This window comes from Momordica charantia, assembly GCF_013281855.1.
Source record: "Momordica charantia cultivar OHB3-1 chromosome 1 unlocalized genomic scaffold, Mcharantia_2.0 BLBB01000001.1, whole genome shotgun sequence".
Classification (NCBI taxonomy): Eukaryota; Viridiplantae; Streptophyta; class Magnoliopsida; order Cucurbitales; family Cucurbitaceae; genus Momordica; species Momordica charantia.
In genome coordinates this window covers 10,252,451-10,313,398 of record NW_028275157.1, presented here as the reverse complement: position 1 = coordinate 10,313,398, position 60,948 = coordinate 10,252,451, and the positions used below count along the sequence as shown (strand labels likewise).

At 35.8% G+C, this 60,948-nt stretch overlaps 3 protein-coding genes and 1 long non-coding RNA gene across 4 annotated transcripts; 1 reads left to right on the top strand and 3 right to left on the bottom strand.

Annotated features, from left to right (window-relative positions):
• Positions 1-5,265: 5,265 nt before the first annotated feature.
• LOC148213255 (uncharacterized) lies at positions 5,266-7,123 on the top strand. Its single transcript, XR_015791796.1, has 2 exons — positions 5,266-6,646; positions 6,827-7,123. It is a non-coding gene; the product is annotated as an uncharacterized LOC148213255 (long non-coding RNA).
• A 2,944-nt stretch (positions 7,124-10,067) lies between these two features.
• Positions 10,068-10,410, bottom strand: LOC111019548 (uncharacterized). Its single transcript, XM_022295949.2, has one exon. The coding sequence runs from the start codon at positions 10,383-10,385 to the stop codon at positions 10,152-10,154; it is 234 nt and encodes a 77-aa protein (XP_022151641.2). The 5' UTR covers positions 10,386-10,410; the 3' UTR covers positions 10,068-10,151.
• Positions 10,411-16,783: 6,373 nt separating this feature from the next.
• On the bottom strand, positions 16,784-18,884 carry LOC111019549 (uncharacterized). Its single transcript, XM_022295950.1, has 4 exons — positions 18,330-18,884; positions 17,800-18,245; positions 17,556-17,634; positions 16,784-16,864 (listed from the first exon to the last, which is right to left on the bottom strand). Exons 1-4 carry the CDS (start codon positions 18,882-18,884, stop codon positions 16,784-16,786), a joined length of 1,161 nt encoding a protein of 386 aa, XP_022151642.1.
• A 23,261-nt stretch (positions 18,885-42,145) lies between these two features.
• On the bottom strand, positions 42,146-42,939 carry LOC111019565 (uncharacterized). Its single transcript, XM_022295961.2, has one exon. The coding sequence runs from the start codon at positions 42,840-42,842 to the stop codon at positions 42,480-42,482; it is 363 nt and encodes a 120-aa protein (XP_022151653.1). The 5' UTR covers positions 42,843-42,939; the 3' UTR covers positions 42,146-42,479.
• Positions 42,940-60,948: the final 18,009 nt, after the last annotated feature.

The window sequence follows — 60,948 nt, the reverse complement described above, 5'->3', positions numbered from 1 at the left end:
GAAAATATTGACGATAAAATAAAAACAAAAATTTTACAATAAACTACTATAAATCAAATAAAAAAAGAACGATGAAATGAAATCCCCGATAAATTTCGGGGTTTACAATTCTGCTTGGTCTCATCTTTTGGCTTATTGTCGTACATGGTATCAGAGCTTGACTCTCTCTCCAATTTTTTTTTAATGGCTTATTCCTCAAATACTAGAATCCCTTCTACCGGCATCTCAATCAAACCAGTAATAGCGCGGGCGATTACTCCCACTACTTCGACAACTACAGTGCGAAACCCAAACCCAAATATCCAGTCTCTTTCCAGCCCCCCAATAACCCAAACACCTGTTTTCCTTAGTCCTCAAATATCTCTGACATTACCTCAACGTGATAATCGGTTACGAAATGGAGAATCTGATTGATAGCTCTCTTCCTTGCCCACCGCAGTTTTTAGATATAGCTTAGCTACATGTCAGTCCCCAATATTATGTCTAGTAACATTTAAACAGAACCCTAATGTCTTGGTTCTACGGTTCTTTGTCTGAAGATAAAATATGAGAGATTGTTGGTTACTCTACTGGTTTGGAAATATGGGAATCCTTGCGTTGGTCCTACGAATCGACTTCTACTGCTCGAATCATGAGTCTTCGATCTTAGTTATATAATAATAAGGACGACATCTCCGTGCAACAATACTTAGCCAATATCAAAGACATTGCGGACAAACTTTCTGCCATTGGAGAACCATTATCCTATAATGACCATTTGGGGTACATTTTGGAAGGTTTAGGGATAGAGTCCAATGCATTTGTCACTTCCATTCAAAATCGTACTAATCACCCTTCCTTGGAAGATGTTCGTAGTCTGATGTTGGCCTATGAAGCTCGCCTATAAAAGCAAACAGCAGTGGAACAGCTTAATATTGCGCATGCAAATTTTGCGAACCTGGTGGTGTCTCAGCCAAATAAAAAATTTCAGAAAAACTTTTATTCGGGCAACAGAGGAGGCTAATCTCAGAAATAAGGAAATAATTTAGTCCAATGCCAAGGTACATTCTCTACTCAAGCGACACTCATTTCCTCCCAATGTTGCAGTGCTAGCATCTTAGGTCGCCTACAAAACCAAACTAATACTCAACATGGCCTCATAACTCTCAGCCTTCAAATGCAAACTAAGTTCAGTGCAAACTATGTGGAAAACTTGGACACACAACAGCTGTTTGCTACCATAGGAATAGTCTCCAGCAGCCTACACTCTCCCCTCAAGCACATTTTCATTATCTCCCACAACCCACCTACAATGGTGGTGAGTAAGTCATCATGGGTAATGGTAAGTCTATACCTTTACAAAAATATTGGCTCCACTATTCTAAAAAATTCTCATTCCACTTCACCAATTTTTCTAAAGTATGTTTTACACATTCCTACTTTATCTCAAAGACTAATTAGTATTGACAAGCTTTGTCACGATAATCAAGCCTTTGTTGAATTTTATCCAACTTACTTTCTTTGTGAAGGACCTTTCGCTCCAAGATGGTTCTTCTTCGGGGGCAATCTTGATCGTAGCCTATACAAGCTATCTCCCACTGATGCCAAGTCTTTTTTTGCTCCCTCCATCATTGCTCCTGCTGCCTTTCTCAATCGCCTTGAAGACACTTCGATTTGATATTATAGATTAGGTCATCCAACTCTTAGCATAGTGAAACAAGTTTTGAATACATGTAATCTCCAAGCCAAGTCTAGTAGTCCTCATTTCTTTTGTAAAGCCTGTCAAATGGCTAAAATTCATCGTCTGCCATTTAATTTATCTCAAAATAGAGCTACTACTCCCTTTAATCTTGTTCTCATTCCGATGTATGAGGACCTTCCCCTCTTGTTTCAGTTAATGGAGCCCGTCATTTCTTGCTTTTCATTGATGACTTTAGTCGGTTCACATGGATATACATTCTCAAATCCAAAAGTGAAACCTTCCAAACCTTTTTCAATTTCAAAGCCATGGTTGAAACCCAATTCAACGCTAAAATAAAAAAGATCCAATCCGACTTGGGTGGAGAATACCGAAATATTTCTTCCTTTCTAGCTCCTCATGGTATTAATCATTGTGTCTCTTGTCCACACACGCCACAACAAAATGAGCGAGTCGAAAGAAAAAAATTGACATATAGTTGAAGTTGGTCTTTCACTCATGGCACACTCCAACACTCAACAAAAATTTTGGCCTAATGCATTTAAAACTACCGGCTACCTCATCAATATAGACTCCAATCTATTGTACTTTAAAATCAGTCTCCTTATGTTGTGCTCTATGGAAAGCAACCTGATTACAAACTCCTTCGAACTTTTGATTGTGCGTGCTTTCCTTTTATTCGTCCATTCAATGATCATAAATTACAATAATATCGTTTATTGAATGTGCTTTCCTTTTGTGCCTTGATTATACTTCCGGGCGGTTGTATATATCACGACATGTTATCTTCAATGAAAATACATTTCCCTTCACTTGTAAGCCAATTCCTTCATTTTCTAAAATCCATCATTCTCACCCTGACCACTATTCCTTTCCATATCATTCTTTTAACCCATACACGGTCCCTTTTTGGTTCCTAATTAGGGATGGCAACAGGGTAGGGTGGGACCGGGGGGCCATCCCTACCCCGTTGGGGATTTTTCCCCCATCCCGGCCCCGTCCCCGAAATTTTGGGGGCAGGGACGGGGTGGGGATTCCCCAATCGGGGACGAGTTCCCCGCAAGGAATCCGTCCCCGTTATAAATATATTTTTTTAATTTTTAATTTTTAGTTTTTTTAATTAATTTTTGTTATTACTAGTATAAAAATGAACAAAAACTGGCTAAATGGGATATTAGCTTGAGTTTTTTTTTCAAAAAAAAATTATAAAATTAATATATATTAATTTTATTATATAAAAAAATAGAAAAGATAATAAAATATTAAACAGGTCAGGGATGGGGTGGGGAATCCTCGCCCCGTCCCATCTGGATCCCGATTGGGATCCCAGTTTGTGTTGGGTTTTGGCAAAATATTGGAATTAAAGTTCCCACATTAGAAGAATACAAGGATGGTCTCCATGTGCTAGAAGTTGTACCACATCGAAAAAGTACAATGAGGAGATGTGTTTCAACTACTATAAAAGGAGCTCATGGACTTGGGTTTTAATCATCCCAATTGAAATACTTTAAGCCTGATATACTTGTTTTGTGTAATTGGGGTCGGGGAGAGAAATCTGTGTGATTGTAATAATTTTTTTTTCTCCAGTTTGGAGTTTTTCCACGTTAATTATTCTTGTGTTTATTTATTTTATTGCTTTCTTTAAATTTCTCAGTTATTTTCTGCTTATTCCTGCGGTAGAAGTAGGGGATTTTTCCCAACAAGTGGTATCAGAGCTTTAGGTTTGTAGTTTCTAGAATTTCTGAGTATGCTCTGTGGTTGCAGCATTGTCTGAACTTCCACATCAGAAAAGATTTCTTGAAACGAGCTACGGTTCTGTGAATAGTGTGGATTGTTCACTATTTGCAGATTTGATAGGAGAGTGTGAAGCAGATATGTCATTCTTTATGAGTCCAGTGAAGATTGACGTGGAGAAATTTGACGGAAGGATCGACTTTGGCTTGTTGCAAGTGCAAGTCAAGGATGTGCTGATACAATCTGGGTTACACAAGGCGTTGAAGGGAAGACCGAGTGAAGGTGCTTCGAAAAAGCTAAGCGGTGATGGTGGTCCAATGCAGTCCAGTGGCGGTTCCAGCAGAGGTTCTAAGAAGTCTAGCATAAGTGATGAAGATTGGGAGGAAATGGATTTGAGAGCTGCAAGCGCGATACGAACAAGTTTGGCTAAGAATATTCTTGCGAATGAGCATGGAATTTCGACAGCCAAAGAACTTTGGGAGAAGCTCGAAGCGTTGTATCAGGCAAAGGGCATCTCAAATCGGCTGTACCTGAAGGAGCAGTTTCACACGCTGCGAATGGAGGAAGGTATGAAAATTTCAGATCATCTGAGTAATCTCAATAACATCATCTTTGAGCTGGAGGCGATCGAAGTGAAGATAGATGATGAAGATAAAGCACTCATGCTCATCTTATCACTTCCAACTTCTTATGAACACATGGAGCCGATCTTGATGTATGGGAATGATACTTTGAATTTTGCTGAGGTTACTAGTAAACTCTTGTCAGAGGAAAGAAGGCTGAAGAGTGAAGGGCGTACTTCACATGAAGATTTGGCACTGGTAGCTAGCAATTGGAAGAAGAAGAAAGACTCCATACAAAAGAAAGCTTGTTGCTGGGGATGCGGACAGTCTGGACACATGAAGAAAGATTGTCCCAATAGAGCCGATTCGTCAAAGGGCTTTGGGTGGGATGCTGACAATATTTCTCTCATCAGGGGAGACGATGATCAGTTCCTTTGAAGAGAGAGAGAATTCATCCTCATGGTATGTCCACTTTACCATGATAGAGGATGTGATGTTAGCGGTTCCACAAGTTTACACATGGACATTGACTTGGCGGTTATGCAAGGTGTGTGTGGTGGAAGTTATGTCGATGGCTGAAGAACTTCCAAGTGAGCCAAGTAGGTGAAAGTTGCACCATAAATCTCAGCAGGATTTATCGACATGTGACAAGGAAGAAAACTCTTGGAAGGCGATATTCCAAGTGATCTACTTTTATGGTGGAGTAGGCTATAGTTCTCTGAATTGAGAATTATGATTGTCGGTGAAGACAATGAATGCAGTAGAAGCTGTGAACTTTTTTCAATATCTTGCCAAGGTGGAATTTGTTGGGTTTTGGCAAAATATTGGAATTAAAGTTCCCACATTGGAAGAATACAAGGATGGTCTCCATGTGCTAGAATTTGTCCCACATCGGAAAAGTACAAGGAGGAGATGTGTTTCAACTACTATAAAAGGAGCTAATGGGCTTGGGTTTTAATCATCCCAATTGAAATACTTTAAGTCGATATACTAGCTCTAGTTAACTGAACGGTATTTGTTTTGAAAGAGTGTTTTGTGTAATTTGGGTCGGGGAGAGAAATCTGTGTGATTGTAATAATTTTTCACATAGTGGATTTTCCCTTGTGTAGTTTGACCTCGTCCCCAGTCAAACCAGGGACTCCCCGACCCAATCAGGTCAGGTACCCGCGGGGATCGGGTCCCATGGGTTTTTTTGCCATCCCTATTCCTAATCCTAATCTTTTCTCTATTATTAATCCCACTTCTCAAGATCATTTTGCATCTCCTGCTAATTCTTTGTCACAAGTATCATCTCCCCCTAATGTTCCTACTTATCACCATATTTCTTCATCCTCATCACCGTCTTCATCTAACACCACCATATCTCCCACCATATCACCTAGCTCCACAAGCCATAATTCTGCTAGCTCACCCATTTCTACAGCTCACCCTATTCCACCATTCCCATATCTCCCTTTATCAAACTCACCAATTGCAACAACTCTTTATCAAACTCAGCACACCACCCTCCCCGTACCACTACTAATACCAATGTGCATCCAATGGTAACGCGTTTGAAGGTTGGGATTTTTAGGCCAAGGTTGTGGTTAGTGAAGACCTTTAATGCTAGTTCCTTTCAACATATAGAACCATCCAATTATATGGTGGCACTAGCCGATCCAACATGGTATAAAGCTATGGTTGATGAGTATCAGACGCTGATTTAAAATGGAACCTGTTCTTTGGTCCCTATGCCTCCATCTGCCAAACTTGTTGGCTCCAAATGGATTTTTTGTATTACATTAAAATCCTCAGGCGAAATTGATCGCTTTAAAGCGCTTTTGGTTGCATAGGGCTACACTCAAGCATATGGTATACGAATCTTTAGTCAAGTTATAAAGCCAGTTACGATCAGGATTGTTCTATCGCTTGCTATTACTTTTAACTGGGGTATATGTAAGCTTGATGTTCAAAATGCATTCCTCCATCGTGATCTTACTGAAGAGGTCTACATGCGACAACCTCCCGACTTTGTTGATTCGAATTACCCGCATGACGTGTTACGTTTACATAAGGCCATTTATGGACTCAAACAGAGACCACGAGCATGGTTCACAAAATTGAGTAGTTGTCTTATGCAGTGGGAGTTCCTTGATTCCGAATCAGATTATTCCATTTTTATCTATAAAGATTCTAGTTACATTGTGATTTTCTTAATTTATGTTGATGACATATTAGTTATTGGGAATGTCGAGCATCTTAGGTAAAGGTTCATTACTGATTTGGGCAAATTTGGGCAATCACTTTTCTGTAAGGATCTTAGGCCACTCTCATACTTCATTGGTATACAGGCTACTAAAACTACTGACTCTTTGCATTTATGCGAACATAATTAAATATGTCAGAGATCTCCTTCGTCGTGCAAATCTAGTGGACTGCAAGCAAGTTTCCACATTGATGGTTGTTGGTATTTCATTGTCAATGAATGATGGCAAGTTAATGATAACCCAACATATTACCGTAGTTTGGTTGGGACGCTTCAATATTGTACGTTGACACGACCTGACATAAGCTATAGTGTTAACAAACTTTGCTAGTTTCTACATGCTCCTACTACTTCTCATTGGCAAGCAATGAAACATTTACTGCAGTATCTAAAGGGCTCTCCTTCCCACAACATCTCGTTGAAAAGGTCCCCTTCTTTACCTATAATCTTTTATACTGATGCTAATTGGACTAGTTATCCAGATGATCATCCCAAGAAATTGGTCTGTGTCTTACTAGCCCACATCTTCTATTGTGTGACAACATTGGCTATGAATCCTGTTATGCACAACATATAGAGATTGATCACCACTTCATTCGAGAACAGGTTGCTCGAAAACAATTGGTGGCCAAGTATGTGCAATCAGAGGATCAATTAGCATACGTTATGACTAAAGCTCTCCCTTCTCTTCGTTTTTTCAGTCTACGGACCAAGCTCACGGTGGTTTCCACTTCCCGTTCACTTGCGGGAGATGTTAAAGTGTTTGCTTCTTAATCTTGTATTTTCCTTTAGTTATTTCATAGTTATTTTTCTATTATTTACTCTCCTCTAATGTGTTGACACATATATTATTTTTTACCTATTGAGTCCTCTATACTAGTCAATGCACGCTGGTTTTTATTATTCTACTTGTCTCCTCTTTTAGCTTACTGCCATACGATATAGATACATAATAACTCTAACTGAAAATTAGAAAATAATATTATTACAAAAAGAGAATAAACTAACAGAAGTAATTCATAATTTACATAATAACTAATAAATTGGAACTTGTAATAATAATTAAAAAAAAAATCTAATAAGTTCATCTTCAATTCCCATATTGGTTAAATAAGAAAAAAGATCATGGGTATATATATTATGACAATTATCTCCATTGATATATTTTAGATGAAACCAAAAATACAATCGTGAGGCTTATCTCAAACACATCATCTGTTAAGGAATTAGAATTAAACTTACAATTTGATAAATATTATTTTATCATTTAATTTTTGTGGAAAAAAACAAAAGAAGCTTATCTGAAGCCAAGAAATTGAAAATAGTTTCGAGAGAAAAGTGAAAATGTGGAATTGAGAGAAACGACAAGGGGTGGGAAAAAGAGAGAATTACCGTTTTACTTTTGGGGTTAAAATTCAAAAGTTGTATTCTTTTGAGGACCTTTCGTGAAAAGTAGCGAAGTTTGAGCTTGGTGTGGCAAAAGGTAAGCAGGGATAAAGTTGGTATTAAAGGCAAATTTAAGGACTCTTTTGTCTTTTTTCCTTTGTTTTGATGGTGTCAGACTGTCACATACAGAGGGACATTTTTCACATGCTACTGTCCTCACCTTCACTTTTCAGTTTCCACTATCGAGGGCATTTTCGTCAATATTTCAAATTATTTAAATTGAATGTGCCAAGGGCATGCACAATTTGGAATGTTTTCTTTTTTTTTTTCTTTTAAAATTTTGTTTCTTTTTTTAGAAAAAACAAACAGCATAAGTGGAGAATCTCAAACATGACCATGAATAATTTTTTACATCTTTTTTTTTTTTGTTTGTTTTAAACATTGTTGTTAATGTTGTTGAATCTCTTGAAGGGAGTATTATAAAGTTAACTATTAAGCTTTGTCTCCATTTAGCGGTAGAACTTAAAAAAAAGGTTCTAATTGTTAAATTAATTTTTTGTATTCCAATGAGGTAATGTTATTTATTGCCCTGACATGTTAATTGGATTAGACTATTAAGTGAAATTTTAGTACAATGAAGTTAGTGGCAGATCTATAATTTGATGGCAGGAGTCGTGGCAGATCTAAAAATTTTTTTAAGGAGGGCTTCATATTAATTTACAATTGAAGGATATGCTAGTAATTTATTTTTCTAAATTTACTTAGGTAAAATATTTATCAGAACTACTATTACTTTTTGATGACCCATCAATTTTCTTTTATAGTATCTCTCCATTTAGATTCCAAATTAAATCTATAAGAACATTAATAAAAGCTTAAAACATAAAATAAAAATTCATAGTATATAGAAGGTAAAGTTTTAGGTTCATAGTATAAGAATTAAAAGTTTAGACTCTAAGATTTCACTAACTATTTATTTTTAAATAATCTCAAAAAGTCAAACTCAGAATATATAAAGTGTGAAGAGTAAAAAGAAATTTTATCCATCTCTGAATATACATAATAAAAATATACATTAATGGTTGACTTTTTTAGATTTTACAAAAATTGAAATTAAAACTTATATAAAATAAGCACAATTGAATATCGGAAATGATGATTTAAAGAGGAAAAAATATTAGCACAAAAAATTATAAAAAAAATTACCAATATGTAATGGCAATGTATAAATTAAAAACAAAAATAAGTCTCGGAATTGTCAACAATAATTAAACCAAGGTCCACCAACTTATATATTCTCTTCATTTTTCTTATTTAATTGTCAAAAAAAAATTGATATATTTATATAGAAAATTTGTAATTTATCTTTTTTATTTATTTTTTAAAAAATTGACCTAATCAATGATTTAGTTTCTTCTTAAAAATTAAACCGATGAAAATTTGTTTTTTCTTTTAAAAAAAAACTCACGGAAAAAAAATTATGGAAAAAAAATAGAAATTACATGAAAAACAAAACAAAATTAAATAAATTATAAAAAGAAGAGAGAGAAAAGCAAAGGTGGAGGTCCCACTCAATCTTTTACACCGAAGTATCATGCCATCGGAGGAAAGACAAATTTGATAATTATACGTAAATTTAATATACTAATTCTATAGTATTAAATGTCCCAAAAATAGGAGCCACAAATTCATATAAACATCATCAAAATGTATCAATTTTGGATAAAAATGACAATATATAGCAAGTTAACCTTTAACTTTAAAATGGTTGCAAATTTGTTAAAAAAAAGTTATTAACATGTGTATCAAATGAATTATAAAACATATTTTACATTATTTTGGTGTAAAATTGATAGGAAAAAAACATCTCTCTCTTTTAGGAATTTTGTTAATTTCTTATCAAATTATTTAATTATCAATTTTGTGTATTAACTCAACTTAATTTGAGAAGAGTTTTATTTTTGTTAAATTAGTGAGTCTTTTTTTTTAGTTTTTTAAATTATTTTTTAATTATAGGTGAATTACAGAAAATTGAACAGACAGTAAAAATTACAACAATTATCTAAATTTAGGGTTCAATTTATAGAAATTGATACAATTTACCGTAGGAGTAAAAAATGATTTCTTATAAATGGACAACACGTATTTATCCATTATATGAAGGACAATACATATAATACATTATAATTTAAGGGGAGCACATGTTCTTGGCCCTTCGTGAATACGCCCTAAACGTAGCAACAAGCAGCACAAGAGATCAGCAGACTATCTAAATAAGTTTTATACTTAGTACTTCTGTTATCAAAACCAAAATTGAAAGTTTACATCCGTTCAATTGAAGAGATTCAAACTCGTGACGTTTTGATTAGAGATAATAAATGTCAGTTATCACTGAACTAAACTAACTAAACTTATATGGACTCACAATCACGATTGAGATGATAAGCAAATATTAACTAAATTAAATATAAAAAGACATTAATTTTTTTTTATTTATAATGATAGTCGATAGAGTTTCTACAAATTTGTGTCATATTTGATTGAACTACTTGCCACTTTTCTCGGCGCCATGAAGATTACTAAAATAGCCTCCAGGATTGCTTTCAAATCCACCTCGAGAGATATAACTGCTACCTCCACTCCCTGGAGCAACCATCATTCCTGAATTTCCACCGCCACCAACTTTGCTACCTCCTCCGCCGCCACCACCACCGCCACCGCCTCCTCCTCCGCCTTTTCCGCCACCGCCTCCTCCTCCGCCTTTTCCACCGCCGGCCATTAGAATTTGAAAATAGTTGGATGTTTTGATTTCTGAAGTTCAGAAAAATTGCTATGAAAGGAGATGAACACAAGGCTTCAAGTATTTATACAGAAAATATGGCGAAGGAAAACAATTTGTGAGAGGCTGTTTAGTAATTAAGAATTAATACTTTGAAAGTTGAAACTATAGTTACAAATTTATTATTTTGAAATTTCAACTTTCATGGTAAAAAATGGTAATTTTGAGAATATATATGGGGAAGTGGGGAGTATTATATTGCATGCATAATTCATTCATTGGTTGGTTACTTATACAATTAATTAATGAGCCTGCTGTTTTATCAAAAACGAAAAATAGACTGTTGATTACTGATTAAATAAAAAGCACCTATACTAATACTAAGACTAAGAGTTTATATGTTTTCTTATCCAAGAGTTTAAGTGTTGAAATTTCTTGGGCTTTTTTTACAGTAAATAGGCTCAGGATATGAACTCATGACCTATTCGTCAGAGATATGTGAGATTCTTTACGTTTAAAGAATAACTTACAAAGGTTGTCAAATTGTAAATTAAACATAGATTTATTATTTCTTTTAGTAAATGAAATTATGTATTTTTTAGTTGTCTAAAAATTTCCATTTTCTTATATTTTTTAACCATCATATTTACATATAGATTTTTGCAAATCTTTTTAAATAATTAGCTTGTTGCTGAGAAATAATTTGGTATTAAGATCATATTCAAAATTGGTCAAAATAATTCTATTTGTTAAATTCCATGGACAAATATTTTATCTTAATAAAATTTATTTGTTTTTTCATAATATACTTATTATGTAAAATAATACTAACATTGTATTATTTTTTAAAAACTTAATTAAATTTTCAAACTTGTAATAAGGAGAATTTGTATATATTTAATATTTGCATGGATATTTGGTCTTTATCTCTATTAATATTAATTAGAGTTGCTTTTTGCAGTCTCTTTAACATGAATTTCAAATTATCTTAATTAGAGGGCATCTTATATTTTATAATCATAAATATTGTAAATTGATGAAGGAAAATTTTTTAAATCATACTTATTAAATTTATCATTCTATTCTATTTTAAAATAACTTACTAATCATATCATAATTTCCAAATTTTCAGTACCCATCTTTACCAGTTCCAACAAACAGAACAATTGGCCCTTTTAACATTATTTGACATTTAAAAAAAAATTAATTTCTTCTAGCACTATATAGTTAAATTATACATCAAACTATAACTTTAGAAGAACAACTCGATGAATTTAGTCGATCTTTTTTGGAGGATCTTACATAGTTTCACGTCATTCTAATATATTCCATTCTCCATACCATAGAAATGCAAAATTAAAATTTTTCATTCAAATTAATTAATTATTCAAACAATTTTTTTTTTGTTTATAAACCATTGATATTCGTTATGATTGGATTTATATTAGTATTGGATTTCCAATTTGGTATTTGGGTATACAATTATGATTTAAGTTTTATTTGATAGATAATATTATTAGATATTATATGAATTAGATTTATGATTAGGAATTATATATATTATTTGATTTAGATTTTATATTCTTTTTATAATTATAATAAATTTGTAAGTGGGTAGGTTTGTATCAAGATTAAGGAATTAAATTCAATGAAAAATATCTTGTTATTCTCTCTATTTTCTCTCTAGTCTAAAACTTTTCAATATTTGAATGGTACCCATGCCAACAACTTATTAATCGAAAAGGTTAAATTTAGACCATTTTTTACGACAGACGCACACTAGGTTCCTTATTCGCCACTTTGCATTCATAGTTCCTTATTAGCCACTTTGCATTCATGACGAGTTGTCATAACTTTATCGTCTAGATAATTTGTAAAGAGATAACATGAAAAGCTACGAACAATTATAAAAAAAATTGTACGATTGTCATTAAAATAACCCTTTGGATTGTTCTCAAATGATTCACGAGATATAAACATCTCCTCCTTTTCCAGGAGCAACCATCATTCCACTGCCACTTCCTTTGCCTCTACTCCTGCCGCGGCCGCCGCCACCGCCACTCTTGCAGCCGCTGCCATCCATTAGGAATGCAATAAAAGATATTCTGATTTCTGAAGAATATGTAACAGTGAGAATATTGGTACGAAGAAAAAGAACACAAAGCCATGGAGTATTTATACAGAGAGACTGATCAAACAATTAGGCACAAACTGAGGACTTCAAAATTTGAATTATTAATTATATATTTATTAAAATTTTGAAATTTTCAATTTTCATGGAAAATACTATCGCTAATTTGAGAATGTATGGGAAAATGGGTCCCAACAATGCATGCATTTACATTTTATTTTAGTTTCTTTCGGGTAAACATCTTATTTTAAATATTTATTACTAATTAACTACCAAATTATTACTTATTAAATAGATGAATTTTGATCATTTTTAGGTATCTAAAAAAGCCCTTATATATATGCTTTTGTTTTTGGGAATTTGACTCAAATAACCCTCCAAAGCTTCTGAAATGTACAATAACCCACCCCCTCTAATTGAGCCCAAATAACCCACTTTAATATTTTATTGAATTTAAATGGAAGTAAAATTACATTAGTACCCCTCAATTCAAAAAAAGAAACTGTTTCACTTTCTTTCTCATCTCCTCCGTTCGTCTGTGTTCCGTTTTCTTCGTCTTTTCCGTTCGAGGTTCCCTTTCTTCTCCGTCTGAACTTTCTTTCTCCGTTCTCCCATTGCTAATTCGTCTTGTAAGAAAGTTAATTTGGAGATTTAAACTTCGAGGTTAGTTCGATTTCTTAACGTAGTTTAATTGTTGCTTGATTGCGAAGATTAGGGCTTCGTTTTTTATTGCATCTGAGAAGTTAATTGAAGCTTACCGTTGTCAATTTATTGCATCTGAGAAAGTAACCCGAAGTTAATTTTTTTCTTAACATAGTTTAGTTGTTGCTCAATTTCGACTTGGATTTCATTTTTTGGAAACGAAATCTGCTTTCTGTATTTGCTATTGATCTGTTGCTTTCTTTGTGGTTCTTCTGTGTTGTGGTGTGGTAGAATGTCTGTTGAAATGTCGGAGGTTGAGGTGATGGGAGGTTGAAGAAGACTATACTTTGGCCGAAGTGGGAGTAACCTCGTGCGTGTTTTAGGGTTTAGGAGGGTTTTTTGCTATCTGTTTATTTTCTCGGGCTCGACATCGGGCGAGGTTGAGCCTCGAGGTTGAGCATCGAAGTATATGAAAGAGGCTGAACCTCGAAGTTGAGCCTCAAGGTTGAGCCTATTCCAATTACCTCGGGCTCAACCTCGAGGTTGAGCCTCTTTCATATACCTCGATGCTCAACCTCAAGGTTGAGCCTCGAGGTTGAGCATGATTCAATTACCTCGGGCTAAACCTCGCCCGAGGTCGAGCCCGAGAAAATTAATAGAGAGCACAAAAAACCTTGGAATAGCTTTCAAATTTCTGTATATTGTACAATTCTCTTCGTATATTTTAGTGTGTACTTTGTTTGATTTAACTTGAGTGTACATGCTTGTTTGTATTTACTTATAGGAAATGGAAATGGTATCGAAGGTCCCTCCCACGCTGTATGCCTCGTCCCAACTGACCTGTCTATCGCACTTAACGTAGACAGTCGAGGCCATTAAAAAGAAACTTACCCCCCATCAGATGCGTCTATTTAGGAAGACTGTAGTTGGCCATCTGCTTGATGTGGACCTCGTCTTTAACGGACCATTAATCCATAGTTTGCTGCTTAAGAGGTGAATGAGAGTCGCCAGTACACCATTAGCTTAAATTTATTTGGGAGTAAGGTGTCCTTTGGTCGGAGAGAATTCGACATAATTAGTGGACTAAAATATTCGAGATCTCCCGTTAGGAAGAACACCTTTCCCGTTAGGCTTAGGGCTTTGTACTTTGATAATAAAGTTGACCTGAGCTTGGGTGAATTTGAGAAGAAGTACGAAGTTATGCATTTTGAGGATGATTGGGATGAGGTGAAGGTATCAATTGTATACTTAGCTGAATTTGTACTTTACGGCCGGGAGCGAAGCATGAAGTATGACAGTAGTCTGCTTGAAACAGCAGACGATTGGGAACTGTGCTGCAACCATGATTGGGGACAGCTATTGTTCGAGAAGACAATAAGAAGTCTGCAGCGAGCACTAGCGAAGAAGACAAAAGAGGGGAGGTTGAGGAAATCATATAGTCTATACAGTTTCCCGTGGGTATTCTAGATAAATAAATATATGTTAATCTGCACAGTAATTTGGACCTAGTAATTGTTATTAACATTCTTTGAAATTTGTACAGGTGTGGGGGTACGAGATTATATCTTCTATGACTGGACGAGTTACTAGGAAGATTAGTGACGATGTCATCCCCCGTATGCTCCGGTGGAGGTGGGGTCACTCGACAGGATGGGTCGTGCTGGAGAGGGGCATCTTCCAGTCTACAACAGTAAGTGACACCCTTCAATTTTACTTGATTTTGAACTGTATCGTATTAATATCATTTTTTGTGCAGGCCACAATCAGGAGTTTAGAATGGACTGAAGCGGAGAGGACGTTTTTGAACAGGGTATGTGAGCCACCAGCATCAGATGAGGTGGAAATGGATGAAGAAGTCCCCGAACCTTCAGAGACTGCATGCGGGGGTCAAGACAGAATCATTGAACGTCCATCTACCAATGTTGGTGCTCCCACTGATGCCACTATCGATGATACACAGGACGAAGAGGGCACAAAGAAGAAAGATAGAAATAAAAAAAAAAGAGTAACAAGAAAGTGTTCAGGCGACTGCGAAGTTTGGACATGCGTATGGGCGCTATGGAGAAGAGACTAGAAGGTGTGGAGGGTGAGCTGAAATCCATACGTAAGTATTTGAGACGGATTGCCAAGGTATGTTTTTATCAATTAAGTTCGTATTATATTTCGTTTTCACCATCGCCCTCATACAATATGTCATTTTACGTACATGGTCAACCAGTCGACCCGGGCGACATGCGAAGAGGTAAGGGAGGTGACGATGCTGGTGGAGCGGGAAGTGCAGGTGATGAAGAGTATACTCATGGGGATGCAACAGACAGTTATCCTAAAGGTGACGGACGTGGGGATGCAGCGGGCGATGGATGTGGGGATGATGCGTCCGAGGTCCATGACAACGCAATTGTGCAAAATGTCCAGAAGGAACCAGTGGACCCCGATGTAGCAGATGTCGACACTAGTGCAGTTGGCAATGAAAAAGCTATGGACCATGAGGTAGCATACGTCGACACTAGTGCGGTTTGCACCGAACAAGCCGTGGACCCTGAGGTAGGAGATGTGCATCAAGGAATGCCTCCTATTCATCCAAAGGACGTCCAGAGTACGGGCATTGGTACATCGAAGCATATGGGAGCTGTTGAGTCCAATGTCATTTAGTACCAGTCACCGATACAGGTATCTGAACTGTTGCTCACTACCTTATTTTGTTTGGGGTAACTTTGACGTCGTTCTAACGATAACATACTTTCAGGTACAAATTCTTCATGATTCATCAGACACCGACACTGACCTGGATATCGTATCCCAGTCACAAGCGACCAAGGAATCCCAGTCGCAAGCACCCGAGGAAACACAATTGCAAGAGAAATCACAAGGCCAGTCACGTGTGGACGACGACGAGGTACATGTGTTATCGCAGCCAGTCACGCGTCCAAACCCTTGTCGTGGAGAACGAGAAAAGAAAGTGCCATGGAAACTTCGAGGATCGTACGAAGTTAAAGTTGGCGGGAAGCGAAAGAGGGTATTCGAGTACAATCCAGTTCCAGATCTCCAGAGGAGGAAAAATTCAAAAAATGGATTGAAGACTACGCAGAAAACCGTTCGACCCGAAAGACACCTTATGCGTACAGAGGGAAGCAATGGTTTCGTGACCTACTTCAGCCGAACAACTGGTGCACGAATGAGGTAGATATGCTTAGAATGATGTTTGATATTAATTCCTTTTTTTGTTTTGGTGTCTATTTGTTTTAATATGACGGTAATACACGTAGGTTGTTGATTCACTGGTTATGTTCGTACGAAAGAAGCTGGAACAACATCCTGACCTATGTTCTCGTAGGTTCACCATGGGAGACACCATCTTGGCTGTATGTACCACTAAATGCCTAATTTTTTTTGTTACAGTACGTTTTTTATTCGTTTCTCTTGACTAATGACATTCTTATTGAATGTACAGAATTTTTTTCGGCGAAATGACGGCCTATACGAGTTCGTGAAATCAAAAAATTCCCCACCGTTGAGAGTGGCGCAAGAGTACGATTAGGATGGGCGGGAGAGTACCGTCATGTCATATATCGATGGAAGTCATTCGGACTACCCGCTGTGGTGGCGTGAGGTGAAGGCTATCTATTTATCGTACAATGTCAACGACAACCACTAGGTCATGATTTGCATAAATCTCGTTGACGGTGAGATCGTTGTCTGGGACTCCCTGAGGGCAATTACCACGGATGACTCATTGGAGGAGCAGCTGAACGTTATGCGCACAATCAGCCCGCCTTTACTGTATAAATCCTAGGTGATTGCGGTACGTCCAGCCTTACCAATCATACTATGGCGAATCCGTAGGGTTACGTCGACACCGCAGTAGTTTCGTAGTGGAGACTGCGACATTTTTTGTGTTAAGTATTTCGAATATGATGTAACAGGGTCTCGTTTAGATACATTGAGGCAAAATATGATGTCATACTTTAGGAGGCAATTTGCCTTTCAACTATGGGGTAATAAGGCTGTATGGTGATTGAGAAATACAATCCTATTTTTTGGTGCAATCTATTGACTTAAATTATTTTTTTTATATACTTGCTAATAGGTGCTAGTGGATTAAGTTGGTAAATGGTGAATTTAGTTAAGTGAAGTTATTAATGGAGTTTAGGACTTAATTTTCAATATTAGGATCATCTTAATCTTTATTTCGGAAGAACATTGTATTTTACGGCCGAGGTAGGCTGGTTTACACGCGAGGTTATTGTAATAACTGAATAAAAAATACGAACCTCGGGCTCCGCCTCGACCGAGGTCGTGCCCGAGGATTTTGGCAGCACTGAAAAGAACCAACCTAGGGCTCCACCTCGACTGAGGTCGAGCCAGAGAATTATTACAGTATCGAAAAAATAGCATACCTCAGGATCTACCTCGACCGAGGTCGAGCTCGAGAATTTTGACAGTATAAACCTATTATCAATGAATTCAAAAATGAACCTACAAAATACATGTTTCAAATTCCAACAAAACCATAATGTCGGAAAAACGTAGCACAGATTCAAACGAAACAATATCAATCTATTTTGTTTCAGTTGTTCGAAGCGACTGTCTACACGTCTTGCGGTTGTGTCCAACGTTTCCACATCGCCCACATTTGTGTACCTGGCGGACTTCACCGGCTGATGGTATCCTGGCAGTTTGGCGACGTCTAACGCGAGGAATGAATCTGGGTGGCTTAATCGTGTAGGCACATAGTCATCTGGTAAAATCCAATCTTCCTCATCTCCAAGCGGGTACACGGGTTCGGCATAAGCTTGTATGAGGGTATCTATTCGGTACTTATCAGAACATAATGTATGCACACTAATGTTACGAAGCACTACCTCGGTAATGGCGTGAGAGCATGGAATTTCGTAATAGTCAAATTGTTTGCACGTGTAGGTCTTGCTATTAATGTTTACACGTACCTTGGTCGCACCATCATGCACTTCGAATTCGAAACAATGAATCGGCCTGACATGATGATATCGAGCTTGTTCTGCCACTTCTTTAAGAATATTCTCTACATATTCGATGAGAAATGTTCCTCGACTAGACCCGACGGTCCGCTTATCGTAAAACCATTATTGTAGGAGAGCTCGACAATTTTCAAATAGGGCTGTTATTGGTAAAGCACGAGCATGAACGAGTACCGCATTTATGGACTCAGCGAGATTCGAGGTCATTTGGTTATACCTCATTCCAAGTTGATATGCGTTGGCCCACTTGTCGAAGCCGATGTCTTCCAAATATTTGTGTAATCCGGGGAATCCGGCGAATTGGCCCCAATAGTACCGAAACTTTGATATCTTGAACGCCTTGGCTGCTTTAGAGAAAATCCTCCTCATCCCCTCATTTCTAAACTTCTCGGTCAACTTCATTACTACATGATGCATACAGGTAACGTGCGCCGCATCAGGAAACACCGTTGCCACAAAGTTTGTTATAGTTTGATGCCGGTCAGATACTAAAACTAAACCATCAACGTTACCTATACAAATGTTAACTCTTTCCAAAAACCATGTCCACGATTCATCAGACTCCTTATCAACAATCCCGAAAGCTAGAGGGTGAATTTGGTTGTTACCATCTACTGAGGAAGCAGTAAGTAAGACACCCCTGTATTTCCTCTTCAGATGTGCTCCGTCAACCACTAGAACTTGCCGGATGCAACTTCCAAAACCCCTAATCGAGCATCTTAAGGCCATGAATGCGTACTTGAAGTATGTGTCGTCCTCCAACTTTATCTAAAATACAGTTCCTGCATTCACAGCCTTCAAAACCGCTCCATACTTATGCAGAGTAGTATATTACTCTTTAGGCGACCCTATCAATAGGCTCAATGTGACTTCTATCGCCCGCCATGCCTTTTCGTATCGGATATTTACACCGTAGTTCTTTCGCATGTCAGTAATAATATCCTTAGGACGGTAATGACGACTGATGTCCTCGAGATTGGTCTTTATCAGCTGGCTGACCACCCAACTACCGGCTTGCTTATGGTCGTGCCTCAGTGTCTCTCGTTCATGAATGTGGTCATCGAAAAACGTAAAGATGGGGAAGGTATCCGAACCTTTAATTTTCCGTGCACGCAAGACCCATCTACATCCCTCTTCTTTGCATGCAATACTTAACAAACTCCTGGTAGATTTCTTAACCTGAAACTCAAAGTTTTTTTGGATAGCAAAAACAACCAATGTAAAGCGCAATTCATCCTTAGACCGAAAAAGATTGCCAAGTGCAATGTCGTCAACCAAGTCATCGTCACAACCAATCGTATCTATCTGTTCTAAGGATGCATGCACACCCTCGACTGTTGCAGAAGGAGCATTCCTACTAACAGACTGTACTTCAACAACAGGTGTTCTTAAGGATGGATCACCATCACACACTGGTTCCTCCGCTTCATTATCATCCTTGCTCTCAATCTTTTGGTAATCATCGTCATCGAGATCATCCTCGAGGTCATCCCCAACCATATTGTACTCTTGGTCCTCATCATCTCCAACATCATCCCACTGACCGAAGTGTTCATGTTCATTATCACCTAAATTGCATGGGACAACATTGTCCGTCAATGGAGTCATAAGTTTTACGGAAGATGGCAGGTGGACAATACGTATAGGTGAGTGCATATGATTCAGTGGAGCAGGAGAAGGAACATTTTGTTCTACTTGCCATGGAAATGAAGCAAATGTTTCGGTTCGAGGATATAACGGTACATCATGTAAGTTACTACCATTTCCTTGTCTTTCCTTTGGTACAATAGATACATACAAGGGTACTTGAGAGGGATGTGGAGAGCCCATAAGGTAAAAACCAAGGCTAGTATCATTAAATATATAAAAGTTCGACACTTGGTACTGGAACTCAAATTTGTAGATACATTTAGAACAATATTAAAAATGTCGGGATTTATTCTAGTCATCTTAAATATCGCACTTACGAGGTCTCTATATGTTATTCCTTCATCAACATTTAGACCACCCATAACTCCACCTTCGTATACTGTGCCTGCCTCATTCCACTGACCCCCATAACTTACAAAAAGACGAACCATTCTGTTCTGCATTACAGAGCATTGCAAGACAATTAGAGATGAACAATAAAGTTATATATGAACATATACCTTGGGCGGGAACTAGATTTTCTCGCCCGAGGTGAGTTACATCCACAGCCACGAGAGGGGTGAGTTAAATAAAAATTTCATAATGCTAACCTGTGACCTCGGGCGAAAATTCGGTACCCCGCCGAGTTTCATAAAATACATGATTCTTGGCCGGGAATCAAATAACCCCGCGCGAGAATGATTAAAAAACTGGACTACATAATGCAGGACTGCAGAAATGGGTTTCAAAATAAAAAATAAACGTTCCGAAATAAAAAATAGCTTTTCAGATGTAGACATCAAGCAAGGTTTTTGAGAAAATGAGAAAGCATCAAAATGAAAGAACTACCTCTTCCAAAATGTTGAAACTTTCAAAAAGAATATTCACAATGCTTTTCATATTTTTTAGGATTATGCAAAGAGAATGTACATGATAAGGACTTTTATTCTCTCAGATTAGTAATGGCATGTACTGATTGGTTAGATAAAAAACTTAATAGGACTGTACAAAGTTGGTGTGTATTAAATGAACCTCGGGCGGGAATTATATCTGCCCCGGTTGGGAATTATTCCAACGGTGCTTTATTGCATTTAATGGCATTATGGTCATTTCATCTGCTCTGACACATCATCAATGCTTAAAGTAGGTCATTTGGGCACAATTTTGGAGGGTGGGTCATTTGAGCATTCTAAAAACTTTGGAGGGTTATTTGAGTCAAATTCCCTTTGTTTTTGTTATTATAATTTACTCCTGAATTCTGTTAAAATACAAGTTTAGTAATTGAATTATTATTATTATTATTATTTCTATTGGTGAGTTTCTCTATCTGGACCAGCTTACGTGCAATTCAACTATTTTACGGGACAACCGTATGACCTTACTACATCTGAGTTGTCAAGGAAAAGCGTAGGATACTAAATCCTAGGTAGGTAGCTAGAGAATAGATTTTCTACTCAATTTTTTTTGACAAATCCACACTTATTTTGTCTAATTAGTATACTTCATTCTGCTAACATATATATATGTTAGTGTCAAATAATCCCTTGCTAGTCCAATAAAAAATGTTATTGGCATATACAATCAAATTGTAAGAGAAACATAATTGAAACTTTAAAATTCATAGAATAAATTTATAGTTTTAACTCTTTATACTTCATCAACTAATTAATTATGAGTTCAACAAATGTGGAGTGTTACGGGCAAAATTAAACCTATGAATTATACGTATGAGCCACATGAATCAAGATTAGTAATAATGCAGATAAAAAGGTCGAGCCTCGAAGAGCTAAGCCCTCAAACAAAGACCTTAATGATTGGCCCAAGAACCACGAAGGTTGACGCCCAAAGACAGGCCTTGCCCAAGGACAAGGCTCATGGGCTAGTCTAGGGACCGACACCAGTTGAGGCACTCACGCTCTAGCCAAGCAGTCCAGTAGTGCCCTCGAGTTGACCCTCGATTAATGACAAACCAGGCCATAGGATTCAAATCTCAAGATAAAAGAACTCAAAGGAAGAAGATAATGGAGGAGAATTAGGTCTTCTCCTACAATAAAAAGGGAAATATATCACATAACGAGGTATGCAACAAAACTCTACTTCTTGCTACACTTCACATAACCTGTTCTAACTTGAGCATTAGAATGTGTGTGGATAACACCACACTAGTGTGTTAACCTTTCTATTTTGCAGCAGGTTTAATTTAGTCAATTTTTTTTTTTAATAGTAGTGTGAATTTGGTAATTCTAGTAGGCCAAATTTATACATTAACAGAGTCTTGCATCTTTCTACATCTCTAGAGGATCTCTAGTTTACTAAGAATCCCAGTGGGGATTTGTTAACCTTCGACCTAAGAAAATGTAATAGCTAGATATCTAATTATTCATTAAGCTAGGCTCTTATTGTGCAAAGTTTTCTAAAACCATTAAAATTGTTGATGAAGAAATCTGGTTTCCGTGGATCTCGCCAAATTCGCACCAATCTTCTAGACTAAAGGGATCGACGAGACCTGCAAAACAGAATAGCACTAAGACCATTGTGACTCTTGTCACATTGGCTTCGATGCTTAAGTTAGGATGGTGTGGTTGAGTATAGATTCTAGGGTATTGTGAGCACACCTTTAGCGTTTGGCTTACTTCCCTCTAGGGATCGTGGAACTCGAATCCTGATAAATCTAGGAAATCTGGTTATCTGGGCCAACATATCTTGTTATTTGTCTGTCGTTGGATCACGAGTCGAGACGCGATGGGTTCGGGACATGCATCGCAGTCGAGTCAGGTCTTCTGAAGTTCTCGGTCGGGGAGTCGAGAACTGCTCGGCGCCAACCACTAGTCGGTCGGGGGTCGGCTTGGGTCACCAAGCACTGACCTCCTTTCTGGTTCGTGCCTTCTATTGACTCTTCCCCGATCTTCTCCACTTTGCTGGATCTTTTCTTTCTCCCTATAACAATAGCCCCCACTCTCAATGTAGAAGGTAATAAGTATGAGCAAAATGCTAAGACTTCTATATTGAGAGTATTTGACGCTTAGTCATTTCATGGATGACTATTTTTGTGGAATAGCCCTGATACCCTTTTAACGCTGTTGGTTGTCATTTCTACGTGCGGCTGACTTTTGCTGTAGTGCAGTTATCGAATCTCGTCGGTGGAAGAGACCTAGTTGGCAGAAGATGCTTGGTCGGCAGAATAGGTCTGGTTGGTGGAAGAGACCTGGTCAACAGTAGAGACTTGTTCGGCGAAAGATATCTGGTTGGCAGAGACTTGCTAGGCCGAGACATGGTCATGCCTTGGATTTGGTCATGCCCTAGAGTTTGGTCATGCCCTGGATCAGGTATAACCAGTTACGTAGTTCGCTTGTCAGGTCTTTGTAGTAGATTTGTCCTTCCGGACGAGCGTAGGTTGTTTTTTCTTTTTGTTGTTCGAGTTTTTTTTTTTTAAAAAAAGGGTTGTGTTCGTGATACATTCCCTTGACTTTTACAGCAACCAGTTCTTAGAACTTCATCAAGTTGCTTTACCTCAGACCTCCTTAGATCAGAGCAGTTCTTGATTAATTCGGTGTTGATCGTTTTGACTTTTAAATCTTAGTCGTCTCCACAGACGGCGCCAATTGTTGATGCAGAAATTTGGTACCCCTGATATACAAGTGGATAATTGCCCGTGAATAACCTAAAGGGTCTATAGTATATGGATAAGGTTGGGTACCTTATCCTGGCAACACTATGGATACGGACAACTCTGTAAATGTTAGAGACGACTCGATGCAGGTCATTGTGAGCTCCATGCTCGGCTTCGTGTCGCCTTGGGCGCGGACTCCCTACGGAAGGTGTTTGCATGGTTCAATATCGAAGTAAATGGAGATAGTATTCATAGTTAATGGGAGAAGGATGTGTGACAACACAACCTGTGGCCTCCGCCATTGGTTTGCACCGTGAGGTTTCATACATGACCTGCGTGTCGTCCTGGAGCGACCATCCCTACGGAGGGTTCATTGTATGGAATCAAAACCAAGGCAAACTTCAGAAATGGATAAGAGTCTCTTAGATTTTGCTCTAATATTTTCCTTCCCTACCGCGGGATTATTGGGGCGGACCTCTGAAATCTGAAAATGGTGGGTCACACTTACGAGGAGTTGTTAAGTTAGTTAACAATTTTCTGACCAAATAAATGATGACTAAAGTTTAAAGGAATAAGAGTTATTCTGGTGTAAAATTTAGTTGAGAACGTCTCAATTCAGTGAAGGAGTACCTGTCTCCCTTACAGTGGATGTTGCTCTAAATCACTGAACTATCGTTGCAAAACAATTTTGTTAGGATGCTGAAGCATCATGTTACAGATAGGATAAGAGGGGTCTTCGAGAGTCGAGCTATTGTGGTAGTAAAGGAATCACACGAGAAGAGTGGAGACCATTGAAACTATTCTATTAGCGGTAGGCGAAGAAGAAGACGAAACTCCTCATGGATTACTTTTGCTAAAATATAATTGGGTTTAAAGGCTAATGCATGAAACTAATATAGGTTTATTTTTTGCTTTCAGCATGTCTACTTCTATTATTGCACTCCTAGCCACGCAAAAACTTAACGACGAGAATTACAAACAGTGGAAATCGAATCTAAACACTATTCTCGTGATAGATGATCTTAGGTTCGTCTTGCAAGAGGATTGTCCTCAAGCTCCTATGCCTAACGCCACTGTGGCGGTGCGCAACGTCTATGACAGATGGATCAAGGCCAATGACAAGGCCCAGGTCTACATCTTGGCGAGCATATCTGATGTGCTTGCTAAGAAGCACGAGGACACGGTCACTGCTAAGGAGATCATGGACTCGCTGCAGAGCATGTTTGGACAACCGTCCTCACAAGCTCGACATGAAGCCCTTAAGTTCATTTACAACTCCCGCATGAAGGAGGGCTCCTCAGTACGAGAACACGTTCTCAACCTGATGGTCCACTTCAACGTGGCTGAGTCGAACGGGGCTGTCATAAACGAGCAGAGTCAGGTCAACTTCATTCTGGAATCTATTCCGAAGAGTTTCCTGTCATTCCGTAGCAATGCGATTATGAATAAGCTGGAGTACACTCTTACCACGCTTTTAAACGAGCTGCCGACCTACCAGTCTCTTATGAAAAGTAAGTGACAAGAAGGGGTGGCAAATGTTGCCACCTCAAAGAGGTTCAACCGAGGTTCGTCCTCCGAAACCAAGTCTGCGCCCTCTTCTTCTGGAAGTAAGACTTTCAAAAGGCTGCTGGTAAGGGGTCTAAACCTGACTCCACTACTGCCGCTGCCAAGAAAGGCAAGGCCAAGGTTGTAGAGAAAGGAAAGTGTTTCCACTGCAATATGGACGGGCATTGAAAGCGCAACTGCCCAAAAAACTTGGCCGAAAAGAAGAAAGCCAACGAAGTTAAATATGATTTACTTGTTTTGGAAACATGTTTAGTGGAGAACGATGACTCTGCTTGGATACTGGATTCAGGAGCCACTAATCACGTTTGTTCTTCATTTCAGGGAATTAGTTTCTGGAGGTAGCTTGATGCCGGAGAGATGACTCTCAAGGTCGGAACGGGAGAGGTCGTCTCAGCTGTGGCGGTAGGGGAGCTCAAGTTGTTTACAAACAAGAATATGTATATATTATTAGATAATGTGTATGTACTTCCTAAAATGAAAAGGAACTTAATTTCAGTTTCTTGTTTGTTAGGACATTTGTATTTTATTTCTTTTAATTTAAATGAAGCGTTCATTTCAAGAAATGATGTTAATATTTGTTCTGCTTTGCTTGAAAATAACTTGTATGTGCTAAGACCAACCATAACTAAAGCAGTTTTAAATACCGAGTTGTTTAAAAATGCTAAAACTCAAAATAAAAGGCGAAAAGTTTCTCACAAAGAAAATACCTATCTTTGACACTTAAGATTATGTCACATCAACCTCAATAGGATTGGGAGGTTGGTTAAGAATGACATTCTAAGTGAGTTAGAAGACGATTCTTTACCACCATGTGAGTTTTATCTTGAAGGCAAGATGACTAAACGACCTTTTATTGGAAAAGGTTATAGAGCCAAAGAGCCCTTAGAACTTATACATTCTGACCTTTGTGGTCCGATGAATGTTAAAGCTCGATGAGGGTATAAATACTTCATCTCTTTTATAGATGATTATTCAAGGTATGGTTATTTATACCTAATGTAACATAAGTCTGAAGTCCTTGAAAAGTTCAAGAAGTACAAAATTGAAGTTGAAAATCAATTAGGTAAAACCATTAAAACACTTCGATCTGATCGGGGTGGAGAGTATATTGACTTGAGATTCCAGGACTATATGATAGAACATGGAATCACGTTCCAACTCTCAGCCCCTGGTACACCTCAACAAAACGGTGTATCAGAAAGGAGAAACAGAACCCTGTTGGACATGGTTCGATCAATGATGAGCTATGCTCAGTTGCCTAACTCGTTTTTGGGTTACGTAGTGGAGATTGCAGTTTACATTTTGAATGTAGTTCCATCAAAGAGTGTTTCTGAAACACCCTTTGAGCTATGAAAGGGTTGTAAAGCTAGTTTACGTCAGTTCCGCATTTAGGGATGCTTGGCATACGTGCTCATGACTAACCCAAAGAAATTGGAACCTCGTTCAAAAGTATGTCTATTCGTACGTTACCTTAAAGAGACGTGAGGTGGTCTATTTTTCGATCCTCAAGAAAACAGAGTGTTTGTATCGACAAATGCCACTTTCTTGGAAGAAGACCATGTTCGACATCATAAACACGGAGTAAAGTAGTGATTAACGAGATTTTCGAAGAGGCTACGAACACGTCAACAAGAGTTGTTGATCAAACTGGCACTACAACAAGAGTTGTTGATGAAGTCAGTACATCACGTCAGTCATATCCACCTCAAGTATTGAGGGTGCCTCGACGTAGTGGGAGGATTGTGTCATAACCTGACCGCTACGTGAGTTTAACTGAAACCCAAGTTGTCATACTTGATATGGTGTCGAGGATCCATTGACCTACACAAAGGCAATGGAAGATACTGACAAGGACAAATGGATCAAAGCAATGGACCTGGAAATGGAGTAGATGTACTTCAATTCCGTTTGGGAACTTGTAGATTAACCTGACAGGGTAAAACCCATAGGGTGCAAATGGATCTATAAGCGAAAACGAGACGCCGAAGGAAAGGTACAGACCTATAAGGCGAGACTTGTGGCAAAAGGCTACACACAAAGGGAAGGGGTGGACTATGAAGAAACCTTCTCCCCTGTAGCTATGCTTATGTCCATCAGAATACTTTTGTCCATTGCCACATATTATGACTATGAAATATGGCAAATGGATGTCAAGACTGCTTTTCTGAATGGCAATCTTGAAGAAAGTATTTATATGTCTAAACCCGAAGGGTTCATAGCATAAGGTCAAGAGTAAAAGGTTTGCAAGCTTAAACGGTCCATATATGGACTGAAACAAGCATCTCGATCTTGGAACATAAGGTTTGATACTGCGATCAAATCTTATGGTTTTGACCAAAATGTTGATGAGTCTTGTGTATACAAGAAGATCGTCAACAACACTGTAGCCTTCTTAGTGTTGTATATGGATGATATCTTACTCATTGGGAATGATGTAGGGTACCTCACTGACATAAAGAAATGGTTGGCTACTGTGTTCCAAATGAAGGATTTGGAAGAACCTCAGTATGTTCTTGGCATCCAAATTCTAAGGGATCATAATAACACAACGTTAGCCCTGTCTCAAGCAACTTATATCGACAAGATGCTTGTTCGATATTCGATGCAAAATTCCAAGAAAGGCTTATTGTCCTTCAGGCATGGAATTCATCTGTCTAAGGAACAATGTTCTAAGACACCTCAAGAAGTTGAGGATATGAGACGTATACCCTATGCTTCAACAGTGGGCAGTCTGATGCTATGTTGTGAACTAGACCTGACATTTGCTATGCAGTAGGGATAGTCAGTAGGTATCAATCCAACCCAGGATATGATCACTGGACTGCTGTTAAGGGAATCCTCAAGTATCTAAGGAGAACGAGGGACTACAAGCTCGTGTATGACACTAAGGATTTGATCCTTATATGATACACTGATTCTGACTTCCAAACAGACAAAGATTCAATGAAATCCACGTTGGGGTCAGTATTCACTCTTAACGGAGGAGCAGTAGTTTGGCGAAGCATCAAACAAGGATGCATCGCTGACTCCACTATGGAGGTTGAGTATGTTGCAGCCTGTGAAGCAGCAAAAGAGGCGGTTTGGCTTAGAAAGTTCTTGACAAATTTGGAAGTTGTTCCAAACATGAACTTGACCATCACACTTTATTGTGATAACAGTGGTGCTGTAGCAAATTCTAAAGAACCTCGAAGCCACAAGAGAGGCAAACAGATCGAATGGAAGTACCACTTTATATGGGAGATAGTGCAACGAGGAAATGCGATCGTCACAAAGATCGCTTCGGAGCACAATATTGCTGATCCTTTTATGAAGGTGCTCACGGCTACAGTGTTTGAGGGCCATCTAGAAAGTCTAGGTTTACGAGCTTTGTACGATTAGTCTAGGACAAGTGGGAGAAATGTAATGGGTATAGTGTATGCCCTAGTTTATTGTATTTTCCCTTTGCCTTATGATAATGTACACCCCACTCGAGTTTAGTTCAAGTGGAAGTTTGTTGGGTGTGTTGCCCTAAACTCGTAGTTTGTATTTATGTAGAAACAAATGTATATTCAATAAAGTTATATTCAATAAATTTATTGTTGAATTCATAGCATTGCATTATCCAAAATCCAATAAACTAAACATCCAAGGTTATTATCATGTAACCGGGACAGTATATATTAGGTATATATTTGATATACTGAGATATAATTGATATATCCTAGATATACGAGGTATATATTTGATATACCCCTGATATACAAGTGGATAATGTCCCGTGAATAACCTAAAGGGTCTATAGTATATGGATAAGATTGGGTACCTTATCCTTGATGGAACTCTTATGCATGCACAGCGGAAGCTAAGGATCATAATATACTTAATGAAGCAATTTAACCAAAATAAACATGCTTGGAAAAATGATGGAAAAGGTAAAGAGAAAAAAAGATTAACTTTATACCTTTGAAGACCTCCATTATAACTTCTTCTCCTAACTCAATGGGACCACCAACGACAAATCCGTGATATCCTCGGGTTGATGAACACAGTTGTGGGACCGAATTTTGAGTGAAAACAAAGGGAAAACACTAATGGCTAGGAGAAGACAATAGAAATATAAGTGGAAAAATTCTGCACTTATGCAAGTAAGCATTAGCCTTATCAAAGTGATCTTCATCACCTATATAAAGACCAAATGCATGCAAAGACAAGCCTTGCATGCCTTCCACTTCAAACTCCACTAGCATGTAAAAGATAGGTGTCATTGCCTTGAAGAAACACCTCAAAAACCAGTAGTTAGTGGGAAAATCCAACTTTGATAAAACTAATTTTTATAAAAACAAGAATTGAAATATCAATTTTCTATTAAAACAAAAACCAAGCCAAATCAATATCTCATATTAATTGGTCTTTGACACCTAAGCTTGATTAATCACATTAATCAAATTACAACTCTTATTCATGCTTTGAACTTATTTAAAACTAATTTAAATAAGTCATACTCTCCATAATAATTATATGTCAATTAGATTATATATTATATCTCATATAAAATACAATATTCCCTTAAAAACCGAATTTGAACACTTCAAATTCTTGCTTCACCTAGTTCATCAATTTTATCCCTTATGAGCTAGCATGGAGACCCGTTGGACCTACAGATCATGGGCTCCAACGATTCGAGACTAACCGGTCAAACTCTTTAACTTAGTTAATTAACATTCGTTAACTAACAGAACTGTCCACTATAGCCTGTAGATGCACTCCCCTCACTGTAGATATATTTGTGTCCATTCGATATAACCGTCATCGGTAAGTTGATCCTTCACAGGCCGTTCGTAACCTCAGCTAGGTCAAAAAAACGTTTTACCCCTGAGTTACATCTTCTCTCCTTAAGTACCACTATCCCTCTAATGAACAATTGATTTAGGATCAAATCACTAAATCCAATTCCTCTCGGGCCAGTGAGAGGATGAGGCCCCTTGTTCAAGACCCAGGATCAGCCCTTAAGGGAACAACCTCTCTACTATCCCTAAATCGGGTAGGAGTGAATTCCGTCTTGCTAATTCTATGTCCCCAGCTATCTACCCAGTCTTATCCCTGAAATGGGAGGCATATTAAGCAGCGCTGATGGCTCAGGATTTAGATCAAGAGAGAATCCTGAATAAATAGGAGTTCATAGATGGCTCAGGATTTAGATCAAGTTATTTAGGTCATCGATAAACGAAATTAATCAGTGTTATCCGTAAACGGTGTTAATACGTAACAGTGATTATTTCAGGGTCAGTCTTACACAATCTCATTGTGTATTGTGTAGAACACCCCCGCTCACATGTTTCTACATGAACGAATCAGGATTACTTCATTTATGACACCTTACAACATTTGTAACAATCATAAAGCGGGTCGTATTCAATAGTGTCTCCAGGAAAAAGTACCCAACTTGATCCATGTACTATAGACTGTTTAGGCTATTTACTTGAACTTGATCCAGTTTATGTCTCCACATAAAGTCCAAGTACTCATTATAATAGCCAAGGGTTCGTAGATTATTGGATTTATTAAAAAAACAAATTCACTTTCATTTAACAACACTTGTCTGAATAACCTCACATTAATGTTCATTGTTTACAAACTACGAGTTTTAGGACAGAGTACCCAACAATCCTGGCAACACTATGGATACGACCCACTCTGTAAATATTACAGACGACTCGATGCAGGTCGTTCGTGTGGAGACATGCGAGTGGGGGTATCCTATACAATGAGTTTGTATAAGACCGGACTGCGAAATAGCCAATCTTTAGATGTAACGTCGTTGACTAACAGATTGCTATTTCATAGGATGACTAGAAAACTCATTCTCAATCCTGAGTAAGTTATCAATTCCTACCCGTGAGGGCTCATCCTTTGATCTGTATGGGTGAGAGTGGCCCGAGTTGCCGACTCAATATTCCTACCATTTTGGGGACGAGATCGAGTGGGTAGTTGGGAACATAACTTCACAAGATGGAATTCACTCCTCCCCAAATTTAGGGAGTAGATGAGTGTTCTCTTAAATGCTGACTCCGGGACTTGAACAAGGGGCCCTACCCTCTCACTAGCCCGAGAGTGACTTTCGGTTATTGGTCGGACCATAACCGAGTTGTTCATTAGAGGAGCAGTGGTATTTAAGGTGCAAAATGTAACACAGAGGTAAAAGGTAATTTGACCCATCTGTGATTACGAACACTCGTGAAGGATTGACTTGTCATTAATGGTCGTATATCCATGGACATGAAAACATTCTTCAGTGAGAAAAGTGCAGTTGCGGGTCTTTAGTCGAGTGACCCGCAGTTAACGAATGTTGATTAACTCGGTCAATGAGTTTGACCGATTAATTTCGTATCATTGGAGCTTCTGATCTGTTGGTCCATTAGATCCCCTTGCTAGCTCATAACGGGTAAAACGAGGATCAAATTTTTGGAAGAATTTGAACTGTTCAAATTGCTCAAGGGAATATATGTATATTGATACATTATAATATATAGTTAATTCTAAATTAAAACTATATATAATGAGAGATATTATTTGAATGAGATTCAAATAAAATTAATATGAATAAGATTCATATTAAAACTATAGGTTAAAAATAATGTGCATAAGATGTACATTACGACTATAGGTTATACGAGAGAAATGCTATAGAATATGATTCTATTTTTGTAATAAATAGTTAAATGTTAATTATTTATTTGATTTATATATATATATAAATATATAGATATGATTAATTGTTAATTAGATTAATAAGTAATTATTATTTATTAATTAATTAAATATATATATTAAATATATTATATAAATTATTATATATATTAATTAATAATATTAATATATATAAAATTAATATTTAACTCCCCTGCATTTTAATAGGGGAGGGCAATTTAATGATGTGGGGTAACTCCCCACGTCATGTTGTTGGTTTTTCTGCAGAAGAGTTCACTACAAGAAAAAAAGCCCTAGCAATCTTACTCTCTCAATCAAGGTTTTCTCTCAATTTCCTCTTATTCAAAACAAAAACGCTTTCACAAGCAACGATCTCGTACCTAGAGGATAGCTGAGAAGATCATTTGGTGGTGTTCGGGAGATTGAACCATTGAAGAAAAGTTCTTTAAAGGTAAGGGAAAACTTTGCCCCTGTATTTTTATCTTTGCATCTTTGATTTTGTTTTCTCAAAAACTCATGAACGATGATCCGTTTCTGCTCCAAGATTCACATTCCATCAGTTTTCACTTTAATAACTTTTGAAAATTTATTTTGACTAAAACTATGATATAAATTCCAATTTAAATCAGTGTGGGAGAATTCAAACCTCCGTCCTTTTGTTTGAGGAATGCCTTAACTAGTTGAATTAGACTCTCATGTTAGCTTCCAAATATTAAATTTTTTAAAAAAATGTTCAACATCTTTTTGTAACTTTTTTTAATGTTTTTTTAAACATCCAATATTGGTGTAATTTATGTTGATGCGTGAATTAGGCTCTCCTGGTTCCTTCCGAAGTTCATACCAAACTTAATAATTAGGGGACAAAGAACCTGCAAAACCAATCAAACCTAAACCGGTGTGACTCCAGTCACGCGGGCTCCGATGCCTAAGTTAGTAAGGATGGTGGATGGATAATGGAATTAAAGTGTAGAGGGTAGGGTGTTTTGGTATACCTCTAGGGTTTGGCTCACCCTTCCATTTATAGAAGTCGAGTTCTAATCTCTTTAGGGTTTACCCCAGTCGAATCCTCATACATCTCGGCAAACTCAATATTCGGGCACGCTCATTCGCTGTGGGCTTTAGGTCGAATCGAGAATCAAAGCACGATACTTCGAGTGGGACTATGAAACGGTCGGGATGAACCGCTACAGTTCTCGGTTGGGGGGCCAAGAACTGCTCGGTGCCGACCTAAGTCGTCAGGTGCCGGCCCTCCTTTCCTGGTTCGTACTTTCTCTCGGGTTTCCTTTGGCCCCCGTCGCTTGGTCTATTCTTCTTTTATCTCCCCATAACAGTAGCCTTCACTCTCAAAATAAAAGGCAAGAGCATGCTAAGGCTTCTATATTGAGAGTATTTGTTATCCGGCGTGGATGGCTACTTTTGCAGAACAACCTTATTTTTAATTGTTGTTGGTTGTCGTCTCTATGGGCTAACTTTCCTAGCCCTCATTCTCTTTTGTTACATTTGGCTGTAATGAAGTCTCTTGGGCTCTACCATACGATTAGTTTTAGTTTTAACCGTCAGATTTTTGCTTTGGGATCTAACTTTCAGTTAGACTGGCTATACCACCTTTAAATTTCTAACCTATTTGGGTTTTGCCCATGGCTTTATACTCTAGGTTTTACTTTTGGATTTTCAACCTATTTTGCTTTTGCCAATGGTTTTATACCGTGAGTCCAGTTGATACCCTTCTATCGTTGTCGGTTGTCGTTTCATAGGCTGGTCTTCCTAGCTTCAACTATTTCTACATAGTTGGCTGCAATCAAGTCTCATGGACTCTACTATACGGTTAGTTTTAACCGTTAGATTTTAGCCTTGAGATCTAACTTTTAGCTGGGCTGGCGATACCACCCTTGGGTTTCTAACTTATTTGGCTTTTGCCCATGGTTTTATACCTCGGAGTTTACTCTTAGGTTTCTAACCTATTTGGCTTTTGCCAATGGTTTTATACATTGAGTTTAGTCGGAACCTTTGGGTTTCTAACCTATTTGGCTTTTGCCAATTTTTTACCCTGGGTTTAATCAATACCCTTGGGTTTCTAACCTATTTTGGCTTTTGCCAAATGGTTTTATACCCTGGGTTCCCTCGATTGGTTTGACTCGCTTGCTTTTTGTTTCAACCTTGCTGGGCCTGTACACATACCTTTTCCAGCACCTTTGGGATTCTTTTCCCTGGTTTCACTAACTGGTTTCTAGTTTATCGGCTTGCTTCTACGTATGTCCCAGTTTGAGTTCCTTGACTAGCTATTGATTAATCTACCTATGCCTCCACTTAAGGAGTTTTCATTTAGAATAAAAATAAATGCTCAAGTAGTAAAGAATTAATCAAATATCACATGCTAGAACCAAAAGCAAGTAGATATTTTCTGAAATGTAGGGCCAAACGTAATTTGAAACGAAGTAAACAATAACCTATATAAGCAATTATCAAAAAATTAAGCCTAAACTATTAACGAGGCAAAAGGGAAAGAAATATTGTCCTCTATGATCAGGCTGCCACGCGTCATCTTGAGATGGCGTAGTAACATTCGTGCAATACTCATTGCTTTCTCCCAATTCTTGCTCGGATGAATCTGTCGTTGGAGTATATTTCTCCAAAGGGTCTCGTTGATGCAACCGGTCCTTAGTTTTGTCAAGACTCTGTTCTGAATGGAGTAGTTCTTCTGCGCTTATACATTTTTTAGCTTGAGTCAGTGCTTCTGAGAAGGTTGTTGGAGCCCTCTTTCTAAAAGAGAATGACAGCTCTTTATCTCTTATGCCAGATAGTAAAGCGAGTAGTGATATTCTGTCGATAAGATCTTTGACTAGTAGTCTTTCCTCGTTAAAACGAGCCACATATTCTCTGAGGCTCTCAGTTGATTCTTGCTTTATGGTCAGGAGGTAAGTCAAATGTTGGCTCTTATTCTACCATCCAACGAATTGCGTGACAAATACTTCGACCAGTCTTTTGAAGGAGAATATTGATTTTCTTCTTAATTGTCAAAACCAGACACGAGCAGTGCTTAGTGAAAGAGAACACTCTGCACTTGATTGCTTTTGTCATCCCCTAGAGGTCCATCCATTCTCTATACACGTCCAAATGGTCAAAAGGATCTGTTGAGCCGTCGTATTTCTTTGTAGTAGGGAGTTTGAACTTTGGAAGGATCTTTCTCTCATTATTTCTTCCACGAATTGAGAATCCATTTGCTCTATAATCTCCTCAAGATCGTATCTTCTGTTTTTTCGTTTTTTACTGCCTTTCTGTGATCTTTCAGTATGCTCATGTCGGTTCGATTTTTCTTTATGGAGCGTGGTGTTCTTGAGGCCTTGTCGGGTTTCCTGTCGATGGTCAGTATCATTTTGTGGTTTGTCGTTCCTCCCATTACTAGTTTACTCCGTGCCAATGGGCTATTCGTCGACTCCTTCGCGTCTCCACTCGCGGGAGCTTTGCCCTTTTGTGGATCTCGTACAAGTCCTGATGGACTCTCCTCTTGTTGCTCAAGTCTCTCAAGAATGAGAGATATGTTTCGGTTCACTCCTGCAATATTCTTTTCTAAAGTAGCCCATTTGTTCTCCTGCCATTCAGGAATTTCTGTCTATTGCTCTTTTTGCCCTGGAATCTATCGTCTAGTATCACCCAGGGCCTTCTCGGGAAGTTGTCGACCTGTTTCACCCTCGGCTGTCTCGGGTAAAGGTAGCCTCCTAGTCGTATGACGTTCGTTACCAACATGTTGTGGTATATTTTTAGAATTCATGTCGATTTGTTTCTCTCAGGAGTTGTCCTGGATTTTGTCAATTCGCTTCACCCTAGACCTTCTCGGATCTTGAGTAGCTCTCGGCCAACTTGTTGATCATCTCGACCTCGGATATGAATCGTCCCTTCTCAGATCCTACCAGTCCTCGGTATCTGAGCAGTTCTCGGTGTCCGAGTAGTTCTCGATCGACTTGTTGATCGTCTCAACTTTTGGATCTGAATCGTCCCTTCTCGAGTCCGAGTAGTTCTCGGTCGACTTGCTGATCATCTCGACTTTTGGATCTGAATCGTTCCCCTTAGACGACGCCAATTGTTGATGCGTGAATTAGGCTCTCCCGGTTCCTTCCGAGGTTTGCGCCAAACTTGATAATCAGGGGACAAAGAACCTGCAAAACCAATCAAACCTAAACCAGTGTGACTCCAGTCACACGGGCTCTGATGCCTAAGTTAACAAGGAGAGTGGATGGATAATGGAATTAGAGTGTAGAGAGTAGGGTGTTTTGGCATATCTCTGGGGTTTGGCTCACCCTTCCATTTATAGAAGTCGAGTTCTAATCCCTTTAGGGTTTACCCCAGTCGAATCCTCACACATCTCGGCAAACTCAATATTCAGACCCGCTCATTTGCTGTGGGCTTTAGGTCTAATCGAGAATCAAAGCAGGATACTTCGAGTGGGACTGTGAAACGGTCCGAATGAATCGCTACAGTTCTCGGTCGGGGGGTCGAGAACTGCTTAAAGCCGATGCGGCCTCGGCACCGAGGCCTGGTCGGTCGGGGGCCGGCCCAAGTCGTCGGGTGCCGGCCCCCTTTTCCTGGTTCGTGCTTTCTCTCGAGTTTCCTTTCGACCCCTGTTGCTTGGTCTATTCTTCTTTTATCTCCCCATAAAAATTTAAATATGAAAGTTTTAGAAAATGATGCGGTAGAAATGTTGATGTTTCAAGAAATATCAATTGTGAATAGATATTTCTATAAAAATCATAAAAGAGAAAAAAGTTATTAAAAATATTTAAATTAATATATAATTATTTCATCCTTTTTAAATAAGTTAAACTTTGCACATTCACTCATTTGTTGATATATATATTTTATATATTTTGTCTTTTTTTGTCTTTTTTTTTTTTTGGTAATCTAGGGAAGTATTGATTTAGCCTTTTATGTTGATGTCAAAATCTGTAGTCGTATGAAAATGTCATGTTTTTTAGTACAACAATTGGAGGTGGAGGATTCAAACTCATAATCTCTTGTCAATTTACTGTTATATATTAGCTATAAAAATGTCATGTTAAGGAAGATGTTGACAAAAACTTAATACGGTGAGTATATGTATAGTTTTCTTCGTTCTTAGTCCATTTTTCTGGTTGTATCTCAAAGGGGAAAAAAAAGTAAATTCAAGATTTGGGTTTCAGCCCAAAGAGGGTTAGCCTGGGAGAAAAAGAGTTTTCTTTGAATATTAATTTAATTCTCTAACCTTCGTTCTAGTTTTTCATCTCAGTAAAGTTAAATCCGTCATAATAGTCAATTCTTATTAATTTTTCATTAATTAATGCAAATTAATTTACATCAATTAGTAAATTCATTCTTAATGATATGATTTGAGCAGTTTTAGCTAATTAATTAATTAATTTCTTTCTGTGACCTCTTGGTTAGAGACAACCATATGACAAATTAAGCGTGCTCAAGTTGGTTTTACTAATAAATTTATTGAATTTGGTTTTTTTTAATTAATTTTAAATTAACATATCTCAAATTATAGCTATAAAAAAATTATAAACATGTATAAATTTTAGGTTAATTTCTTAAACTTAAAAGGCAAGCTCACTATGCTGCGTAGCCCTCCCAATTGACTTGGCAAATATATATATATATATATATATATATATTTAGGTTTCTTGTCTCATCTTTTTTAATTAAAAAAAAACATAATAGTATTTTGTAACTATTTCTTATATATATATATATATATATATATATATATATATTGGAACAGGCAGGTAACCATTTTTAAATTCAAAAAGTAAAATTATATATGAAAATTAAATTTTAAAATAAATATTCATGTTATTATTAACTTTTTAAATATTTATGATGCATTTTATAAGACAAGAATGATAAAATATATATTCTTTTCATTTATGATTTCAAAAAAAAATAGAAACGAAAACAAGAAACTTGTTTTGTTGTTAACAAAATTTCTATACAATTTTGAAAACGTTTTTAAAAAAATGAGAATTAAAAAACATAAATAATTATCAAATGAATTTCTAAATAAAATTAGAAATAAAGAACAAGAAACAAGACGTTACCAAATAAACTCTTCCTTATCTATCCACATTTCTATCAAACAAACCCTCAAACCAAATGTTTCTACTTAATTACTAGTCCCCAAAAGTAGTTATAGAATAAATTATTCACTTAATTTTTTTTTCTCAAAATCATCTCAAACTTGCTTTAAATTATAGGATATGTCCATTCCATATAAAAAAACCAAGAAAAAACCAAAGAATGGGCATGAAACAGGAACCATATCTGACTATTAGTAAAAAATAAAGATCAAAACTGCAAGCCAACATCAACATAACCAGCACTAGCAGTGATTGACACGTACTACTTCTTTTAAGGTTTTGAAGTTAAAATACCCCTACTCCTAATTTGTTGTATTTAAAAAAAAAATCAAAATCAAAACCACAATTTACCATACATATTTTCTTCCCTTGGGAGATCCTGATTTTAAAACTAGAATATGCCAAAATAAAAATAGAAAATAGAAAAGACGAACGCATCTAGAAGAATCGAGACCCCAAAAATAGTTTCGTTCTTGTCCAGTCACAACAAAAATAACTTTTTTCTTCCCAAAATTATATATTAAAAAAAATTAGGGGGAAACTAAAAGAAATGTAAGCCATGCTCAAACTTATTTACAAAGGAACTTTTTAGAAAATATTCCCAAAAAAGAAAAAAAAATTCTACAATGGATTGAACAATGGTTCTCCCATGAACCACCATTTTCCAAAATTCAGCAGCTTCTGTAGCCGGTTTTAGAAGAGACACTTGTGTTTCTCCAACCAAAAATCTAATCTAAGATAAAGAAAAACCCTCCAAGATCATTCTAACAGTACAAAGCCAGGAGCGAGAATGACCGATGCGGTTTGATCCCTCATGACGAAAAGAAGGGCAGATGTCAAAATATCTCATGCCCCATTCACATAAACACACCCCGTAAAAACAATGGACACTTTAGTTTGGGTAATGTCTATGTCGGACACTCGAATACTCCGACGCTCATCGGACATGTCTTGGACACTTGTTGGCTTAATAAATTTGTGTCACACACTAGTTGTACAAAGTGAATATGGATCCAACACTTGTTAGCCATATATCGAACACTCTTTAAACATAAAAAATTGACTTAAGTAGTAATATAACACAATAATAAATTTTAAGAGAAAAAATACATTAAACTCATTTTGTAAGCATAAAAATGCATAAGCTATTGGGTTTGAATTTCCATGATATATACTTAACAAAAAATGGATAATTTAATAAATGTGTCTTTGCCGTGTCCATGTACTAGATTTTTAGAAAATAGACTTTTAGAAAATTACATGTCACCGTATCCGTATCTCGTATGTCCATATATCCATGCTTCTTAGCACACCGCCCTAAGCTACAAGTACCAGATAGATTTGTCTTTGAGACATACTTCAAGACAACACATGGATGAAACAAACAAGCATATAAATATAAAAAGGAGGATGGTAAGACATCAAACCTCCAAGGCTAAGGAGATTACATAAATGTTCTCCCATTGACTGCACAAAAAACCATATAAAACCCTCAAAAGGACTAACAGTAAAGCTTTCCAATCCAAATTGATCAAGGCTAAACTGTAGTTAGAAAAGAATTTCCTATGCTTAGGACACTGAAGACGTATTAACTTGTCCACATTCACAAAAGCCCTCAAAAGGACGAGCAGTGTCATTGAAAACCTGTTGATTTCTTTCCTTCCAAATACACCAAAAAAATAGATCTAGCAACACAATTCCAAAGGATGTTGGTCTTTCGTTTCAAAGACTATCCCTGAAGAACTTCAAAAAGCCACTGTGAGAGTACTCCTAAGGGTATGTTGGGAATATTATTAGTATATGAGTAAAGGGTAATATGATAATTAGTTGGGGGTGAGTTGGTTATAAATAGAGGTAGGAGGATAGAAGGGGATCATATTTTGGGAAATAGTTTATGGTAAAGAACTTAACAAGAGTTCTTTGGGAGAGAGATAGCCTTCTCGAAAAGTTATCAACATTGTAACATCGTTTGATATTGTAATATAGTTATCTTGTTACTTTTCCCTTAATCGGGATCCTAACAGTCACTTATCCACTAACTTGTGGCTTTTCCTTTCAAAAATAGCCCGGAAGAACTTCAAGAAGCCACTCATCCACAAACTTGGGAAAGCAGTCAGAAAAACCGAATTCTCTCGACAAATAAAAACCACATTTTGGAAGCATACAAGCAATGTAAGAAGATGTGGTCAATACTTTCAGCATTATTTAAGCAGAAACAACACACTGAGGAAGATATGCTCCAAGTAGGGAGCTTTTTTTGCAGTTTATCATGAGCATTTAAACTTTTGTAGGCTAGACTCCACAACTAAAACTGACCTTCTTTGGGTAGTTGAAGTTACATATCAAGTTAATAATAGAGGCCTTTAGTTTCAGTGAGGTTTCTGTCAACTTGTTACTTCATTTTTTTTTCCCATCTTCACGGTACTACTACTAGCTTTCCTTTAGCAAGGGCCTGCCCCCAATTACTAATACTCACATTTCCTAACATCACCGGTTGCCTACTACTAACCATTCTAACTGCTCACTATTTTCTGGTCCAGCTTGAGCTTTCTTCTTCCTACTACATGTCCAGCAAATAGGATGCATATCAGACCACAAGAGTTTGATCTTCTACTTGAAAGAGTGATGGAACAGCAATAGCAAGTGATGAAGAAGCTGGTAAGTGGACTGCGGAATGACATACCGAAGACTAATTCATTAAAAGCTGATCAAAACTGAGAAATAAAAGGCCATGGAACAAAGATATGATAGAAGGATTCTTTGATTTGTTTGCAAAGGATGTACCAGTTAGGGTTTATCACCATTTAGGACATAGAACCAGGCTACCAGCTAGGATTTAGTCTTCACTCCTCAATGAGTACAAGTTCTGAGTAATATTATTCCTTTTTCGGGTATTTTCCTTTCCAAATAACTTTCAAATTGAAGAGCTTGTCCCTAGTCATGAGATTAACAAAAGGATTTTCCAAAGAAACCTCCAGTAAGATGAAGAGTCCAAAATCTTCGGCCCCTCGTATAAAGTCAAGTTTAGAGATCAAGATCATCCATTCGGAAGCCCGTGTGACATAAATGTTGTTTCTAAAACACAGGTTCCGACGTCCAACTACATGTGGGCAATATTTCAAGCTAGAAGACTTGCTACCAGATAGCCAAAAAACCCCAGAAAAAGAAACACAGGAAGCCTCCTCACCAATCCATTAGTCCTCTCAAATTCTAACCAAGTTCCTGAAACCTACCTTGCAGGAACATATCTCAATCATCAAACTACGGCTATGGAAAACCATGGGCTACAAGGTATGGAATAGAATCATCTACTTATGCAAGCCATTGGGGATCAGTGCTATATTTATTTATCACAATCTTGCACCAAATATTTTCTTTTCCTTGTTGGCATCTACAGAACCCTTTAACACTTGGACTTTTAAGAAAATCTAAAACGACTGGATGAAAACCTACTGTCAAAGATTTTAAAAAGAAGAATTAAAAGATAATAGCCAAAAGGCTCAAAGCTCCTGATCCTTTTGTTGGGTGTACAAGGATTGAGATTGAGCCTTTAAAAAGGAGGAAGGAAGAGCACACACACCTACAAAAGTTGAAATAAAAAGATCTATCAACAAAGAATAGATGTACTAGCATGATCCTATAAACTACAAAATTAATGGAAGGGTGTCAAAAGAAGCTTCTCTCCTGATCTACCTGCAATATGGTTTTCATTTCCATACCACTCTCCAAATGAAGGTTGGTTAGTGTAGATATGTGACATATATCCTGAAATACATTGTCCAAGGACTATAATGTATCAATCTCATGATCAAGTGTTCGGTGATTTCTTAATCTGAAACCCACATTAGCTCAAAGTGATTGAAATCCAAAATACAGATATTTGATTTCATAGGCAACTTGCAAACAGTCTAAATAAAAGAAGCAATATAAAACAATAGCTTAAGCAGTCCTTGGCCATTACAAACAGAAAACTGAAAGGGGAAATAACTGCAATCATTTGAAAAAATATGAAAGGAAAAGAGAAAGAACTGAGAACATAAGCTACACGACACAATAAACAATCAGCATAACCTAAAATATAATAACATCAGAATCACAAATAAAAATGACTAAAAAAGTTTTGATAAAGAAGATAAAGAGGAAGAAACAAAAACAATGTGATCCCACGCGAACTATTTACTCCCATTCCTTTAAATCCAAACATTACAAAGAGCATCGAATTTGACAATAGCAATGATTTCATTATTTTTACAACTTAAACATTATCAAGTACGTTTTACATGATACAGTTTCAATCAGAATTTGGATAAAAAAATTTTACTTAACAGGGAGTGTAAATTTTCGCCATTACTTATCCAAAACAAAATTAAGATGTTAAGAAGACAAAGTTATCACGATGATCAGTGTCATAGTACATTCAACAAAACCAAATTATTAAATAATCTGTATGCTTAACGCAACATTGGCAACTGAATTGAAACATACCAGAAAGTTAAAATTCTCAATACTTGACATATACGACGTCAAATACCTCCAGAGCTAACAATTGGGGGAAAAAACTGTTATTGAAGCTCCAAAAGAGCCAATTAACACGTAAGGAAACTTATTGAACTACAGAATATCGACAACATCTCATAGTGGCCCATGAATCCAAAACCCCTTTCAACCGAGGAACTAAAATCACAGAAACCCAGTTCCAAAAGATCACAAGAATCACGCAATTCAATCAGATTCAGATGACCCAGATGCAGATATACCCATATTCTCCATCTCGAGGCGTTCGAGGGCTTTCTGGTGAGCCCAAGTCTCAATTGTGAGATCAGGCTTGGCGTTGAGGCCAACGCCAAGAATCACGATGGTAAGAAAACTGGTAATATAACAAGGGAGCTCCCAATCCTCCCATTTACGGGACTGGCCTGGTGGAGGCGGCGTCCGATTGAAAAGATAACCCTTGGGGCGCTCCTCGTGGCCGGGGCTAGTCCATCGGCTCTGGCCGGCGGCGGCGCCACCGCGGGTCCGCAGAGTGGGGAGAAGGCGGTGCCGGAGCATGTTGGAGGCGCGTGTAAATGGCGCTGGCGACGGCATATTGATTCCCTTTTGATCTTTCGATTCGCGACTCTGTGAGCGATCCAGCGAAAGCGAAACAGAGAGAGAGATTTCTCAGTTCTATGCGGAGACCTTGTGGTCTAAGGGCCAGTGAAACGTCGTCGTTTTTAATGCCTGATTTTAGCATACGAAATTGTTTTTAGGTTAAATATATGATTTATTTTGTAGATGTTTGGGTATCTAGTTTAAAAATTTGTACAAAATAGATTTTTGGTCCCTAAGTTTGAAGGTAAGTTCTATTTAGTCCTTAAGTTTCAAAAAGTGACACTTTAGTCCATGACCTTTAAAAAATGGTTCTAAAAGGTTTCTATAGTTAACCTTCCGTGCTGACGTGACATCGATGAGTTTGATATATATTAATTTTATATTATTTTTAATTATGTGTCTTTTTTTTCATTTTTTTCGTTTTCTCTCTCTTCTCCCACTCATCCCCTATTCTACCCCTATCGTTTAGACTCTTCAACCTTCTTATTCCGATGCTCTCTTCCCCTCTATCTCTCTTTTTCTCTTTACGGAAGAATATGAAAGAATCTTTATCAGAGGGCCATTAGAGGTGCTTGAGGGACAACGAAACCGAGGGCGTTTGGTTCTTCAGATCTACCCTTCTTGTGAATGAGACGGGGACGAAGACGAGGCCACTGCAATGCGAGTGTTGGTGTGGCTTGTTAGGAGTGCAAGTCAATAGGTCAACAACCAACTCCATAATCTTCTCAAAGTCAAGTGATGGTTAATATTTGTGTAACTAATGCAATACAAAATCTCCTATTAGTTTTATTTTCTAAATTTAGTTCTCTCACCCCTCTATTTAAATGTGAGAACTTCACTGTTCATTCAAACATAAATTAAATAAAAAACTCCTTACTTTTTTTTGTGTTAATTGTTTTCTTAACTTGGTATCAGAGTACGTCGTGACCATCTCCAACTTACCCACTCCAACTGTGACTCCACCAGCAGTAGTGAGTGGCGTCATCTTCACCAATTAAAATAGATAGAGGGAACTTCCTACTGTGACAAAATTTGGTCTTATCGATCCTGCAAAGCTACAAGCTATTTGACTACCTTACGGGAGACAAGTCATGCCCTCTCATGCATCTTGTTCCAACAGACACACCTAATAATGTAGAAGGCAGCACCTCATCGCAATCTTCCCTGATTTTAAACCCCGCATATGAGGCATGTATCAAAGTAGATCAACTACTCTTGGGTTGGCTTTACAACTCGATGACAGCAGACGTAGGCATGCAAGTTATGGGTTTTTGCACCTCGCGCGAACTTTGGGCAGCAGTTCAAGAACTTTTTGGCGTCCAATCTAGAGTGGAAGTAGACTACCTAAAACAGGTATTTCAACAAACCCACAAGGGGTTGTTACAAATGATTGAATATTTAAAACTTATGAAAAGTCATGTTTAGCAAGTAGTCCAGTCTCTGTTTGAGACTTGGTTTCACAAGTATTGACAGGCTTAGATGAAGAGTACAATCTCATCATGGTCGCCGTTCAAGGCAAAGTAAATCTGTCATGGTCAGAAATGCACGCGGAGCTTCTAACATATGAGAAACGATTGGAATACCAAACCTCCTTCAAAAGTGGTGTCCCGATCAACCTGACTCAAACACTGTCAGTGAGCTATGTTGATGGACGAAACTTCCAAACCAACCAGCGAACCAATAATGTAAACAATAGTCATGGATCAAATACTCATCGTGGTGGTGGTTATCCACGGGGAAGTTTTGGTCAACAGAATCGTGCTAGATGTCGATGGGGAGGTAATAACAGCAACAATGGAAGTAGTGGAAATAGGCCCATATGCCAGGTATGTAATTGGATAGGACATATAGCTACAGTTTGTCACTATTGTTTTGATCAAAACACACGACCTCAACCCACCCAACACAAAAATTTTACCCCTTAAATTCTGGACCAAATGTGTTTGCTGCCCATCACACTTCTACCATGGTCACAACCCCTGAGATTGTCATTGATCCTAGTTGGTATGCCAACAGTGGAGCTACAAGTAATAATGTGATAGCCAACCCGAACAATGTTGAGCAAAGAGTTGATTACTGAAGTAACGAAAATGTAATTGTTGCAAATGGCAGTAAGTTATCTATCTCTCACATTGCTAGCACTAATCTCCATGTCTCGAGCAGTTCTTTAAAATTGAAAGATGTTCTATGTGTTCCTGATATAGCTAAAAGCCTTGTTAGTGTCTCATGACTAGCTAAAGATATTGACATCTTTGTCGAATTCCATAAACACAAAAACAAATCTACGAGATGTTTTACGTCAAGCAATATGTGGAGTAACTCTCGATATAGCAGTAAAGGCAAGACGTATAGGCATATCAACTCATCAAGTACCCATTGAAATAGGATCCACACACACAAGGAAAAGCACTTGTCATTCGTTGGTTATTAGGGACATCTTGTAAACGTCCGAGTCGAAATATGACTTTCAAATTCAATTTCGAGCTTGACTGAAAGGGAAAGGGTAGGGGTTGGAAAATGAGATTTTGGTGCAAGCGCTAGAAAGAGGAAAGAAACGGCGAGAGACTTCCCAAGAGTGTCTAATCCACCACGCGTTGCCCACCCAGGCGCAACACTAAGTAATCCAAGTCGATCTACATTTCTCACTAAGGATGGATAATCATATTTCTTAGAAGTACTAAATATAACTCCCTAGCAAAATCATTGATGTGATATATTTAGTCTTTTTAAATTTATTAATCAATTATATAGTCGATCAAAAATATATATATCAATTATATAGTTTATCATCATCTTTGTATTAAAGGGTGAGATAGTTGAAAATTATTTGTAGACTTAACTTCATTTATATAATTTAGAAATTCTAAACTTGCGCCCAGTAATGCTAGTTTATACTTGAATTATTACATTAATTTTATTAAAATTAAAATAATGATATTTATGTTTCACAACCTAAGAATTTATGCTCATACTCAAGTATAACTAATTTATTATTTATACTCATAGTCAATTATAATGTTTTTATAACACAAAAAACTAGTTATTTTAATTATAAAAAATATATATAATTGGGTCCAAGAGACCTGCCAAGTTATTAAGAATCTGTTTCGTAAAGACCCATTTTTTCCTTTTCTTATTTCTCTTTCTCTTTTTTAATAAACAAGAATAGAATTTCATGATCCCAACATTCATGGATTATGATTCAAGAATGATAAAAAAATACTTTAATTTTATTTATATTTTGGAATAAATTAGAAAGGGAAATAAGAAACAGTAAATTTGTTTGTATTGTTCCGAAAAAACCTATAAAAATTTGAGAATATTTTTATAAAATAAGAAACAAGAAACTTAAATAGTTAAAAAAAAGCTTAAGTTTGTTCCTTTGTTTTTGTTTTGTTTTTTTTTCATTTGTAATAAATAAAAGTAGAATTATTTTTTTAGTACAATAGAAATAGAATTGCACTTGACAACTCTGTTTATTGCTTTTTGTTCTTTTCTTTTGTTATTGAAAAAAGAAACATAACCATGTCTTGTTTCTTTTAATCTAAAATTTTAAATTAAAAAAAATTTCATATGAAATTAAATATTAACTTTTGTATGTTATATATCCTTTTAATATTTATCATGCAAGAAGGATAAATAACCATATGTTTTGAAAAAACCTAAAAAATTGGAAAAAGAAACAAAAAATTGATTTTGTTGTTTCCAAAATTTCGAAAACATTTTTTTATAAATGAGAAACTAGAAACAAATATAGTTACCAATGCTTCTATTTCTAAAAACCAAAAAAACAAGAAACAGAAAATAAGACCATTAACAAATGGGACCTAAATTTTCAACGTCAAATTTTGGATAATGAATCTTGGAAGGTACCTCCAAACATCCCAACCCTGATCTCAAGTCAACTCATTATGGTCGGTGTGGAACAAGGCGTGTAATATTAACTCCATAGACCAATTCATTGATCATAAGGACTAATCAACTCTCGATAAGAGATTTTGACTCGTAAGCTTATTTACAATGTGTGAGATACATTGCTTAAAAGAGAGGACATCTCAAAACATCAATTTTGGGGACAATTATTGGGAGATATAGAATTTTCTATTATGTACAATACATTAGCTTGTTATCTTGGTAGTTAGATAAATCAGGAGATGTAGAGTTTCTGTTATATTGTTATCTAATACTCCAACATGTCCTATTTGTTCCGCAAACTTGTTATCCATCAGTGCTCTCACAACGGATGCATCTATTTTTGTCCAATTTCATACTAATTACTGTGAAATTCAGGAAAGGTCCACTTTGAGGACGATTGGCAAGGGTAAACCTCAGGATGGTCTATATTTGCTCCAGCCGTTTGCTGATATTGTTGCTGTACAGCGTCCCAAGACTGTTTTTGCTGCTATTTCTCGAAATTTGTCTGCACTTTGGCATGCCAAGCTTGGTCACTTATCCCATAACCATTTGTCTGCTTTAAAATCAGTCATAAAATTTGATAATTCCAAATTTGAGCATACCCAACCTTGTGATATATGCCCTCTTGCAAAACAGAGGAAGTTATCTTTTATTTCTCATAATAACCTGTCAAATGATGCTTTTCATTTGATTCATGCTCATATTTGGGGTCCTTTTGCTATTTCTTCTCATGCCGGTTATAAATATTTTCTTACGATTGTCGATGATTGTACTCGTTATACTTGGGTTTACATGCTAAGGAGGAAGTCTGACGTATTGACTATTATCTCTCAATTTTTCAAGCTTGTTGAGACTCAGTTTAATAAATGAATTACAGTTTTCCGTTCTGATAATGCTCTTGAGTTAATTTTTGAGGATTTCTTTCGAGAAAAAGGTGTCATTCATCAGTTTGCATGTGTTGCTAGGCCTGAACAAAATTCTGTGGTTGAGAGAAAACATCAACATATCTTAAATGTTGCTCGTGCCCTATATTTTCAGTCTCGGGTTCCTCTTTCTTTTTGGAGTGAATTATTCTCACTGCTGTGTTTCTTCTCAATCGGACTCCATCTCGTTTGTTGAATTGGCGCACACCTTTTATGTTGTTAACTGGTTCAATGGCTGATTATTCTACTATGAGAGTTTTTGGTTGTTTATGTTTTGCATCCACACTCTCTTCGCATCGTTCTAAATTCTCTCCTCGTGCTACTCCGGCTGTTTTTCTTGGCTATCCTCCTGGCATGAAGGCATATCGACTGTTTGACATTGCTAATAGAAAGTTTTTTGTTTCTCGTGATGTTGTCTTCCACGAAAACATATTTCCTTTTCATACAGTCCTTTTGCATCAGATGTACCAGAATTCTTATCTGACTTTGTCCTTCCAAAGTCCTTTGATGATAAACTTGCGTCTCAGTTGCATTTGGAGGATGTTGGTTTTCAGCCTACTGATCAGTCTATTGGTAATCAATTTTCTAATCCTGAAGCAAATATTGATACTGCTGTTATTAATGTTGCCCGTACTGATAATGTTGAAATTGATGCTCCAAATATTGATATTGCTGTTGCCTCCTTTGATAATGTTGATCATGTTCATTTGCCTTTGCCATGTTCTGATATTAATCCAATTTCTCATGATGATGTGTCAAATATTCCTCCAGATCATGATATTGTACCTCCTATAACTTATAGTTCCACTGCTTTTGGACATGGCTCGTCTATTTTTCCATCTCGGGATGCGACTGCTATTATACCTCTTGATGTTATTGCACCTCGCCGAACCTCTCGTGTTTCCAAAATGCCTTCTTATCTTCAGAATTACCATTGTCATCTAGCATCATCCGTTTCTCTTCCTATTTTGTCCACTAAATATCCCCTGCAAAATTATATTACATATAATAAGCTATCACCTTCTCATCGGGCTTTCTCTTTGGATATTTCTACCAATTATGAACCACAATTCTATCATCAAGCTCTTCCTTTTGAACATTGGCAGGAGGCTATGCAAACAGAGTTGAACGCTATGAAGACGAATAATACTTGGCAGGTTGTCTCTCTTCCTCAAGGGAAACACACCATTGGTTGCAAGTGGATCTACAAAATTAAGCATCGAGCTGATGGCTCTATTGAACGCTATAAGGCTCGATTGGTTGCCAAAGGTTTTACACAACAAGCCGGTTTGGATTTTGTTGAGACATTTTCTCCAGTAGCAAAGTTAGTTACTGTTCGCGTCCTTCTTACAATTGTTGTTTCTTATAATTGGCCTCTTATTCAATTAGACGTTAATAATGCCTTTTTACATGGTGATCTCTTTGAAGAGGTATATATGGATTTGCCTTTAGGATATCATCCTTTGGCTACGGTTCCACTTAAGGGGGAGCGTTTGGTTTGTCGTCTCAATAAATCCATTTATGACTTGAAGCAAGCTTCTCGTCAATGGTTCGCCAAGTTTTCTGATGCTTTAGTTTCTCTTGGGTTTCAACAATCTAAAGCCGATTATTCATTATTTGTTCGAGGTTCTGGTACTCGTTTTATTGCCCTATTAGTATATGTCGATGATATTATAATTACTGGTGGATGTTCCTCTGAAATTGCTCAGTTAAAGTATTTACTTAATGATCGTTTTCAACTCAAGGATCTAGGATCTCTCAAATACTTCCTCGGACTTGAGCTTGCTCGTTCTACCAAGGGCATTTGTGTGTCACAACGCTATTATACATTGCAGCTTCTTGAAGACACTGGTCTTTTAGCTTGTAAACCGACCCCTGTACCTATGGATCCTCACTTGAAGTTACAACTTTCTGATGTCGATTTGTTGCCAGATGCTTCCATTTACAGAAGACTTATTGGCCTGTCTTCTGTACTTAACAATTTCACGCCCAGACATCTCTTTTGCAGTGAATAAGTTAAATCAATTTGTATCACGCCCTTGCAAGATTCATTTGGCTGCTGTTTACCATCTATTACGTTACTTAAAGAATGCTCCAGGACAGGGTATTTTCCTACCTGTTTCTTCTTTGTTTCAACTCCGAGCTTTTGCCGACTCCGATTGGGCTTCTTGCCTTGATTCACGACGTTCCACTACGGGTTTTTGTGTCTTCTTAGGCGATGCTTTAGTCTCTTGGAAGTCCAAAAAGCAAGCTACCATTTCTCGTTCATCTGCTGAAGCTGAATATCGAGCATTAGCTGTGGCTACTTGTGAGTTAGTGTGGCTGTCTAGTCTTTTGTCTGATTTACAGATACCTTTCAACCCGCCAGCTCTTTTGTTTTGCGATAATGAGGTTGCGATTCATATTGCATCTAATCCTATCTTTCATGAGCGAACGAAACACATTGAATTGGATTGTCATTTTGTTTGGGACAAAATGGTTGATGGCTTCCTCAAACTTTTGCCTATATAGACTCACTTCCAGCTTGCTGATCCTTTTACCAAAGCACTTCCTGCACCTACTCTTTTTCCTTTATTATCCAGGATGGGTGTCTTAGACATTTACCGTCCATCTTGAGGGGGAGTATTGGGAGATATAGAATTTTCTATTATGTTCAATACATTAGCTTGTTATCTTGGTAGTTAGATAAATCAGGAGATGTAGAGTTTCTGTTATATTGTTATCTAATTTTAGTTATTTTTCTATCTTTCTTTCATGTACATATAGGATTCTGGGAGGATGTTATGAATGAGAAATATCAAATTTCTTCTCTTTTTGTCTAATAACAATCAAAGAAACAGAAGCAAGCAAAGGTGGTCTGTTATGTGAGAGACTGTGGTGTTTCTCCCAACATTTCTTCCCACCGTCATTGAGTATGCATCCACTGTCATTCAACTTCTCTTGATATCTTTGGACAGCTGACACTCTTTCAGACACCAAAATCAATGCAACTATACAAAAAGGAAAAAATTCAAAATAATTAGGCAATATCCATTAGATATGTGTCAAAACCAAAGTTCTAAGTATTGATTTTGAGAGGAGTAGGTCAGCGGGGTGAGATCTCAACTTCATAAAAATTTCAATAGATATATTTGAAAGATCACTCATGGAAATTAGAAATTCATTAAAAATATTTTGAGCAACATTACCGAATATTGATAGTTTTTTATGCAATTTGTTTTCTTTAGACATGGTAGAAAGAGTCGATGAGTTATCGTGGATCTACCATAAAATTTGTCACACAAGAGAAAATTTTGTAAAAATTTGTCAGATCTAAATACATTTTGAGATACTTAACCCAATTCAAAAGTTTCAAATTTTGAAAATTTTAAAATTATCAACCAAAATCAAATTAAGCATAGAATCAAAGCACAAAAATAGTAATTTAGGGGCCTTTTGTTTCATGAGAAACAGCACAAAAATAGTAATTTAGGAGCCCTTTATTTGGTGGGAATCCAAGATTCCCGTGAGACGGATATATCTGGATTCCCACATTTGTTTTGCATACGATATGCAGATATCTTGACATGTTCGGGTGTCATAGGATGTCCATGTGGGAGACATCTTACGAATTTTAGATGCCCTTTTGAAATACGGGTTTCTAAGATTCCCGTGTTGAGGACGTCCACTTTTTACATTTATGACCTCCATATATTTTCTATCATCAGACTTTTAAACTTTTTCCTAAAAAATTTCTTATTTTTATTTATAAATTTATAATTAAAATAAATTAATATACCCATCATTTAATAAATAACTTTATACTATTAAGTATATTTATACATTAGATTTACATGTAAAATAAACTACAATTAAATTATATAATATATTCATTTAATTTTAATATTGTGAATGAATTATATTATTAATAATATTTATTATCATAAATATATAATTGTAAAGCAACATTTTTTTTTATAGCCAACATGATATTTTTCTTCTTAAAAAAATATAATGTGACGGTAGAATAAATAAATTTTCTCCAAGATAACATAAATTATATAATTGTCCTTTTGGAAAACTATTAAAATTGAAAATGAATAATGAATTAATTTGTTCTACAAAATAACATATAAAAAATAAAAATATTAAATTAATTCAAATAATTTATAAATTATATAAATATTTGTTATAAATTTAACACATCCCTAAAAATAAATTCTGCAAAACAAAGGTGGCTATTAAAATATTCTCGGATATCTTTAAAAATATTCCTACGAAACAAATTTCAGATATCTCTAGATGCCGGTCATCTACATTCTCGAAAAACAAACACCACCTTAAATTAATATTGATAGTTACAAAGGAGAAGAAACCTGTGAAAATAAGAAGAATGAAGGTGATATTGGAAGAACGTGGAAGCTTTGCCATATTAATTTTAGTTGAAGAAATTAAGTAATGGTTTCGTCAATTGAATTGCACAAAATTATAGTGGGTTGAGCAGGTTTAAATAGTATACATTGTATCAACCTTTTTACAATTTTTTTTTAAGAAAGTAAATTGCATTAATTTGGTGCATGAATAAGATCTATTTCTTAAATTAATTTACGCTCTATATCATTTATAGAGAGAAATAATAAAGATTGTTTTTTCTTTGTTTTTTTTGAAGCAAATAATAAAGATGGTTAATTTCATATAACGTTTCCAAATTGAATTTAGATCTGTATTTATTATTATTATCATTTTTTGAATGCAGATCTAAATTTATTAGCTAGGTTGCTATTATTTATTTTTTAATTAATAAATAAACAGATTAAATTATAAACCATAACATTTTTTTGTTTTGAGTACGATATAAACCATAACATTTGTGAATAATTGTCCTCATTTTTACATTATTTGAGTGTTATGGATAACTGATATTATGTATTTGAGTTTTCGAGATGCGTTTATGCTTAAAATGGTTAAATAAGAATTTTTTCCTAAAAAAAAATTTTCGTTGAATGCAGTAATTGGTATACACTAATTCCTTCAAGATTGGAAGTTCAATCTTTATATCTCTAAATTGTTGTTACTAAAAAAATAGTTTTCTTCCAAAGGAAAAAAAGATAGTAAAATTATTTAATCTAGCTCTTTCACATGTATTATAATTTTGGGTAAGCTTAAGAAACTAATAAATTTGAATAATATACTTCATATCTAGTTAGCTTCCTACATTAGGTATTTTGTGTTGGAAAAATTAAATAAACCCTAATTCATGATTATTCTAAAACAAAAGCCATAAAATTCCAAAACAATCAACGCCAAGGATCTAAGCATGGAAGAAAACCAAAATCTATAAAGAGATTAGAATTACCTAAAACCATTAGATAGATTGACCACCATCTGCAAGAAGTTGTGGTTTGTGGTTTGTGGTTTGTGGGAAGTCAGATCATTTGTATGCCCATTAAATAGCCCAAATATAATTGCTCTTTGATTTATTACCCACATATGAATTAATTATTAAATTAATTCCAACAATCTCCCACTCGGGTAACAATTTTCTTTATTAGCAATTATATTAATTTAGTTCTTTAGTGCACATCTCAATGCTATTAAAATAAACTTCCCTTTAATAACAATCCGGTCCATCTCCCATATTGATGAAGAACCAAAGCGGCTGTTGTCACATGTATAATCGCGACTCAACCTTCAATGATCACCACACCAAATATACTCAATGACATGGATCAAGTGTGGAAGAGCAGCATGAGAATTACATGTAATGTGATCTAAACATGTCTATTCTCAACTGGTCCAACTTTATTCTTTAAAAAGATCCAAATTTATGCTTTCTAGCTTTATGTTAAACTACATTTAGAAAGAAAATCATTCAGAGTAACAAATAAATTATCGAAAGTCCAATATAGATATACAACGAATATTCGTCCCCTTACTAATAAGAAAAGAAAGAGCCTTTCCTCATTCTTTATTCTGCAGAAAAGAAAAACAACATGTCTAATTTAAGAAAATACAAACTCCCACTCAACTGACATACCATAATTTTCACATCTATATGAGCATTATGCTCGTAAAACTTTTGTGAAAATTCTTAATGAGCGGATCCGCAATGATGGAGTTGCATTTCTTTAAACAAAAAAACTCTGAATTTTCTTTATCAACTAAAACTTAAATATTCATACAAAAGCTTTTGTTACTGTAATATGGAAAAATACATATCTTTGTCAAAACAAACTAATGACAAAATTTGCAACCATATTCTTAAGTTTGTTGTCACATACAAAATGCTATAAACACAAACTTTAGTGTGAAAGGGACTAAAGTGACTCTTTACCACGAGATAGTAGTATCGTTTAAACTCTTAGTGAATATAGCATCAACGGTGGAACTAGATGGCAACTCAAATTATCAAAATAAAATAGCCTTATGATCTCTAATTAATATGATTTTGATAGTGAGCATGTAACCTCTTTTTTTTTTGTTAAACACCTTATAACTCTTTAGATCCAATTAAGAGTTATCAAAAATTGCCTTTCATTCTTGATATAAATACTGCAACGGAAGCATATAGACTTTAAGCATGAATTTTTTTATTTTACTTTATTATTCAAGGGACCTCTACTGACAGTGAGTTAGTCTTCACTATTGATTCAATATCTCCTAGTGCATAAATCTTTATGCTAGAGAACTTGCAATACCTTTCAATATAGTTCTTTTGTGAATTATCAATGTTACTTGAGCTTGAGCTTGATCTTACAATATCATTTCATAATATAAAAGAGATATGTTCATGCAAGTTTTCATCCTCTAACAAGACCTTTATTATGTCGTAGGCATATTACACTAGGTAAATAAATTTACTCCCACTAAACCTGTAATTCATAATTATTACTCCTAGTACCTTCCGATATTACATATGATAATATCAATATGTAATGAAAATTATGAAATTGTAGATAAAAAATTATTCATTGAGATCACAGATGAATATAAACCTTTTGAAACTTTGTGTTACTATATCAAAAGTTTCCAAAATATACAAATTTATTGATTTCATAAATTATACAATTAAGAAACCAATCTTTATATTCATCTGACAAAACTTAAAAAAGTTTGTCATTTACTTGAAATAACTTTTCGAGAAGCCATAGAAAAGATCTCTAAAAAATTAATGTTAGCCTTAAGATTTGAAACCATAACAACTAGATGAGCCTTATATTTGTTAACATTGCCTTTTAAAAGCAATATAACAAAATGTAAAATATCTTCGTTGTTTGTTGTTTCAACACATTCTTTATGACATTCATTTTTCCTTTTAAGAGATAAGACTTTGTTTAACTGAAGAGAATATACTCTTTTTATCAAAATTTAATCTTTATAATCATATTTATCCTATCTCTTCTACTTACTTTAATCACATTTTTAATGATGTTGAGCTTGTTTTACTAAAATGAGGAGAATCTTTATTATTTGCTAATATTGTTATAAAGAGAAAATAACTAAATTTCTCTTAAATACAACATTCTTTACTTTATCTTCCCCCCAAACTCAACATCCTTAAGAAACTTTAAGATCTCATCCATATTAACTTTAAGTGGGAACTAACTTTAGAAATTATATATATTGAAAGACTAGTGTATCTAGAGTGACAACTAAAAACCTTAAGTCCAAGTCTCGTAAAACCTTGAATTGCAAGTGATTTTAGTTGTTTCTTTATTTGGTACACCACTTAAACTTTTTTATAACAAACTTGAGTGTTTTCTCCAAATAGACTGAGGGTAAGGAAAAATGATTTGTCATATTTCCTACAGAACCTTTTTGAGCTTTGAATTATTTTATAAGCAACATACATCTCAGGTTTGCCTGAAAATATATATTACTTATTAGCTCTATAAATCCTTAAGGGAGTTAGCAAATGGCTTAGACCTTATCTTTTCAATCTATCATATTTCCTAACGATTTCATTCACTACGAATTAATATATGATGACTTTTAAGATATCCAGGAATAAAGACCTCTCCTATATCAAATATCGGTGCCCTTAACGAGAGTAAATTTAATTTCTTATAATTTTATGCAATGTTGTTAAACATTTAAAGAAGCCATATTGAATAGGCTATAAATTGATGTTCTAAAATACTAAAAACACTCAATAGCACCTAATTTGACAATTCCAGTTATGTCCCCTTGATCATTCCTAATACAGACTTGAATGTCTGTTTAATCTTGAGAACCAACAAGCAACGAATAGAAATACCAAAGTCTATTCAACACATAATATAAGTTTTCATATGCAAGTCTAGCTTATTAAATACCTTAAGTGAGAAGCCAAATTTTCTTTATACCTCATGTGGCAATGTATTTTGAACATTTTTTGTTTTTCTTATATATGTTCAAATTTCCTAAAAATATCAAGAGAAGTCCTAAGCTTGATTCTTTTGTGGTTTAGGCGAACATATGTTCCAAATAAACCTTAGTACCAACTTAATTTCTTTCTTTAAGGAAATAAAGAATTAATGAGTACAGTTTTATCTTTCCTTACTTAACCCATTTTCCTTGAAACATCAGTTAAAAGTATCATAACTCACTACATACCTACAGTATAATGTCTCAAATGGTATCAAATGCACAAGTAAATCCTTGAATACTTTAAATTTTGTGCATTAGATCATTTAGTGTACTCACTAGTGTTCCTTTATTCTCTATTAAGAAATAGTCAACAAAAAATTTAAAGTCTATTCCTTTTGTACTTTTCAAAACAATCCTTAAGGAACTTTCCTAATTATTTCCTCATTAAACATAATCCCCTTGAATGTTGCAAAACACCGTCATAATACTTATGTAATTAAGGTTACTCCGACTTTTCAAGATCTCAATTAAACCTTAGAGGGATATTGATTTGCAAAAGTTGAAGTGTTTCCTTTCTTTATCAAAAATTCATGCAAACTTGAATGAAAATTATTCTTAAATACACAGTAAAGCAATTAAATAATATTTAACAATAATTAATTCAATAATAAAACATGCTCGAAATTAACCTTAAGTATTTATAAAAATACTTTATAATTAAACTCAATGAGGACAACAAGATACCTAACACAACATTGATAGCCTTCCTTTGGGCCGACAATATCAACTTGCAAGTGGTACTCTCCATGTGGTGATCAAACATTGATAATCAATCATGTCAAGTGAAAGTCTTCCTTTGGATCAATATCAGAAATCAGAGGCTACTTTGGTAGCATGATTCATCAAATTAACACCAACTAAAAGGATCAGACAATTATGCAGCATATATAACTTTAATTATTATTAATTTTATCTTTATGAAAATAAAACTACCAAAATTATTTTCAAAATTAATAATAATATCTTTATATGCATAATTTAATAATGGGAAAAGTCCTCTAAACAATTTATTAAATCCAGAAATAAAAAAAATAAAAACTGGATTTTCCCAAAAGGAATATTATTGATATTATAACTCGTCAACAATTCAACATAGGCTATGGAGCACTAATTGCAGCACAATAATCTAATATCAATAATTAATTCCAATTGTAAGTGTATTTGTTATTTGGCCAAATTATGACCTTCCTTTGGGCCGATCACAATTCGCATAAACAACAATACTCAAATCTCACAAAATTATAACTTAATTATTATTAATTGTTTCCATATGAAAATAAAATACCTAAGTTATTTTGAACAATTAACAATAATATTTCTAAATCAAAACTTCATAGAAATTTAAAAATTGTGCAAAGTATTGATTAAATTGTTAATTTATTCACCATAATCAACAATCTTTAATTAGCACAAAGTAAAAGGAAAATTAAATCGACCTCCATATTTAAATTCGCCAAGAATATTCAAAACAGAATATAAATTAATAACTAAATAAATAATTATTAAAAATTAAATAAATAGCCACAAAAAAAACATATGTAAGTTTGCGCACTGCAACATTTAAAAATAGTCGGTGCTAAGGCATTATCTTCATGCATCAACCGTTATCTTTACCTTATTGGAGTGCCGCAATTTCTTTAATTTTTCTTTTAATGAAAACTAAAGATTCACCGTCACAACTAATTTGTTAATAAAAAAATAAACTTTATCAAATTAGTCAGGGATAAATTCGAACAATTTTCAATCAATTAAGAATTTTAATCATGTGAAAATTGTTCAAACATCTTATCAATCCAAATAATTTTAATAACTTTTTGTTTAAATAAATAAGTTATTAAAAGAACAATGAACTTAACTCTTAGAGATCTAGTAATCATCCATGCAAAACTTGCTCTGATACCACTTGTTGGAAAAATTAAATAAACCCTAATTCATGATTATTCTAAAACAAAAGCCATAAAATTCCAGAACAATCAAAGCCAAGGATCTAAGCATGGAAGAAAACCAAAATCTATAAAGAGATTAGAATTACCTGAAACCATTAGATAGATTGACCACGATCTGCAAGAAGTTGTGGTTTGTGGTCTTCATCAACCATGCAACCTAGACCGTGGTTTGTGGTCTTCCTCAACTATGCAACCCAGACCAAATATGGGCAATACTCGAGGCTCAAGAAGGATAGTGTATTGGGACCATAACCATATATTTATAGGTTAATCCTAGGGTTTCCATTATCCCCTATGATTAATGGGCTGATTTCTACTCAACAAGCCACACCACTAAATGGAAGTCATGGGCCCATAATTAAGATTTGTATGCCCATTAAATAGCCCAAATATAATTGCTCTTTGATTTGTTACCCACAACTTCCTCTACTGTTTTATGATTTTTCTTTCAGCTCCCTCTAATGATCTTTTGTAAAGCGTTCAAATCTTCTGTCAACTCTTGTTCCCAATTAAACAATATATCAAACTCAATTCTAAGTATCATGTTTTTTTTTTTCAATTGAGTACAACAATTTGAGAATATTGGGATCAAACCTTTGATCTCGAGGAAAAAAATGCATGTCAATTATCGTTAAGTTATGCTCATATTAGTACTCTAAGTATCATGTTATGTATGGTTTACCGTCAACCACACATTTAAGACCTACTTACAAAATGGTATAATTTAAAAAATGTTAAAATGTAGGGAAAAAAATAAATTATTTTAAATATTAGAGACTAAATTAAAAGAAAAAAGAAACAAACAAAAATGACCAAGGATATATTTAACTAAATTTTTATCATTATTATATTAAAATGTAGGATGTTGCAGAATTAATTTTAGATAATTTTATCCTATTTTTCAATACTAATTTCAATAACGTCATTGATGTGATTTGGTTTTTTTTGTATAATTTTTTTTTACTCAATTATATAATTAAGTAGCATACCTTCCAAATTTATTCTCAATCTCATTAAATCTCTCAACGTAGTTTTAATTATGATGGAATTAAAAACCCCTCATTTTCCTTTCATCTCTTTCATTCCTAATTTAAAATTTAATCAAATGAAAATATCAATTTAAAATCTAATTACAAAAAGAAAGTATTCGAATTTGAAATTTAATTCAAATTTGTTTCCCAAAATCTTTTTTTAATTTGATTTTAAATTGATACATTTGATTAAAATTTAAATTAGGAATGAAAGGTGGGAAAGAAAAATTGGGGGATTTGAAAAGCAAAATTGAGGGATTTGAAATTCAATTATAATTAAAACTAATTGAGAGATTTAAAGAGATTGATGAGAGATTTCGGAAAACAATTTGAATTAATATTGAGATTCAGTTTTTATCAAAATTAATTTGATTTGATAAACATTAAATGAAAATTTATTTTTAGATTCTCTCAATTCTCTTCCACTGAGCTTCTTTTTGTGGCGAATGACCTCCTTCGTCGGCTTTGATGCAGCTGTCGTCAGTGAAGTCACGGGAACCATGGAGGCTGCTCGTTAAAAAAAAAGCAGAGAAATTTAGGGTTTTTTTTAAGTAAATTACTTTTTGTGGTCAGTAAGAAGAAATTGAATAATGGTAATTAGAAAAAATACAGAAAGATGGAAGAAGGAATAGAGAAACTCCAAGAAAATTTTAGAGAGAATGAAAAAAAAAAAACTGGAGGTAGGGAGAGGAAATAACGAATGAAGTCTAAAATATTAGTGGAGGGATAGTGAGGGTCATTTGATGTGAAGGTGATGTCAGCAAATGCCTATAAAAGTTGTGTTTTGAAAAGGATGATTTGAGAACGTTGTCGGAGAACTGCGTTTCGGAGATTCTGTCACTAACAACACCGTCGGACGCCTAAAGATTGGCCGCGGCGTTCCAGTCAGCGCCGGTATCCGACGACGTTTGTGGGAGATTCTTGTCCATAAACTACGTCTGGCCGCCTCTGAAATCTCCGACGAGACCCACATTTTCTTTGAGGAGAGAAATTTTCTTTCAATTCGGCTCTCCGCCCCTCCTTGACGGTGGTAAAAAGGTAATAATTAATAAAATCAACTCCATAAACAAATAAATTTGGATTTCTTTGAGTGATCAAATATTTAATAAATATATATAAACAATCTTGGGCAGAACCTTCGAGTTGGAAAAATTTTCTGGAAAGTTTTGTTACGTTTTGTCTACAACAGCACTGTCCATAAGTTGGAGGTGGAGGAACCATTCTCGAATAATTGATGACATGCGGAACAAAATGGGGTCTTAGAGATTTCAGAGGCAGCAAGAGAGTTTTGGGAAGGAGAAGAAGGGGAAGAAGAGAGAGAGGGAAAAAAATCAAAGTAAATATAAAAATAATTATATAAAATTATTTAACATTATCACCTCATTGAAAATTTGACAACTCAATTTGAAATTTATGGACCAAATAGATACTTATTCCAAAACTCAGGGGTAGAAATGTATTTTATGCTAAAAAATATTGCAAAAGTTTTCATAATGAATCAAATCATTGGCCATTGCCCAAGTTTGATCACCATATTACGCAGAAATGCAAATTTTTTGTTTAGTTTTTATATTTCTCAAACAAAAAAATATACTTTCTAGTTTTTAAATTAAAAAATAGATAAAAAAAAAATTTATCCTTTATTTAAAGAAAATTTATCCTTTATTTAAAGCTATTATATTTTTTAAACAAAAAATATATAGTTTTCTTAAACAAAAAAAATATTTTCGATTGGGAAACACGAGTAAGACATACGTCAGATTCCGAGAGTGACAGCAAGGTGTGAGACCACACATGATTCACACCGTACTCTATGCAGGCGTACATATACATTGCCTCCATAGCTGTATTGGGGAGACGCTGGAGACTACAGCCTGGGACTTGCAGTCTGACTTGC

Bases quoted from the DNA above. Each gene is read 5' to 3' on its own strand.
- LOC111019548 (XM_022295949.2), bottom strand. From the start codon at position 10,385: ATGGCCGGCGGTGGAAAAGGCGGAGGAGGAGGCGGTGGCGGAAAAGGC.
- LOC111019549 (XM_022295950.1), bottom strand. From the start codon at position 18,884: ATGGCCTTAAGATGCTCGATTAGGGGTTTTGGAAGTTGCATCCGGCAA. The intron at 18,246-18,329 runs GTACTCGTTCAT...TTTTACGATAAG, and splicing joins TCGCTGAGTCCATAAATGCG to CGGACCGTCGGGTCTAGTCG. The intron at 16,865-17,555 runs GTATGCTATTTT...AATTGCCCTCAG, and splicing joins CGGTCGAGGTAGATCCTGAG to GGAGTCCCAGACAACGATCT.
- LOC111019565 (XM_022295961.2), bottom strand. From the start codon at position 42,842: ATGCCGTCGCCAGCGCCATTTACACGCGCCTCCAACATGCTCCGGCAC.